Here is a 72,089-nt window from a genome sequence, read left to right as displayed (position 1 = left end):
ATAAATAAAAAGCAACTTTATACTCCCCAAAAAAAACGTAATTGGGTTAAACGGCCTACTGTTCAGCTCCAACTGGGCTGACAGCCAACCTACTGTGGATCTGTAATGAAATGGGGTTCAACATCATACTGTGCTGCTCAAACAGGGCTAAAGAAGTTGGACAAATGCTTGAAAGTGTGCTGTGATGGAAATTTTGACTGGCCGTGTGTACAAAAGAGCTTGGTTTTTTGTCCTATCCGAACAACTGTACATTAGCCCTTACCAGCCCCTCTGTCTTGTACCAGTTAAAAGAGGAACCATGCCAGAAAATCCTGATGAACTTTCTTGGCCACCACAAGAAAAAATAAGCTGGGGAGTAGGACTGAAACCTTTATGTACAAGTATGTACGGGCAAACTTGTTATTTAATGTTATATCATTTAAATAGGCCTATGTATATAAGCTTAAAGTCTTGATTATCCATTTTTCAATTAAATTAAATCATTAACAGTAACCGCCAGTGTTTGAATATGTGAACATCTCGAGCACCCGATGGCATTGAGACTTGATTATAGACTTAGCAAGTTAATACATTAAAATGTCTTATAAAAAAATTTAACATTTACAGTCTCAAGAAATACCTACTTAACCTACGTACAATATATAGATTTAGCTCTTGCATTATGCATTATTAAATTTGCAAAAATATCAGTACAATAACAAAAAAACCCAACCTGAAACACCCATAAAAATGATTAGAAAATACTACATGTACTTATATTATAATTAGCACAGCCTGAATTTTAACAGTCTACATCATTAATAAATTCGTTATGTGTTTGATAATTTTTTAATCCAGATTTTTTAAAAACAATATTGGAACCAGTATTACTTTCGATAACTTAAAGCAATGTTGATTTTGTTTATGAATAGTATGGTTTACGGACAATGTAACTGCATCGTGTTAAAAACAAATACTGACTGTCTGATATACAAAGTTGCGTGCAAACTTTTTCCACGGCCAGATTATTTTTTTTATCAACATTAGATCTATCGGTATACTGTCAACGGAAGTTCGCATAAAAAGTGCACTTACCTTCAACTTTACTTTGCTGAATCCAAAATCGTCTGTGTATGTGTGGAATAGCTTTATTTAACTTTAAATCACGGCATCATTTCTTCTTTGGGACAAATAACCTATGCCGCCATTTTAAATCCCAGAATTCCGTACGTTCCGGTCAAACGAACAAACAAAAAATATTTAATAAAAATTAAAAGCAATTTAGATAAATAACAACAATAACCGTAACCTATAAAAAAATATTGTAATGTGAATAGAAATAATATGATATAAACCGATTTAAACACAATCATCAACCGTGAACAGATCGTGACCTTGACCTTGCCCGAGACGATAAAAATATATTTGTACATCTATCTCTAAAAATGGCGACTGTTCGTTTGAAAGGCCTGTAATATTTCTGATAATGAATCTATTCATATAATTTGTTTGTATACGCTCTACTATATTTTATATGAGGTTACATAATTACGTCATATTAAAAGAATAATCAAATCGGGGAATTTTAATTTTCAGAGATAGGTCTTTTATCGAGAGACGATAAATATATGGTCGTCCGCTTGCCAGCCTATCTTTTATAGTCCCATTGGTGCAGAAAAGTAGGAAAATTAAATAAAATTAAATGAGATTAAACATCCTACTGTTTTGCTCTGAGTGAGCTAATGAAGACAGGCATACACTATATACAGTGTACTATGACGGAAACTTTGCACGGATAGCGGCACTATGGCCTACTCTGATATTGAATTACAACTGTCGGAGTGTCTTTTACGTGCATGCCAATATGTACATGAGGACTTGATTTTTTGTATGACCCAAACACCTATACCTTATCCCTTGCCAGATCCTCCGCCCTGCCACAGTCCATAGAAAATTTTCGTCATAGCACTCTGCATTGCGTTATGACTATCTTCAATAGTCCGATTGGTGCAGAAAAGTATGAAAATGAATTTTAAATGGGGTTTGAAAATCCTACTATTTTGTTCCAAGTGGGCTAATGAAGAAGGGCATATGCTATAATGGTTAAAATGTTGTTATTTCGGGTTAAAATGCCGTGATGTTGGGTTATCGGTTTACGAAGGGTGATATCAGTCACCATATCTACTGGGTTTCTTTAATACTCATATTTATAGTATTTTATAGAGTCAGACTAGTGGACTAGTGAATGCACGGATTAGTGCACCCACGGACTAGTGAACCCACAGACTAGTAATTGGTAATGATGGAAAAGTGTGTAAAGACCTGTTTTACAGGTTGGCGTGCACTTAGAACTATTGGTAATGACTATATGCGGAAATGCTGCTCTCCAGGCAAAATGTCTTTCCTAGCACATCGTCATTAGTAAGTGCGGTAATGCTGCTGTCCAGGCAAAATTTCTGTCATAGCACATCTTCATTACTAATTTTGATAAAGCCAAGGTGGCTAAGTGCGTAAGATGCTGGCTCGGTAATCCGGAGGGCACGTGTTCGATGCCTGCATTGGTGGAGAAAGTTCATCAGGATTTTCCGACATGGTTTCCCCTTGTCAGAGGTGCAGGAACAAGGACAGTAGTCTAGTCACTCAGATGGGACAAAAAACCGAGGTACCATGTATACATTGTCTTGCACGAAAAGATCCCTGGGCAGTTGGATTCGATATTAGTAGGCCATAGTGCCGCTGCTGGGGCAAAATTTCCCTCATAGCACATTGTATGGTATGTACCTGTCTTCATCAGGACAAACCTACATGAGGAAAAACCTACATTTCACAAACTTAGTAATTAGTAACGGGGGGGTTGGATGGCTGAATGGTTAGTGTGCGGGCGCTGTATCATAAAGTCTGTCATTGAGTTGACTGGCGTGGTTTCGGATCCCCGGTTGTACGTGACAAGGAGTAGGGTCGCCTGTCCAACCTCCGGTTTTCTCCCACTGCTAAAGACCCCTACGCGCAAGCAAATTATGTAAATAAAAATTAAACCATATGTTAGTCCCGAAATGACCTAGTTTGTGTCGAGTAGACGTTAAACCCCATTTCTCTCTCTCTCTCTCTAGTAATTAGTAACACACTGGCTAGCAAATGAGGGGTTCAATTTCCGTGTTGGTCGAGAAAAATGAAATGAAATCGGGTTTAACGTCCTACTGTTCTGCTCCTAAACTGAGCTAATGAAGACGAGCATACGCCATACAGTATGCTATGAAGGAAATTTTGCCCAGGCAGCGGCGCTATGGCCTACTCTTATATCAAGTTCCAACTACCAAGGGATCTTTCATGTGCACTCCTGTGTGTACACGTGACCTCAGTTTTTCATCCCTGACTAGACAGCTGTTCTTGTCAGGCCCACCGTCCTGTATCACTGACAAGGGGAAAACACGCAGGAAAATCTGGATGAACTTTCTCAGCCAATGCAGGGATCGAACACCCGACCTCCAGGCTAGCGAGTCAGCGTCTTACCCACTTAGCCAACGTGATCCCCATGTTGGTCGAGAAAGTTCCCTTTGTTAGTAGTGGTGTAGGACAGAGGACCTCAAAAAAACAGTGTCTAGTCCATCACGTGGGTGTGCACGTAAAAGAACCCTTGACATTTGGAATTTGAAATGAGAGTAGATCATTCATTCATTCAGTTTCTCTTTGTGTGTCACCTACAGACCGCAACTACTAAAGGAGCTAGATCTCTATTCTTGGGCACTTAGAAATGGATACAAAATGTAATGAAATGAAATGGGGTTTAACGTCAAACTGTTCTGCTCCGAACTGGGCTAATGAAGATGGTCATACACCATACAGTGTGTTATGAGGGAAATTTTGCCCTGACAGTGGCACTACGGCCTACTCTTATATCGAATTCCAACTGTCAAGGGATCTTTTACATGCATGCCAATGTGTACACGGGACCTCGGTTTTTTTATCCCATCTGAACAACTAGACTCCGTCCTGCATCACTGACAAGGGGAAACCACGCCGGAAATCTGGATGAACTTTCTCGGCCAATGCAGGGATCGAACACCCGACCTCCAGGCTAGCGAGCCAGGGTCTTACCCATTTTAATGACTAGACAGCTGTCTTGTCAGGCCCTTAATTGTTAGTATCATGACATTAAACTGACATTTGTTTTACGTTTTCAAACTAATATCAGGTTTATGTTAGAAAACTAACGTTAGATTTATGTTAGAAAACTAAAGTTAGATTTATGTTATAAAATTAACATTAGATTTACGTTAGAAAACTAACGTTAAATTAACGGTTAAAATTATGACATAAAACTAACACTAACGTTAGATTTACGTCAGAAAACTAACGTTAGATTTACGTCAGAAAACTAACGTTAGATTTACGTCAGAAAACTAACGTTAGATTTACGTCAGAAAACTAACCATAAACTAACGGTTAGAAACCTGATGTAAAATTTACGTTAGATTAACGTTAGAATTATAACCAATAATACATATATAATTATTATGTCTGAATTCCGACTATATATCAATTGTTAGAATGTGCACACACTTGTAATGTTATTTAATCAAGAAGTATTCAAAGGGAAAAAAATTGGTTAGTAATCCGTCATAAAGTTTACGTTACATTTACGTCATTTTCTGACGTAAAAGTAACCATAACCATTATGACGTAAAAGTAACGTAAATTTAACCAAAGAATTTTACCATTATTGGACGCTAACCAAAATCTAACCATAATGACGTAAACTTTACGTAAATCTAACCATCAATGTTAACTGGGACACTGCTTCGTGTACTCACTCGTCAGTATTTGTATTCTACGAGAGGTAAGACAGTCATTATCAAGATTACAATGGTTAGTTATTGACGCCATAAACTGACGTGTTATTTTATAAACATGACGTAGTTGTACTTACTGGGGTGGCCATTCTTCTTATCCTTATTATTCTATGACAACTTTCTTCTACTAGAGTTCCCTTAGAACCTTACTAAAGACAAACAGAACAGTCTAACACTAGATCAAGGGGGTTCTATAAAAATTACCCATTGGAAAAACACAGTCTATGTATAGTGTATTAATCACGTGTTATAGTCTTGTATAACTTGTCTCACTACTATTTACGTTAAGCTAGATCAAGTCCGATATTAATTATAATATTTTCCTACCCATGAATATCTATTCTCGATAAAGAATATAGTCCCGACTTGTTAAAACGAATATAATAAATTCCCGGTGTTTAAGATAACCTAAATATATCAATATAATAAATAGTGTTGTAACTATCTGAATGAATACTCCACAATTGTCTGGATAACGTAGTCTATTTTATACTATAGTAACAGGAAAACCAGTCTATTTATACGTATTGCGTAAGCTTGTAATATGGGCGTCGCCTTTCAATAAATTAATTGAAATGAAAAGTGATTTGATGGCACCTCAGCTCCAACCGGGCTATATTGCACCAAACATATGGTGAATATTACTAGACAGGCTAAATTATATCGCAGAAAAACATTATAATATGCATAAATACGTATATTGACTGGCATGTTCACGAGTAACTATGGAATACTTTAACGGTATATTACCGGGCAACGTTTCGACTAGAATTCTTTATCAATATATAGTGTGCTATGATGGAATTTTTGCCCAAACAGAGGCGCTTTGGCGTCCATTCTTATATCGAATTCCAACTGCCAAGGTTTCTATAAAGTTCACGTCAATGCGTACACCGGGATTCTGATTTTCGTCCAATCCTAAAGACTAGACACTGTCCTTGCCATGGGGGATTACGCCGGAAAATCCAGAGGGCAACCTTCAAGGCCAGCATCGGGAGCGAATCCCGGAGCCCTGGTTAGCGAAATGATATGAAATGAAATGGGGTTTCACATCCTACTGTTCTGCTTCTAAATGGGCTGGGGGGTTGGATGGCCGAATGGTTAGCACGCGCGCGCTGTATCATACCGTCTGTCATTGAGTCAACTGGCGGGGTTTCGATTCCCCAGTTGAACGTGACAAGGAGTAGGGTCGCCTGTCCAATCTCGTGGGGTTTTTCCGGGTCCTCCGGTTTCCTCCCACTGCTAAAGACCCCTACGCGCAGAGCGAATTATTGAAATAAAAAGATTAAAACATATGTTAGTCCCGAAATGACCTAGTTTGTGTCGAGTGGACGTTAAACCCCATTTCTCTCTCTACCTCTCTAACTGGGCTAATAAAGACAGATATACGCCAGTGTGCTATGAGGGAAATTATGCCCGGACAGCGGCGCTACGGCCTACTCTTATATCGAATTCCAACTGCCAAGGGATCTTTTACGTGCAAGCATGTGTACACGGGACCGACCTCGGTATTTCGTTCTATCCGAATGACTATACATCGGTTGATAGTTATTAATGATAATTAGTCTTGATAATAAATATATGTTAATTGTAGTAATATTCTTTATTATATATACATCGGCACTAAAAAAATATCAATTTTAAAGTTTACAGTTTATAGCACCTAAATAGTGCTTTATATATTTTTTATTATATTTTCATATAATTTAGTACGTTTATAATTCAGTACGTTTGTCGTGTATTTATACGGTTGGTTAATCTGAAAATAGATAATGGGATCTTATTCAAATTACATTAATCTTAGCCATTCATCAAGTTTAGATTTAATTATTAAATGGCGATCGTGTTTCAAGCCATTCAATTCTCGACAACCCGATGGTCTATCTGGTTTAATATTGGCCTGGCATGTGAATAATTTATATAACATTTGAAGCCAAATAAAAACCTTGCTATAAACCGATTTAGTTCTTACACAGTGTATCTTAAATAACACATTTTATGCTTAATATCTATACCTTGTTCTTGATTTATGACAGATTTAACAAAAAGACATTATAGTTATCTATAAAGTTTTATAGAAGCTAGAGGTTTGGTGTACTAGGGGCCGGGTAATATGCATAATTTATAATCTCATTTATTTTATATGGTTTCATTTGATTTGAGTAAAGGAACAAAAACAAAAAGGTTTATAAAGTTTTATTTATAAATCCAAATTTAAAGTTTATGAAATCAAATGAAATTGGGTTTAACGTCCTACTGTTCTGCTCCTAAACTGGGCTAATGAAGACGGGCATACGCCATACAGTGTGCTATGAGGGAAATTTTGCCCGGGCGGCGGCGCTACGGCCTACTCTTATACCGAATTCCAACTGTCAAGGGATCTTTTACGTGCACGCCAATGTGTACACGGGATCTCGGTTTTTCGTCCCATCCGAACGACTAGACAGCTGTCCTTGTCAGGCCCTAAATCCTGCATCGCTGACAAGGGGAAACCACGCCGGAAAATCGAGATTAACTTTCTCGGCATATGCAGGGATCGAACACCCGACCTCCAGGTAAACGAGCCAGCGTCTTACCCACTTAGCCACGTGATCCCTTATGATTTGTATCTGTACTGAAATATCATTAGTTGATAATGAATGTTTTATAAACTTCATTCGATATTACTTGTTCTTAACTACAATATACAACAAACGGTTGCCATGCAAGATACGCCCACATTCCCTTTTACTTGTTCTTAGCTACAATATACAACAAACGGTTGCCATGCAACAAACACCCAAATTCCATATTACTTGTGTGTAATAACAGAAACTGCACGCACGACGAAGATTCTTTTAATTTCGTTTTGAATAAAAAAAATGGTTTGTATATTAATTTTGTGTCAGTATTAAACTTTAAAGGAACTTTCCCAATTTGAACAGAGTCTCAAAAATAAAAGTCCAAGTACGTATGAAATTTAAGCGCCAAAATATAGAGGGATGGTGTATTTACCTTGTCTCAAAATTTCAGCTCAAAATATTGAGTCGTGTCGACGTGAACATCAAAAATGCTTATCCGGACACGTAACCCTTTCAAGATTTCGAGTCAATTTTTTCGTTGGGTGACCTGATAATCGATTTCCGTTCCTTGAGAGGTCTATACAGTGAACGACCCATGTGCTGTACTTGATAATGAATGGTAAATTTCACCTACACATTATTTTTTATAAAATAAAAGTCTGGTTTTATCCAGACACTGCATAATACACCAGTTTCCATTTCCAGATGAAGACTGACAGGTTTAAGTTGTTTGAAAACATATCACAAATATTGAGTTAGTTGCTTGTCCCTTGGGTAGAGGATTTATGGGATTTTAACACAAAATCAAGCAGTTTTATTTTTCCAAAAAATATCGGGATTAGTCCTTTAACGTATCGTATTCTAGTGTTAATACTATAAAAAAGGATATTATGGAAGATTAGATAAAGAGATGTCATTTCTCCAATGGCAGACCTTATGATCCAATGCGTACGCGTTAACCATTCGCCCCCCCCCCCTTCAACATCTTTTAGCACTGAGTCACCGTGGCTCCCGGTTTAATTAGTGCCGGACAAATGAATCCTCCAAGAAATCTGACATTAATAAAAAAATAACATGTTAGTTATGAACATCAAGTCTATGTTAACTTATTCAAGGTATATCTATGATGATCACGTCTATGTTAATATGATACATGGAGCACGTGGCTAAGTGGGTAAGACGCTGGCTCGCTGACCTGGAAGTCGCGTGTTCCATCCCTGCATTGGCCGAGAAAGTTCATCCAGATTTTCCGGCGTGGTTTCCCCTTGTCAGTGATGCAGGATGGGGGGCCTGACAAAGACAGCTGTCTAGTCGTTCGGATTGGACGAAAACCCGAGGTCCCGTGTACACATTGGCGTGCACGTAAAAGATCCCTTGGCAGATAGAATTCGATATAAGAGTAGGCCGTATCGCCGCTGCCCGGGCAAAAAATTTCCCTCATAGCACACTGTATGGCGTATGCCCGTCTTCATTAGCCCAGGTTAGGAGCAGAAAAGTAGAACGTTTCATTTCATGACGACTAAGTCCATGTTAATATGATCCATGGTATAGCCGAGACGATGAAGTCTATGTTAATATACTGAGCGCCATGGAAAACGCATCACTTAGTTTTTCGTATAACAAAATGATCCTGTAAACATATCTTATTTATTTTGCTTCTTATTGTGAACAATATTCAAATGGGAACACATCAATAACAACACATTTGTACACTTATGGATGTTTAATTTGTAATCAACAGTACAAAGAGGGGTCAAAACCAAAAGTACGACACAGACGTCAGTAGCGCGTGTGTCCTCCACGTTCTCTTACGCACGCTGTGCAGCGACGTCGCATGGAATTTACCAATGTTTGAAAGAAGGCCTGGGGCAAATTGTTCCATTCTTGGACAAGAGCAGCTTCTAAAGCAGCAATGGTGTGCATATGTGGTCTCCGATACAGACGGCGTCAAATCCCATCCCAGACATGTTCTATCGGTGCCATGTTCGGAGACATGGCTGGCCAGTCCAAGACATTAATGTTGTTAGCAGCCAGGTAGTCCATACTAAAACGGGCGGTATGCGGACGTGCATTATCCTGTTGGAAGTGCTGAAGTTGTGGGTGCGCTCGAAACATCGGAACAACAATTGGTTGCAAGACATCATCACGGTAGGCTACAGCATTAACGCTACTCCTGCAAATGTGTTGAGCGGTCCGGTGATGAAATGTGAAGCCTCCCCACACCATTACACTTCCCCCACCCCATCTATTCGTTTCGAAGACGCAGCAGTCTGCAAGACGTTCCCCAAGACGTCTCCACACACGTTGACGGCCATCAGCGTGATAAAGATGAAAGCGACTCTCATCACTCTCATCATTGAAGAGTACACTTTGCCAGTCTACTCTTCTCCATGTCTGGTGTCCTCGAGCCCATATCAAACGCCACTGACGGTGATGATCCCTGAGGATAGCTCCAACGTAAGGTCGTCGTGCACGGAGCCCTACTTCTCTTAGACGACGTCTTACAGTGTTGGCACATACTGGTCCTTGTCTTCCGACGACTGCTGCACCTGTTCGAGTCGCTGGGCGGAATCTGTCTCGCAGATGTGTGACCCGGATGTAGCGGTCTAGAGCCCGGGTTGTAACGCGTTGTGGACCAGGACGTTGACGGTCACGTGTTGATCCAGTAACTCGAACACGTTCCACCAACCTTACAATAGTGGACTGATGACAATTGAAGTGTCTGGCAATAGCACGTGTAGAAATGCCAGCCCTGGACATTCCCATGGCTTCATTCCGTTGATTTTCAGTAAGTCTCGGCATGTCTAGCTCGATTCCTTCACACGTCCAACAACAAATTACGACAGATTCACGTTTCACAGTTCATGTACTGCACATTAAGTTGAAAACATGCTTTTAAAGGGCTCACACACAATGCTGCACGTGAATATTGGGTTTTTCATGTGCATCTCGTGCAATTTTTTTTTTGTGCACACGGCCCGATTTTTTTTTTGCGTTTGGGAGCATTGTGTGAAACAATAGTTCATAGTATTGCATTATATTATACATACAAAACCACCTAGTAATAAAATATTTGGGAAAAAAAGTGATGCGTTTTCCATGGCGCTCAGTATATGATACATGGTATAATAGCTATGACGATCAAGTCTATGTTAATAATGATGCATGGTATACCTATGATGATCAAGTCTATGTTAATATGATACATGGTCAAGACTATGTTAATATTATACACGCCCCCCCCCCCCCAACAAGGAACACATATCTACCTATTTTAAACTGTAAATAGTAAACTGTATGCATGAAGTAAATATTCACATTTGTGTAACCTGTAAAATATTATATTTAAAATAACAGAGCCTTTGATAAATTAATTTCCTATTGTATTATTCAGCTGAGAAGTGTTATCAGTTGATACAAGTTGATACAATGGTGGGCTGATATAACTGTACTGAACTAAAATAATTTGTCAGGTTAAAAAGAGTTATCTCCCTCTCTACGGGACTTATATACAGGTAGGTTGATGTATAGTATGATCGACAGGTACTGTTATATACAGGTAGGTTGTTGTATATAGACGACAGGTACTGTTATATACAGGTAGGTAACATTAAGTTGTTGTATTAGGTACCACACAGCGGATCATTACAAACTGTATTTACACATATCATCCATGTTAAAGTCGCTCCACTGGTTGAATGTCGGGGATCACGTGGCTAAGTGGGTAAGACGCTAGCTCGCTAGCCTGGAGGTCGGATGTTCGATCCCTGCATTGGCCGAGAAAGTTCATCCAGATTGTCAGTGATGCAGGACGGAGGGGCTGACAAGGAAAGCTGTCTAGTCGTTCGGATGGGACGAAAAACCGAGGCCCCGTGTACACATTGGCGTGCACGTAAAAGATCCCTTGGCAGTTGGAATTCGATATAAGAGTAGGCCGTAGTGCCGCTGTCCGGGCAAAATTGCCCTCATAGCACACTGTATGGCGTATGCCCGTCTTCATTAGCCCAGGTTAGGAGCAGAACAGTAGGACGTTAAACCCCATTTCATTTCATTTGGTTGAATGTCGAATCCTGGATTCCAGTATAAAGTTCTGTCATTAGTCTATCAATGTCGAAATCATTTCGTCCCCTTATATATCTGAACTTTTGACAAACTGTAATCCCTAAGATCGAATATCAAAAACATGCTTGCTATTTCTAACACTAAACTAAACTAAAACGTTTGGAATTTGTTGCCAGAGAGAGAGAGAGAGAGAGAGAGAGAGGTCCTCTCGACACAAACATTGTCATTTCGGGACTAACATGGTTCAGTTTATTTTTCAATAATTTGCTTGCGCGTACGTAGGGGTCTTTTGAAGTGAGATGAAACCGGAGGACCCGGAGAAAACCAACGAGGTTGGACAGGCGACCCTACTCCTTATCGCGTACAACCTGGGAATCGAACCCACGCCAGTTGACTCAATATGACAAACATTATTGATACAACGCGCACGCACTAACCATTCGTCCATTCAACCCCTCCGCCATTAAAAATTAAAGGATCTTAAAGATTCACAATTTTCAAGTCACCACTAAAAAGGGACTTCCGGTTTGATTTCATGAGTGATAGACGTATTATCAGAATGCACATGTAAATCGACTATAATCGAAGTTATATAAAGCGAAATAGGTATATAAATTGAGCAAAAATGTGCCAGGGTTAAGGCGTTTGTCGAGCTGGACGGACGTGTTTATACAAGCTCTGCTTTGCTTGTAAACACTATGGGTATAATCCGTGTTGCGCTTTGTACTCGGACTTGGATTGAGAAATACTTACTTTATTAGCTGCTTGAAATCTAGTGATAAAATGAAGATGTATTTAAAAGATAGTTCCATATTCTGATGACAGATTGAATACGGGACATCTAACTGATGCTATAGAAGAAGTCACTGGTACGGATACTATTTGTGGATGTGTCCCAATGAAAGGATGTTATGAGGTAACGTTTGAAATTTCTGATTGCTTAAATAAACTTAAGGATGAAAACATCAGACTAAATGGGGTAGTATTAGAATATACTTTCGTGGCTTCAACTGTTAAAATAGTATCATTCATGCACATACCACACTATATTGAAGATGGTGAAATTTACGAAAAATTACATGCATGGAATGTCAAGCCCAAAAGCGAGATAAGACGTCCGTATTCGTCGGTATTATAAACATGGTGATCGGAGTATATCTGATGGTACCAGATATCTTAAAGTTGAATTTCCCCCTCATGTCCAGAGTCTACCATATGCGACGAAGTTTGATGGTCGGTCCTTCCATGTAAAACATGATAACCAACTCCGTGTGTGTTATAATTGTATACAGACGGGACATGAAGTTAAAAATTGCCCAAATATAATATGTCATAGATGCAAAGAGACAGGCCACACAAAATTTGAATGTGAATTAACTGTATGTGAAGAATGTTATAAATCTAAAAATCTATGTATTTGTAATCAGACAGTCGACTGTGAAAACAATCCACTAAATAAACCCGAGTCAGGAAACAACAACACGACTACAGACAACAATGAACAAATAGAAGAGGGTGAGATAGAGAAACACACGGGTGAAGTAGACGAAGAAATAGAAAGAGAAAAGACGGAAGACATAGAAATAGAAAACATAGAAATAGAAAAGACGAAAGATATAGAAATAGAAAACACGGAAGAAATAGAAAAAGAACAGGTATGTGTTTCTGTTAGTAGTGATTCTGTTAGTAGTGATTCTGAGGAAAAAGAAGATGAAAACGCTTTCCAAACATATTCAACCAGGTATAGAAAAAGACGAATGAAACTAATTACAAAACAGAGAAAAGGAATCGAGATAGAAAGAAAAAGGTTAATAAACAGACACATAGATTTAAACGCTTGCCGTCGATTAGCGAAGATTCTGAATCTAAAAAATCGTGTGGAACAAATGTAAAATCCAGGATCCCAACCAAATCGCCAAACAAATAATAAGTTTGATATATAATCCTTTCCTTTTGTCCCCCAGCTTTGATCATGTGTATATGTGCAGATACGTTCAGAATATTCATGTACGAAATAAATCGCTTTCGACGACCTCTCTGATGTACCAGGAATTATTTTCCAGAGATTTCTACAACAGAACTTTTCAAATGTTTTACACGTTTTCAACATTAACGTTTCAAGGGTTATTCCCCTTTAATAAAATTGATCTAACCGTAGCTGCTTGTGGGCATATACTTTTTTACATGCTACATGTATACATTTATGTGCTGGTGTTTCACTCTCTTGATTTTTATTTTAGATATTGTATCACTTTAGATGGATTGATCTATAGAGCCTTCATTGTATATCCGTGTCTGTTAACTAGATGCTGTAAATATAAGTATACATTTATTTATTTGTGATTATCTACAGGTTGAACTCGTAAGCATACATGTATTCGTCTACCTTTCTTTTAACAATAATTATAATGATTAAGATAGGCTCATGGAACGTAAACGGTCTGCGGGACCGTACTAAACTTAATAATGTATTTCATTTCATAAAAGACTTAAAACTTGATATTATATGTCTACAGGAAACCTTTTGGGACGATGTCTTTGTTAATAACATAAAACAACTATGGGAAGGCGAAATTTTATTTAATAACGCCCCGGACGTACACCGTAAGGGTGTGGCTATTCTATTTTCCGTAAAATTCAAATCATGTATTCAACATGTTCATAGTAATACTACTGGCAGAATAATTAAAGTTAATGTTTTAATTGAGGAAAAAACTATTTCAATTTTATCTATATATGCTCCAAATAAGGATAATGATCGTATAATCTTTTTTAATGAGTTAAGTAGCTACATAGATTCGGATAGTTATAGTATATTATGTGGTGATTTTAACGAGATATTAAACCCCTATTTAGATAGAACGAAGAATATGTACACCAACAAAAGGTCATCCTTAGCTTTCAATTCTTTTTTAAATACCAATATTTTATGTGACATTTACAGACATAAACGCCCGGACCAGTCTCAATTCACTAGACATGCTACAATTGATGGTAACATACGTATGAGTAGGATAGACTATGTTTTAGTTACACGACTAGTCAAAGCGTGTGTTAACACTGTGTATATAACACACACCAGGCTATCAGATCATAGTCTAGTCAATATAACTGTAGACTTTAGTGAATGTGAGAGAGGTACGGGCGTTTATTGTTTTAACAACCAACTTCTTAATGATAATGTTTTTTGTGAAAAAATCAATAAGATAATATTAGAAGAATGTAAATCAGAAACTTATAAAAATGATATATTATTATGGTGGGATAATTTAAAATATAAATTCAAATCTACTGCAAGGTCATATTCAAAACATGTTAAAAAGAAAGAAAGAGAGATTTATTGGGATATACAAAGAAAATTAAGTAAGGAATACGCAAGAATTGAAAGAACAAATAGTAATGAGTTAGATAGAATTATAGAATTAGAAAATAAGCTAAAGGAAATAGAAGATCAAATTTGTAAAGAAGCAATATTAAGATCGAAATGTCAGTATGCTCTTGAAAGTGATAAGAATTCTTCTTTCTTTCTTCATCTAGAGAAATATAAACAAAATAATAAATGTATTAAAGAATTGTGTGACGATGATGGTAATATTATTAATGATGCTTGTTCTATTTTACACCACTGTTCTTCTTTTTATGGTAAACTGTATAGCAAAGATGTTGACAATATAGAGGATATTAATAATTTATGCAATAATATAACAAATACTATTTCTATTAGTGATAAGAACTTATGTGATAAACCTATAACTCTTCAAGAATTAACTATGTCTAAAAATAAGAGCCCTGGTTTAGACTCACTCACACCTGAATTTTATCTGAAGTTTTGGAACATACTGGGATCCTTATTTTTAAATGTTGTGAATCATATATATATACAAATAATATTATGTCTCGCTTTATGCGAAAGGTTATTTTATCACTTATTTATAAAGATAAAGGTAATAGGACAGATTTAAAGAATTATAGACCTAGATGTTTATCCTTAAGATTAAGAAATGTTGTTTATAGTATTATCTCCCTTGAACAGACCTGTTCAGTCCCAGGAAGAAACATTTTAGACAATATAGCTTCAGTAAGAGATGTCATTAATTATACCGACGATGAAGATATAGAAGGATTCATTTTAAAATTAGATGCTGAAAAGGCCTTTGATAGAGTTTCTCATATGTATTTATTTAATGTTTTAAAGTATTTTGGTTTTGGAGAAAAGTTTATTAAATGGATTAAAATTTTATATACTGATATATCGAGCACCGTTAAATGTAATGGCCATCTATCGCCCTTTTTTAAGTTAACTAGATCTGTTAGACAAGGATGTCCATTATCTGCCCTATTATATGTTTTAACAGCTGAACCACTAAACCTTTTAATTAAACAGTCTACCTTAAAGGGTATACCTATTGTAAATTCTAATAATGTATCCTTAATTTATCAACATGCAGACGATACCACTTTAACCTTAAGTGATATAGACTCGGTAAACTCTGTTTTTAATGTTTTAGAATTATATTGCAAAGCATCAGGGGCGAAAATCAATAAATCAAAATCAGAACTCCTACCTATTGGCAAAAGTGAATATTTAGATTATGAATATAATGTTGATGCAAAAATTGTAGCTAACTCCATTGAAATACTTGGTGTACATTTAGGATCTAATGCGAATCTATGTAATAATTTAAATTTGAATGTGAAATTATCGAAAATTAATCAACTTTTAAGATTATGGAGCTGACGAAAAATTACATTGTTGGGTAAAGTAACCGTTATACAGTCACTACTATTATCAAAACTATGGTACGCATCCAGCGTGGTCCCTTTACCTAAAGATGTTGAACAAGAGGTCACAAAGTCAGTTCTTGCATTCCTCTGGCGACGAAGACCACCCTGTATTAAACATACCACTCTTGTTAATATAAAGAATGAAGGGGGGCTAAATTTACCTAATGTCAAATTAAAATGTCAAGCTTTATATTTAAAATGGTTAAAAAAATTCTGTGATTCCAACTACAAGTATATATGGAAAGATATATTGAATTATTACATATGTAAATATACCGGGTTAACCACTCCTACAGATATATTAAAACTAGATTTAGATAATAATCTTTAAGAGGCATTTAGTAACTGGGTAGAGCAATACACAAAAAACACATACTTTAGGAAAAACAGCTACTTATTTATTTGGGCGAAGTTTCGAAGAGTATTCTCTCAACGTTATCAAGCTAATACAGTAATACAAGAATTATGAGATCAATATACTATTCAAAAAAAGTAGGGGATATTTGATTTTTAAGTGTTATTAAAGTCACCTAATGAAACTGACGAAGAAACAAATGACAAAATGAAATGAAGTTTACATTCATCGATTTATTCCAAATGATCGTTAGACTAAGTAAGGCACAGACTGACCATTATAAGGGTAAAATGATACCCAGGGTCAAACAGCAAAGTTACCACAGCATCACAACCAAGTCAGTAACGGGTAAATCCTCCTCTGTTTGCCAAACAAGCATTGATCCGACGTGGCATACTCCTAATGAGACGTCTAAGGTCATTTTGGTCCAGATTGTCCCATTCCTGTTGCAACGCAGCAGCAAGTTCTTGGACATTGGCAGGACGTTGTTGACGTTGACGTAACCTCTGTCCAAGCATGTCCCAGACATGCTCGATGGGGGAGAGGTCGGGACTCAGTGCTGGCCAAGGTAATGTGGTGATGTTCTGTTGTTGGAGGTAACCTGTAACGATCCTGGCCCTGTGACATCCTGCGTTGTCATCCTGGAAGATGAAACGGCGGCCATGACGTCGTGCGAACGGCACAACATGGACTGCCAAGATGTTGTCCCGGTAGTACTGGCCTGTAACACGCCCTGCAACAACATGTAAAGCCGTTCTTCCAGCAACAGTGATGCCTCCCCACACCATAACAGAACCACCCCCAAATCGATCATGTCTGATGACGTTAACGTCTTGGAAGCGCTCGTTTCGACGACGCCACACCCTCCTACGTCTGTCCAAAAAATCAACAGTGAACCTTGACTCATCTGAAAACATCACATTGCTCCAGCGTCGATTATCCCAGTGTTGACGATCCCTACACCAACGACGTCTTGCCTGAATGTGATGATCTCTCAAACAAGGGATCACGCGAGGACGTCGGGCGCGAAGGTGACCCCTATGCAGTCGATTCCGAATCGTCTGGCCACTCACTCTCACACCAGTGTCTGTTTGAAGACGAGCGCTGATCTGATTTGCTGTGATGACACGATTTCTCAAGGCCAAGGTACGGATAAATCGATCCTGGGCTTGAGTTGTCGCCCTTGGTCGACCTGAGCGTGGTCTGTCCTGTACAGATTGTGTATCACGGTATCTGGACCATAGCCTGCTTATGACAGACTGAGAAACATTCATCGTCCGCGCCACAACCGCCTGTGTTGTGCCGATCTGTAGCATGCCAAGGGCACGTAACCTTTCATTTTGGGTAAGCCGACGCATATCAAAATTTGTTTTCTGGTCACTAAAACAATTAAACTGATGTTTCCACCCTGGAATTCAATGCCACAATGACTGTAACATTCAAAGTCAGAGTCGTGCAAATCTTGGGTTGGACCCCCATGATGATCCCAAGCATCACCTGCATTCCATGCGGTAGCTATTGGTGCGTTTGGGCGTCACATGTAACTGGAAATGTTTCTTCTGTTAGGTTCTATAGTGACTTTTTTCGTAGTCATTTCCATATTTTAGTATTATGCCCCCAAAATCAAATATCCCCTACTTTTTTTGAATAGTATATATACAGAAAACTGTAACAACAATTCATGAAACCATACAGGACAACAACAAGATCAAAGGGGTTTATTCTACAAAAACTAATTAAGTGTGAAGAGTAGCCTGTATGGTTTCATGAATTGTTGTTACAGTTTTCTGTATATATTGATCTCATTATTCTTGTATTACTGTATTAGCTTGATAACGTTGAGAGAATACTCTTCGAAACGTCGCCCAAATAAATAAGTAGCTGTTTTTCCATAAGTATGTGTTTTTTGTGTAGATTTAGATAGTAAGCTTTTATCAACTTTACCTGTATTTTACCAATATTTGTTCACTGCCTGGGATGATTTAAATTGTAAAGTTAGACCTGATCCTCTAACTATTGAAGATATATCTATACAGCCAATTTTTAATAATAAATATATCAAGCATAATAATAAAACTTTAGATTTTAAACTGTTTAAAACAGTAGGAATTAAGTGTATTTATGATATTATATATTTTGTACAACCTGGGTTTCTACCCAATCATTCTATAATTGACTATATGGATAATATGGATGTAGATTATGACCGAGATAAGATTATTAATTTGTATGATATTGTAAAATCATCAATTCCTGAAAGATGGAAATCTATTATTGAAACTCAGACTTCTGATCTGAAAAATAAAGATGTTATCACTTTAAATATTAATAATGTGAACATTAATTCAAGTGAACTTACATCCAAATTATGTTATAGTATTTTATTAAAGAATTATGTAAATGAACCTACTTCCTATGAATATTGGGTGAAAAACAATTTTACACTTAATACTAATGTAATATGGAAAAATTGTATTTAAGAATTACAAGAATCCTAGAAGTATAGATCTAGACTATAAAATATTACACAACATTATCTGGACAATGGAAAAATTATGTAAAGTTAAGATAAGAGACTCAGATATATGCCCAGTTTGTAAATTAGACATAGAAAACATTATTCATATGTTTGTAGATTGTGATAAACTTGTTAACCTAAAATCACTACTAAGGGAGATAATTCATGATATTTTGAAATTTAGTATTGATGACTGTACTTTTAGATCCTTCTTATTGTTTGGTACTTATCATAACACAAAGAAACTCCCAACCGAATTATGCAGTATTGTTTTATCATCTGCTAGAGAATCTATATATAAGCGTAGAATGATTATGTTAGATAATGAACATGCAATTGTGAATGTTATAACCCTGTTCAAAAATATACTTAGAGATAATTTATATTACATAAGTAATTATTTTGATAATAGTAAGTCTAGATTTGTACAAACATTTATTAAACCCTCACTTCTATTTATTTATGAAACAGATGGATCTATAACCTTGGATTTTTGATACCCCCTCGCCCCCCGGTTTCGAAACACTTTATCGAGACAACCCCTCCAGGGTTATAGTTATTTTAGGGCATATTTATGTTGCCAGGATGGTCTCGAAAACTTTCACCCTTTTAAAACCTTACAACTGTTTGGTTTTAACTTTTCGCTTATCTCTTCGAGACTTTAGGGGTATAAGCTAACATGTATAAGTCTAGTTTTGTTTCTTTGTTACAACACCATAATCCTTTAAAACATGTATATAACTAACATTTATGGAGATAAATAATATTTAATATCACAACAGAAACTAGTCAGTAAGCTAAGATTTGAAAATTTATTACATGACACTATGCAGTCAATGTCAATGAAAAAATTTAGGACAAACTTTAATTTAAACCGTAATCTTAAATATAGTTCGATATATGGGGATTTTAAACCTAAGTATAATTTTAAAAAAAAAAAAAACTGTATCAAAGTAATAATGTGAAGAGAAAATTTTATATAATGGATAGAGATAATTAATATTTTTGATGATAACATAAATTATTGACGGTTTCCCCTTGACAGTGGCGCGGGACATGCCTAGTCATTCGGATGGAAAGAGTGGCTGGGGTCCTGTGTGCACCTTGGCATACACGTTTAAAGATTCCTTTGCAGTTGAAACGCATTATAAGAGTAGGCCGACCAGTTCGGAACAGAACAATAGGACGTTAAAGCATATTTCATTTCATTTCCTTTTCCAAATATTAATATAAGAACCTTACTGTTTTACATTTTAAAAAAAAAAAATCCTAATCATACAAATTTGGTGACTTTAAACTTAAATTGCAAAAGTGTGAGAAAAATAATAATTTACACGAATGATCGTTAATGATCGTTAATAAGATTACGACAGAAGTGTAATTCTAGATTATTAATTGGGAAAGCAAAAAATCCTTTAAAACATATACAGAAATAGCAATGGTTGGAAATAATTAATATTTAATATCAAAACATAAATTATCCGGTAGGAAAAAAAAAATGAAATATATTATATTATGACAGTATGACCAGTCAGTGTCAACGAGAATATGTGCTTCAAACTTTAATAAAAATCTTAAACATATAAATATACTGCATTTTTTGATGACTTTAAGCTAAAATATAATAGTGCCAAAATAGAACTATATTAAGGTAATAATGTGCAGAGAAAATGTTATACACATGTTAAGAATCAAACATTATCAATTCATAATCTCCTTGGAGTGACAATTGTTGAACATTGTTCACATGAAAATAGGCTTCAAACTTAAATGACAAACCTCTATGTCCCAAAATTTACTATATTTAGTGACTAACAAACAAAACAATAAAGATGTAGGTAATACAGTTGTGTTAAATTATTTATCTCCAGAGAATTCTGCCTTAACAGGTTTACAATAGCCCTTTTCAGTGTTAAATTGTAAGAGCACTGGAAGAACAAGACTTCTATGATGTTTTGTGTTAAAATAGAACTGGAAGGTAAAGGCTTGCATACCTGGCACAGTCCACAGTTAAGGTCATTAAGTGGGACACAGCGTCGCGCAGACGGCAGAAATCTAGTCTGCTACTTATTGTGTAAAATCTTATCAGCACGTAAATAAAAGCTAAGCTTTGTAATTGTTAAAACACCATGAATCCACTTTTAAATATAAATGATTAGAAAAACGATAAAGTAACTAATTTTTGATTTTTAACTATGAATTGTAGTATTCGTATCGACTTAGATTACCCTTACTGAATATCAGATTAGCAACAATAGCTTTAACATCATATGTACATACTATGTAAATTTGTGTAATTATATCTTGATTGAATTTTCAAATTGAATAGCACAACCTTTTAATACATATTTTAATTAACCTAATATAATAATATATTTATGAATTAATATATTGATCCATTGAATTATTGATTTATTATTTCATCAATGTGTTAATGTGTCAATGGTTCTGTATTTTGATTCAGAAATTTATTTCTTGTCTTTTCCTTTTTCTTGTTTTTAAAAATAAATAAATAAAATCAAATAAACAAAAATAATGCTTTTAATTAACTAAGAATGTTTTGTGCTGTTCCATGATTAAAATGTATGTACAGTGTATTATGATTATATATTTATTGAATAAACATATTTACAAGAAAAAAAAAAAAAAAGACGCTAGCTCGCTAGCCTGGAGGTCGGGTGTTCGATCCCTGCATTGGCCGAGAAAGTTCATCCAGATTGTCAGTGATACAGGACGGAGGGGCTGGCAAGGAAAGCTGTCTAGTCGTTCGGATGGAACGGAAAACCGAGGCCCCGTGTACACATTGGCGTGCACGTAAAAGATCCCTTGGCCGTTGGAATTCGATATAAGAGTAGGCCGTAGTGCCGCTGTCCGGGCAAAATTTCCCTCATAGCACACTGTATGGCGTATGCCCGTCTTCATTAGCCCAGGTTAGGAGCAGAACAGTAGGACGTTAAACCCCATTTCATTTCATTTCATTTCATTTGGTTGAATGTCGAACCCTGGATTCCAGTATAAAGTTCTGTCATTAGTCTATCAATGTCGAAATCATTTCGTCCCCTTATATTTATCTGAACTTTTGACAAACTGTAATCCCTAAGATCGAATATCAAAAACATGCTTGCTATTTCTAACACTAAACTAAACTAAAATGTTTGGAATTTGTTGCCAGAGAGAGAGAGAGAGAGAGGTCCTCTCGACACAAACAATGTCATTTCGGGACTAACATGGTTCAGTTTTTTTTTCAATAATTTGCTTGCGCGTAGGGGTCTTTTGAAGTGAGATGAAACCGGAGGACCCGGAGAAAACCAACGAGGTTGGACAGGCGACCCTACTCCTTATCGCGTACAACCTGGGAATCGAACCCACGCCAGTTGACTCAATATGACAAACATTATTGATACAACGCGCACGCACTAACCATTCGTCCATTCAACCCCTCCGCCATTAAAAATTAAAGGATCTTAAAGATTCACAATTTTCAAGTCACCACTAAAAAGGGACTACCGGTTTGATTTCATGAGTGATAGACGTATTATCAGAATGCACATGTAAATCGACTATAATCGAAGTTATATAAAGCGAAATAGGTATATAAATTGAGCAAAAATGTGTATATAAACTTTAACTTCTGATTTGAGGTAATAGTTTTCACTTTTGAACTTTTTGTGACTATTTTGTGGGCCTTTCGGCCCGGCTGAAGTCAGCTTGAGTCAAATTGTTTAATCAATATGGCGGATGTTCAGTTGTCGATAAAGGACAACACAGTGAAGGTCTTAGTGAAAGATGTTCAGAAATATCGTGCGCGTGACATTATTATTTTAGTTGAAAAAAAACTTGGCGTTGATTCAGTTCTCGCATGTGTTCCGTGCAGCGATTCATATGATGTTACTATAGTTAATCGTAACAGTGCGAAACAGTTAGCTGATGATGGTTTGGTATGTGGTGATGAGGGTCTACCCTGTAAATTTGTTGATTCAAGAGTGAAGGTAGTATCTTTTATGCATTTGCCTGTTTATATCTCAGATGATGACATTTATAAAAAGTTAGAAAATTGGGGTGTTACACCCGTTGGACCTCTTCACAGGAAAACGATCGATATCGATGGGAAAAGGAAATATGATGGTACCCGTTTTATTAAAGTTGATTTCCCCCCAAGTATTTCAAGTTTGCCATATGCTACTAGTTTTGATAGTGTGTCGTACAGTATTCGCCATAATGATCAAGAAAGGGTTTGCTTCCTGTGTTTACAATCCGGCCACGTAGTTGCCCAGTGTCCAGAATTTAAGTGTTTTAGATGTAAACAAGCCGGTCTTGGTAAAAAAAAGATGTGCGTCGGTGTTGTGTCCGAGGTGCGATGAATTTGATTGGAAATGCGAGTGTGTCGTGGATGCGAGTGATAATATATTTACAGCTGATGCACATGCGGAAATACCTAACGGTAATGATAACGGTATTGTGAATAGCACAGAAGCGTCTGATGGTAAAGCAATAAAAGCTGCTGTCCACAATCCCAATGTTGCTGATGTCACTGAAGTAGTTACCCCTACTGATGCATGTGGATCTGTAGGTAATATTAATATATGGGATAAATTAAATTCAGATGTTGATCAAGTTGCTAATGGTTTTTGCCACTTAGATGATAGGCCAATAAGTGAAACTGAAGTTGATGTTGATAAAACGGTTGAAGATGATAATGAATTTGAGATAGAAGATTCTTATTATAGTCAGGTGTCTATTGGGGATTCAACAGAACGCAAGTCACCATATCCTCGGCGCAATAGGCAATCTGTTGCTTATAATCCCTTAAAAAGTAAAATTGGTAAAATTAAGAAAGGGGTCATAAATCCTCTTGTGGGTGATCGTATGAAAGTTTCGATTGAAAGTGCCCTTAAGAATAAATCAAAATAAAATATTTAAGATAAAATCATGTTAACCTTTTTCTCACTTTATATTTTAATGGTTAAAGTAGCTACAATTAATGTCAATGGACTTACGAACGTGAATAAATTCAGTAATTTAATAGCTAATTTTCAGAGCAAAAGTTTAGATTTTGTGTGCGTTCAAGAAACTCATTGGGATGACAATTTTATTAATTCTTATAAACATCTTTGGAGTGGTGATATTTATTTTTCAAATAGTCTGCATGGTTTTAAAGGCTGCGCTTTATTTGTGTCTAAAAAATACTCTGAAAACTGTAATTTTGTTTACTCTGACGATGATAGTCGATATCTTGAATGTGATGTTGAAATTAATGAGTGTACCTTCAAACTTATATGTATTTATGCCCCTAATATTCAAAAAGATAGGAGAGAGTTCTTTGATCAAATTGGTGGCAGAATATCTGAAAATTCTATTGTTTGTGGTGATTTTAATGACGTCATGAACGGGTTTGCTGATCGATCTAAAAATATGTCTGCTTATGGTGGATCAACCAAGGATCTCTTTGATTTTGCGTTTACTAATAATTTGTTTGACATTTGGCGAAGGAAAAACCCAGGCAAAGATACTTTTACGCGTCAACAATTCGTACAAGGTGTGTTGAAGCAGTCTCGATTGGACTATATATTTACCACGTCATCGATTCTGATGTTTATATCTTATTGTTTTATATCCCATACTACAACTAGTGATCATAGTTTCGTTACTGCAATTCTCAATTTTAACAACTATGATAAAGGGCCTGGATTGTGGATCTTTAACAACAAGTATCTTAAAGAACATGAATATTGTGAAGGTGTCAAATCATTAATTAGTAAATCCCTTTCCTGTCCTTTATATAAAACTGAACAATTAGTATGGTGGGACAATTTGAAATACCGTATAAAACAATTTAGTATTTTACATGCCCAGAAAAGGAGAAAACAAGAGCAGGACGATTTCTGGCAGATTCAGACTGCATTAAATTTTCATTATACTAAAGCCAATACAGTTAAAAATTACGACTATACCCAAATTTATGAACTAAAGAATAAACTTGAAAAATATGAAAAACAGATATGTGACGGGGCTATACTTAGATCAAAAACCCGTCATCCTCGATACAGACAAATGCTCACGTTATTTTCTTAATTTAGAAAAATTTAAACAGGAGAGTAATATTGTTAAGACTTTGAAAAGATCTGACGGTTCTTTTGTCAATTCAACTCCTGAAATTCTTGAAGAATGTGTTAAATTTTATACAAAACTATATACGAATGAACCAATTAATGAGGCCAATCAAAATAAGTTATTTGATTTAATTACTGATCAGTTAGATGAAGCTAAATCTAAATATTGTGACTGATATTTCCATTCATGAATTGTACAATTCTTTAAAGGGCATGAAGAAAGGGAAATCTCCCGGTCCGGACGGAATTACTGTCGAATTTTATTTGCATTTTTGGGACATTTTAGGAAAATATTATTTTCAAGTTATTTCTAATATACAGGAGATGGGAGAGCTCAGTAATTCCATGAAGAGAGGGACAATTTCGTTATTTTTCAAAAAGCGTGGTAATAAAGATGAATTACGTAATTGGCGACCCATAAGTCTCTTAAATGTTGATAACAAGATCTTCTTCAGGACACTAGCTCTTAGATTAAAAACAGTATTAGCTGATCTTGTATCGACTGATCAGTCTTGTTGTGTTCCAGGCAGGGATATTGCTACCAATATTCTTAACATACGTGACCTTATTTCCTTTGCTGAACTTGAAGACCTTCCTCTGTATCTTTTGAAATTAGATGCCGAGAAAGCATTTGACAGGGTTTCTCATGATTATATGTTCAATTTATTACATAAATTTGGATTTGGTGAGAAATTTATCAATTCTATTAAAATCTTGTATAAAGACATTAGAAGTTCGGTAAAGGTAAACGGGCATGTCTCTTTATCATTCCCTATCCTTCGCTCTGTTCGCCAAGGATGTGGAATTTCGGCCTTGTTATATGTATTAACCTCAGTTCCATTAAATTTACTTATTAAGTCTAATGAGAATATCAAGGGTTTTGCTGTTCCAGGATGTGATTATAATTCAACCGTGTTTCAACACGCTGATGACACAACTTTGTCTTTATCTAATTTAGATTCTGTAAATGAAGCTCTATCCACAGTTGGAGTTTATTGTTCGGCTTCGGGAGCCAAAATTAACGCCGAGAAATCTGAGCTCTTATTAGCGGGCAGTGCCTCTGTTTCAAATCCTGACTCTTTACCTGTTAAAGTTTTACATGGAGCGGCAAAGTTTCTCGGTGTGTATTTGGGTCCGGATGAAGCAATGTGTGAACGATCAAATTGGGATTCCAAGGTTAATAAAATTGGCAGAATACTTAATCTCTGGAGGCAGAGAGGGCTTCAGTTACGTGGTAAAGTTTTAATTGTCAACATCATGTGTCTATCAACTTTATGGTATCTATTAAGAGTTGTAGAAATTCCACTATGGGCTCAGGATCGTATTGAAAAATCTATTAGATCCTTTATTTGGAATGGTAAACCACCCCTTATTAAGAGGACTTCTATTTTAGGTAGTACTGATGTTGGGGGTCTTAATCTGAATTCTGTTATTTTAAAACAGAAAGCATTTAGGTTATACTGGCTATCTAAATATTTATCCTGTCCAGATAATTTTATCTGGAAATATTTTATGACTTATTTTTTAAAACTTTATAAAAATTATTTGTGTTCATTTGAATTATTATTTATTAACTATTCTAAACCTGCTTTAAAGGTGTTGCCATCTTTTTATAGATCTATGCTGATTTCGTGGGATGACTTTCATAATGGTAAAAGGCCAGTTGCTGATAATTATAATGACATCCTCAATCAACCATTATTTGATAATCCACAGATTGTATATGATGATAAAACTTTATATTTCTGTGATTTTATAGAAGCCGGTTTAGTCAAAATTTCTGATCTATGTTATATTTTTATCCCAGGATTTTTATCAGTTGACGCTATATTTGAAATGGCTAGAGAATCGTTACCAGATTGTAAATATGAGAAAATTGAAAATCAGTATAATTTGATTCTTAAATGTTTGCCAGTGTCCTGGACTAAAATAATTCGCTCTAAGAGTGATATTATACGCTATGAATTAGTTTTGAACTGATTATGAATGATAACATCTATGCTATCTATCAATTAAGTACGTCTTCGGTCTATAAGGGATAAGTATTTTGAACCCCCTGTCTGCGAATCTTATTGGCAGCACCGAGGGTACGACATCAACTGGCCAGTGGTATGGAAGTCTGTTTTTGCTATGAATAAAAGTTCAGAATCGTTAGATAATGATTATAGAATTGTTCATAACATCATTTGGACTAATGAGAAGCTTCATAATATTGGTAAAATAAATAATCCTTATTGTAAATTCTGTGATAAAGATTCTATTGAAAATTTAGAGCATATAATTCTAGATTGCAAATCTGTTAAGAATTTGCATGAATATATTTTAGATTTTATAGAGGTGTTTTTCCAATCCTCGGGTTTTGGACTAGATGATTTTCGTCAGTGGTTACTGTTTGGTTATCCTGTGCGAAATGAAGCCAATAATCTGTTTTTAATTTTTATTTTCTCGTTTGCTAGATTAGCTATTATCAAACGGAGAATTTTGTTTTTAAATGAAGCCACCAGGGTAGATTTGTGTAAATTATTTAAAACACTTCTAACCAAACACATGAATTACTTGTATCAGTATATGTCAAAGCACAGTAATCGACATAAATATTTATTACTATTTTCAATGAATTCCTATATAGAAATTAATGATAAAATCAATATCAAATTTAATTAGATGGTGACTTTAAACTGATGTAACTTTTTTTGTTTTAATTTTGTATGTGTGCAATATTTTTGTGAATTAAATAAATAAAAAAAAACTAAAACGTTTGGAATTTGTTGCCAGAGAGAGAGAGAGAGGTCCTCTTGACACAAACATTGTCATTTCGGGACTAACATGGTTCAGTTTTTTTTCAATAATTTGGTTGCGCGTAGGGGTCTTTTGAAGTAAGATGAAACCGGAGGACCCGGAGAAAACCAACGAGGTTGGACAGGCGACCCTACTCCTTATCGCGTACAACCTGGGAATCGAACCCACGCCAGTTGACTCAATATGACAAACATTATTGATACAACGCGCACGCACTAACCATTCGTCCATTCAACCCCTCCGCCATTAAAAATTAAAGGATCTTAAAGATTCACAATTTTCAAGTCACCACTAAAAACTCATTTAATCTAGATTAGAAACAGATTGTATTTGCGTATTTATTTTAATCAACGAGAAAGTCCTTTGGTCGTGCGTAAAGCATCTGTAATCTGTATTTGATTGGGGTTTTTTTTTTGCACGTCCCATTCGAATGACTAGAAACATATTGTGTACGTCACCCTGTATTAATTGCCCATTGCAGCCAACTGTTCCTAGAATTATTTCTTCAAGATAGATTCTCTTTTTTTGTTCCATTCGTATGACTAGACACATGTTGACAGCGTTATCCAGTATTTCATGATACCACAGACTGACCCCCTCTGTTAGTGGTAACTATCTCATTTCCTGACACCATAGAAATATTAGTAGAACGACATTAGTTTAGTTATAAAATATTTTATTGAAACAAAATTAGAATACAAAATATAAAACATTGTTTCACTAATATAATTATATATTATATACATGTCAGTTAGTTATCACATGATCACGACTACATATCACCTGATAATCGTGACTATTGAATTACAGCTTTATTTACAGTAGTAAGCTAGTTTTATATTAGGATGTTAGATATTACTTAGAGTAAGATTCAATATATCAATCAGGTGGGACAGGTGAGACAGGTAAGATATTACTTAGAGTAAGATTCAATATATCAATCAGGTGGAACAGGTGGGACAGGTAAGATATTACTTAGAGTAAGATTCAATATATCAATCATGGGGGTTGGGGGGGGGGGGGGGGGCGAAGGGGGTATAAGATACTTGGTTAGGGTGCTGGTGTGGTTGATAAATCTCTTCACTAACTTAGCACCCACACCACCACACCACATCACCCACAACACCACTCAAACATTTTACTTTATTCCACCCTCACAACCTAATCAAGAGACAATAATACCTAACCTCGTTCTGGTTCGACCATTATATTTTACTATAAGTAATATCTACCCCCCCCCCCCCCCAAACACCTCATTGTTTAATATAAAGGAGCCCATCAATACATCATATCAATATAATCACTGTATTTTACTATCACCAGTACCAAACCTGGTCCTGGTCTACAACACCAAGTTGTTCCAGGCTATAGTCGTTCTTGTTGTTTTTACTGTCGTAGATCTCTCCCAAACTACCATCTCTATATCCTATTATACCAATCCATCTGATCTTCTTATTCTTCTTCTCTTCTATCAACTTCATTAAATCATTAGCACTGACTTTCTTACTGACAGTTATAGAACCCATATCTTTATATCTACATCTATAAATACAGGTTAATATATTATATCATTATCAACTGATATAAATACAGGTTAATATTTTACCCGGACAGCCGCGCTACGGCCTACTCTTATACCGAATTCCAATTGCCAAGGGATCTTTTCCGTGCGCGCCAATATATACACAGGACCTCGGTTTTTTGTCCCATCCGAACGACTAGATAGCTGTCCTTGTCAGGCCCTCCTTCCTGCATCTCTGACAACGGGAAACCACGCCGGAAAATATTGATGAACTTTGTCGACCAACACCGGTGGCGAACCCGCGACGTCAAGGCCAGCGAGCCAGCACCTTAATCACTTAGCCACTGTGACTCCCGGAGCAGAACAGCTGGACGTTAAACCCCATTTCATTTTATTTTATTTCCTTACCAATCAGCCACCATAGATATAAATACAGGTTAATATATCATTATCAATAATCATCTTTGTAAACCTTAGAAACACGAGTATTATAAATTATTTAAATGATAAATTATTGATAAAATCATTGTCTTGAGCCCTTATTATTAAATACACTATTAAATATATAATACTATTTTGACTATGGATATTGTCAAGTACATCCCACTGTTTCACTAGTCAGTATATTATTCAAGTCACCTCTAGTTGGTTATTATTCAAGTCACGTGATATAGAAACTTCATCATTCGATATTAGTTAAAACTCAAGACTCTTGTAACAGTATGTAAAATTTGACAGTTGTCAAAATATATATTATTATGAACACATTTACTTACGGGCCATATACCAACTTTAGAGTAATATCATTACTCGTATCCCTGACATAACGTCTAGTATTAGTGTTGGTGTTTGTCTTGACTTCCGATTGTTCTACTTTCTTCTTAAATGCTTCCAGGTCAGCCACCCTGTCTTTTAATTCAGCTATTTCTTCATCTTTTCTTTCAAATTTTTCAGCCATCTCTTCTGTTATCCGATTGATCTGGAATCTCACATCTTCCATATCGGATGTGCAATCCTCACTGTCGGTCTGGTTACTAGTTTCATTTATTGTGTTTGATGTTCCAATCTGTACAGCTTGACAATCACCATGTATATTATACATGTTGTAGGTATTGTTGGTAACGGTTGATAACTGGAATAGAAAATAAATAAACAACTAGTCTCTACTTGTAAATATTATTACAACAATATCTCTCTTCTTAGATATGATAATCATCGACGAATCTAAATAACAGAAAGAGATCTGTAAATTAAGGGCATGCGTTGAATCTCTAGTTTGAGATGCTCGGTTGACCAGTGGCGTACAGAAGTTTGTTGATGCTTGGGGAAAATTCCTTGACTTAAACACAGGGTCGAGTACTGAAACATGTGAGAAGAGAAGACATTTTAAATATATACAAAAACAGATGAATTAATCTTTGTATTTAAATTAAATATAAATCAGCCACATTTCTATTCTTTATATGTAACATACTCTGGTCTCACTTATTTACACCAGCATGTTGGACTGTGGGCCAAATTTAAAAACTTTCATTGTTTGATTCTATCGTGTTGAAAATTTTGTTAGGACTGGTGGACACAGACAGAAAGAAGGCTCTCTGGGGAATGAAAATGGCACAGTTCCTCACTGAGAATGAACTGGGGTTTAACGTCCTTCTAACGGAGGATCAGTATAAAAACCGCGAGGTTGGACAGGTGACTCTACTCCTTGTCAGGTACATGCTCGAATCAAAACCACACCACGTGACTCTATGACAGCCCTTATGATCTAAAGCGCACCTTACACAGTTCTTTAAAAGTACTAGGTAAATATAAACCAGTGAACTTGTAAATTGTTACATCAACACGACTCTCATAGATGTAGAGACACTAGTTGTATCAAGTATAGGAGTAAACATACACTGCTTCGTGTACTCACTCGTCAGTATTTGTATTCTACGAGAGATAAGACAGTCATTATCAAGATTACGATGGTTAGTTATTGACGTCATAAACTGACGTGTTATTTTATAAACATGACGTAGTTGTACTTACTGGGGTGGCCATTCTTCTTATCCTTATTATTCTATGACAACTTTCTTCTACTAGAGTTCCCTTAGAACCTTACTAAAGACAAACAGAACTGTATAACACTAGATCAAGGGGGTTCTATAAAAATTACCCATTGGAAAAACACAGTCTATGTATAGTGTATTAATGACGAGTTTTAGTCTTGTATAACCTGTCTCACTACTATTTGCGTTGAGCTAGATCAAGTACGATAAATAATTATAATATTTCTACACTCATGAATAGCCATTCTCGATAAAGAATATAGCCCCGACTTGTTGAAACTAATATAATAAATTCCTGGTGTTTAAGATAACCTAAATATATCAATATAATAAATAGTGTTGTAACTATCTGAATGAATCCTCCACAATTGTCTGTTCAGTAGGTGTTTATTTATGTCTGGATAACGTAGTCTATTCTATACTAAGTAACGGGAAAACCAGTCTATTTATACGTATTGCGTAAGCTTGTAATATGGGCGTCGCCTTTCAATAAATTAATTGAAATGAAAAGTGGTTTTATGGCACCTCAGCTCCAACCGGGCTATATTGCACCAAACATATGGTGAATATTACTAGACAGGCTAAATTATATCGCAGAAAAACATTATAATATGCATAAATACGTATATTGACTTGCATGTTCACGAGTAACTATGGAATACTTTAACGGTTTATTACCGGGCAACGTTTCGACTAGAATTCTTTATCAATATATAGTGTGCTATGATGGAATTTTTGCCCAAACAGAGGCGCTTTGGCGTCCATTCTTATATCGAATTCCAACTGCCAAGGTTTCTATAAAGTTCACGTCAATGCGTACACCGGGATTCTGATTTTCGTCCAATCCTAAAGACTAGACACTCTCCTTGCCATGGGGGATTACGCCGGAAAATCCAGAGGGCAACCTTCAAGGCCAGCATCGGGAGCGAATCCCAGAGCCCTGGTTAGCGAAATGATATGAAATTAAATGGGGTTTCACATCCTACTGTTCTGCTTCTAAATGGGCTGGGGGGTTGGATGGCCGAATGGTTAGCACGCGCGCGCTGTATCATACCGTCTGTCATTGAGTCAACTGGCGGGGTTTCGATTCCCCGGTTGAACGTGACAAGGAGTAGGGTCGCCTGTCCAATCTCGTGGGGTCTTTCCGGGTCCTCCGGTTTCCTCCCACTGCTAAAGACCCCTACACGCAGAGCGAATTATTGAAATAAAAAGATTAAAACATATGTTAGTCCCGAAATGACCTAGTTTGTGTCGAGTGGACGTTAAACCCCATTTCTCTCTCTCTCTCTCTAACTGGGCTAATGAAGACAGATATACGCCATACAGTGTGCTATGAGGGAAATTATGCCCGGACAGCGGCGCCACGGCCTATTCTTATATCGAATTCCAACTGCCAAGGGATCTTTTACGTGCAAGCATGTGTACACGGGACCGACCTCGGTATTTCGTTCTATCCGAATGACTATACATCGGTTGATAGTTATTAATGATAATTAGTCTTGATAATAAATATATGTTAATTGTAGTAATATTCTTTATTATATATACATCGGCACTAAAAAAATATCAATTTTAAAGTTTACAGTTTATAGCACCTAAATAGTGCTTTATATAATTTTTATTATATTTTCATATAATTTAGTACGTTTATAATTCAGTACGTTTGTCGTGTATTTATACGGTTGGTTAATCTGAAAATAGATAATGGGATCTTATTCAAATTACATTAATCTGAGCCATTCATCAGGTTTAGATTTAATTATTAAATGGCGATCGTGTTTCAAGCCATTCAATTCTCGACAACCCGATGGTCTATCTAGTTTATTATTGGCCTGGCATGTGAATAATTTATATAACATTTGAAGTCAAATAAAAACCTTGCTATAAACCGATTTAGTTCTTACACAGTGTATCTTAAATAACACATTTTATGCTTAATATCTGTACCTTGTTCTTGATTTATGACAGATTGAACAAAAAGACATTATAGTTATCTATAAAGTTTTATAGAAGCTAGAGGTTTGGTGTACTAGGGGCCGGGTAATATGCATAATTTATAATCTCATTTATTTTATATGGTTTCATTTGATTTGAATAAAGGAACAAAAACAAAAAGGTTTATAAAGTTTTATTTATAGATCCAAATTTAAAGTTTATGAAATCAAATGAAATGGGGTTTAACGTCCTACTGTTCTGCTCCTAAACTGGGCTAATGAAGACGGCATACGCCATACAGTGTGCTATGAGGGAAATTTTGCCCGGGCGGCGGCGCTACGGCCTACTCTTATATCGAATTCTATCTGTCAAGGGATCTTTTACGTGCACGCCAATGTGTACACGGGACCTCGGTTTTTCGTCCCATCCGAATGACTAGACAGCTGTCCTTGTCAGGCCCTAAATCCTGCATCACTGACAAGGGGAAACCACGCCGTAAAATCGGGATGAACTTTCTCGGCATATGCAGGGATCGAACACCCGACCTCCAGGTAAACGAGCCAGCGTCTTACCCACTTAGCCACGTGATCCCTTATGATTTGTATCTGTACTGAAATATCATTAGTTGATAATGAATGTTTTATAAACTTCATTCGATATTACTTGTTCTTAACTACAATATACAACAAACGGTTGCCATGCAAGATACCCCCACATTCCCTTTTACTTGTTCTTAGCTACAATATACAACAAACGGTTGCCATGCAACAAACACCCAAATTCTATATTACTTGTGTGTAAGAACAGAAACTGCACGCACGACGAAGATTCTTTTAATTTCATTTTGAATAAAAAAAATGGTTTGTATATTAATTTTGTGTCAGTATTAAACTTTAAAGGAACTTTCCCAATTTGAACAGAGTCTCAAAAATAAAAGTCCAAGTACGTATGAAATTTAAGCGCCAAAATATAGAGGGATGGTGTATTTACCTTGTCTCAAAATTTCAGCTCAAAATATTGAGTCGTTTCGACGTGAACATCAAAAATGCTTATCCGGACACGTAACCCTTTCAAGATTTCGAGTCAATTTTTTCGTTGGGTGACCTGATAATCGATTTCCGTTCCTTGAGAGGTCTATACAGTGAACGACCCATGTGCTGTACTTGATAATGAATGGTAAATTTCACCTACACATTATTTTTTATAAAATAAAAGTCTGGTTTTATCCAGACACTGCATAATACACCAGTTTCCATTTCCAGATGAAGACTGACAGGTTTAAGTTGTTTGAAAACATATCACAAATATTGAGTTAGTTGCTTGTCCCTTGGGTAGAGGATTTTAAGGGATTTTAACACAAATTCAAGCAGTTTTATTTTTCCAAAAATTATCGGGATTAGTCCTTTAACGTATCGTATTCTAGTGTTAATACTTATAAAAAGGGATATTATGGAAGATTAGATAAAGAGATGTCATTCCTCCAATGGCAGACCTTATGATCCAATGCGTACGCGTTAACCATTCGCCCCCCCCCTCAACATCTTTTAGCACTGAGTCACCGTGGCTCCCGGGTTAATTAGTGCCGGACAAATGAATCCTCCAAGAAATCTGACATTAATAAAAAATACATGGTAGTTATGAACATCAAGTCTATGTTAACTTATTCAAGGTATATCTATGATGATCACGTCTATGTTAATATGATACATGGATCACGTGGCTAAGTGGGTAAGACGCTGGCTCGCTGACCTGGAAGTCGCGTGTTCCATCCCTGCATTGGCCGAGAAAGTTCATCCAGATTTTCCGGCGTGGTTTCCCCTTGTCAGTGATGCAGGATGGAGGGCCTGACAAGGACAGCTGTCTAGTCGTTCGGATTGGACGAAAACCCGAGGTCCCGTGTACACATTGGCGTGCACGTAAAAGATCCCTTGGCAGATAGAATTCGATATAAGAGTAGGCGGTATCGCCGCTGCCCGGGCAAAAAATTTCCCTCATAGCACACTGTATGGCGTATGCCCGTCTTCATTAGCCCAGGTTAGGAGCAGAAAAGTAGAACGTTTCATTTCATTTCATTTCATGACGACTAAGTCCATGTTAATATGATCCATGGTATAGCCGAGACGATGAAGTCTATGTTAATATACTGAGCGCCATGGAAAACGCATCACTTAGTTTTTCGTATAACAAAATGATCCTGTAAACATATCTTATTTATTTTGCTTCTTATTGTGAACAATATTCAAATGGGAACACATCAATAACAACACATTTGTACACTTATGGATGTTTAATTTGTAATCAACAGTACAAAGTTAGAGGGGTCAAAACCAAAAGTTCGACACAGACGTCAGTAGCGCGTGTGTCCTCCACGGGCTCTTACGCACGCTGTGCAGCGACGTCGCATGGAATTTACCAATGTTTGAAAGAAGGCCTGGGGCAAATTGTTCCAATCTTGGACAAGAGCAGCTTCTAAAGCAGCAATGGTGTGCATCTGTGGTCTCCGATACAGACGGCGTCAAATCCCATCCCAGACATGTTCTATCGGTGCCATGTTCGGAGACATGGCTGGCCAGTCCAAGACATTAATGTTGTTAGCAGCCAGGTAGTCCATACTAAAACGGGCGGTATGCGGACGTGCATTATCCTGTTGGAAGTGCTGAAGTTGTGGGTGCGCTCGAAACATCGGAACAACAATTGGTTGCAAGACATAATCACGGTAGGCTACAGCATTAACGCTACTCCTGCAAATGTGTAGGGCGGTCCGGTGATGAAATGTGAAGCCTCCCCACACCATTACACTTCCCCCACCCCATCTATTCGTTTCGAAGACGCAGCAGTCTGCAAGACGTTCCCCAAGACGTCTCCACACACGTTGACGGCCATCAGCGTGATAAAGATGAAAGCGACTCTCATCACTCTCATCATTGAAGAGTACACTTTGCCAGTCTACTCTTCTCCATGTCTGGTGTCCTCGAGCCCATATCAAACGCCACTGACGGTGATGATCCCTGAGGATAGCTCCAACGTAAGGTCGTCGTGCACGGAGCCCTACTTCTCTTAGACGACGTCTTACAGTGTTGGCACATACTGGTCATTGTCTTCCGACGACTGCTGCACCTGTTCGAGTCGCTGGGCGGAATCTGTCTCGCAGATGTGTGACCCGGATGTAGCGGTCTTGAGCCCGGGTTGTAACGCGTTGTGGACCAGGACGTTGACGGTCACGTGTTGATCCAGTAACTCGAACACGTTCCACCAACCTTACAATAGTGGACTGATGACAATTGAAGTGTCTGGCAATAGCACCTGTAGAAATGCCAGCCCTGGACATTCCCATGGCTTCATTCCGTTGATTTTCAGTAAGTCTCGGCATGTCTAGCTCGATTCCTTCACACGTCCAACAACAAATTACGACAGATTCACGTTTCACAGTTCATGTACTGCACATTAAGTTGAAAACATGCTTTTAAAGGGCTCACACACAATGCTGCACGTGAATATTGGGTTTTTCATGTGCATCTCGTGCAATTTTTTTTTTTTGTGCACACGGCCCGATTTTTTTTGCGTTTGGGAGCATTGTGTGAAACAATAGTTCATAGTATTGCATTATATTATACATACAAAACCACCTAGTAATAAAATATTTGGGAAAAAAAGTGATGCGTTTTCCATGGCGCTCAGTATATGATACATGGTATAATAGCTATGACGATCAAGTCTATGTTAATAATGATGCATGGTATACCTATGATGATCAAGTCTATGTTAATATGATACATGGTCAAGACTATGTTAATATTATACACGCCCCCCCCCCCCCCAACAAGGAACACATATCTACCTATTTTAAACTGTAAATAGTAAACTGTATGCATGAAGTAAATATTCACATTTGTGTAACCTGTAAAATATTATATTTAAAATAACAGAGCCTTTGATAAATTAATTTCCTATTGTATTATTCAGCTGAGAAGTGTTATCACTTGATACAAGTTGATACAATGGTGGGCTGATATAACTGTACTGAACTAAAATAATTTGTCAGGTTAAAAAGAGTTATCTCCCTCTCTACGGGACTTATATACAGGTAGGTTGATGTATAGTATGATCGACAGGTACTGTTATATACAGGTAGGTTGTTGTATATAGACGACAGGTACTGTTATATACAGGTAGGTAACATTAAGTTGTTGTATTAGGTACCACACAGCGGATCATTACAAACTGTATTTACACATATCATCCATGTTAAAGTCGCTCCACTGGTTGAATGTCGGGGATCACGTGGCTAAGTGGGTAAGACGCTAGCTCGCTAGCCTGGAGGTCGGATGTTCGATCCCTGCATTGGCCGAGAAAGTTCATCCAGATTGTCAGTGATGCAGGACGGAGGGGCTGACAAGGAAAGCTGTCTAGTCGTTCGGATGGGACGATCGAAAAACCGAGGCCCCGTGTACACATTGGCGTGCACGTAAAAGATCCCTTGGCAGTTGGAATTCGATATAAGAGTAGGCCGTAGTGCCGCTGTCCGGGCAAAATTGCCCTCATAGCACACTGTATGGCGTATGCCCGTCTTCATTAGCCCAGGTTAGGAGCAGAACAGTAGGACGTTAAACCCCATTTCATTTCATTTGGTTGAATGTCGAACCCTGGATTCCAGTATAAAGTTCTGTCATTAGTCTATCAATGTCGAAATCATTTCGTCCCCTTATTTATCTGAACTTTTGACAAACTGTAATCCCTAAGATCGAATATCAAAAACATGCTTGCTATTTCTAACACTAAACTAAACTAAAACGTTTGGAATTTGTTGCCAGAGAGAGAGAGAGAGAGAGAGAGAGGTCCTCTCGACACAAACATTGTCATTTCGGGACTAACATGGTTCAGTTTTTTTTTCAATAATTTGCTTGCGCGTACATGTAGCTAGGGGTCTTTTGAAGTGAGATGAAACCGGAGGACAGGCGACCCTACTCCTTATCGCGTACAACCTGGGAATCGAACCCACGCCAGTTGACTCAATATGACAAACATTATTGATACAACGCGCACGCACTAACCATTCGTCCATTCAACCCCTCCGCCATTAAAAATTAAAGGATCTTAAAGATTCACAATTTTCAAGTCACCACTAAAAAGGGACTTCCGGTTTGATTTCATGAGTGATAGACGTATTATCAGAATGCACATGTAAATCGACTATAATCGAAGTTATATATAAAGCGAAATAGGTATATAAATTGAGCAAAAATGTGCCAGGGTTAAGGCGTTTGTCGAGCTGGACGGACGTGTTTATACGAGCTCTGCTTTGCTTGTAAACACTATGGGTATAATCCGTGTTGCGCTTTGTACTCGGACTTGGATTGAGAAATACTTACTTTATTAGCTGCTTGAAATCTAGTGATAAAATGAAGATGTATTTAAAAGATAGTTCCATATTCTGATGACAGATTGAATACGGGACATCTAATTGATGCTATAGAAGAAGTCACTGGTACGGATACTATTTGTGCATGTGTCCCAATGAAAGGATGTTATGAGGTAACGTTTGAAATTTCTGATTGCTTAAATAAACTTAAGGATGAAAACATCAGACTAAATGGGGTAGTATTAGAATATACTTTCGTGGCTTCAACTGTTAAAATAGTATCATTCATGCACATACCACACTATATTGAAGATGGTGAAATTTACGAAAAATTACATGCATGGAATGTCAAGCCCAAAAATGAGAAAAGACGTCGGTATTATAAACATGGTGATCGGAGTATATCTGATGGTACCAGATATCTTAAAGTTGAATTTCCCCCTCATGTCCAGAGTCTACCATATGCGACGAAGTTTGATGGTCGGTCCTTCCATGTAAAACATGATAACCAACTCCGTGTCTGTTATAATTGTATACAGTCAGGACATGAAGTTAAAAATTGCCCAAATATAATATGTCATAGATGCAAAGAGACAGGCCACACAAAATTTGAATGTGAATTAACTGTATGTGAAGAATGTTATAAATCTAAAAATCTATGTATTTGTAATCAGACAGTCGACTGTGAAAACAATCCACTAAATAAACCCGAGTCAGGAAACAACAACACGACTACAGACAACAATGAACAAATAGAAGAGGGTGAGATAGAGAAACACACGGGTGAAGTAGACGAAGAAATAGAAAGAGAAAAGACGGAAGACATAGAAATAGAAAACATAGAAATAGAAAAGACGAAAGATATAGAAATAGAAAACACGGAAGAAATAGAAAAAGAACAGGTATGTGTTTCTGTTAGTAGTGATTCTGTTAGTAGTGATTCTGAGGAAAAAGAAGATGAAAACGCTTTCCAAACATATTCAACCAGGTATAGAAAAAGACGAATGAAACTAATTACAAAACAGAGAAAAGGAATCGAGATAGAAAGAAAAAGGTTAATGAACAGACACATAGATTTAAACGCTTGCCGTCGATTAGCGAAGATTCTGAATCTAAAAAATCGTGTGGAACAAATGTAAAATCCAGGATCCCAACCAAATCGCCAAACAAATAATAAGTTTGATATATAATCCTTTCCTTTTGTCCCCCAGCTTTGATCATGTGTATATGTGCAGATACGTTCAGAATATTCATGTACGAATTAAATCGCTTTCGACGACCTCTCTGATGTACCAGGAATTATTTTCCAGAGATTTCTACAACAGAACTTTTCAAATGTTTTACACGTTTTCAACATTAACGTTTCAAGGGTTATTCCCCTTTAATAAAATTGATCTAACCGTAGCTGCTTGTGGGCATATACTTTTTTACATGCTACATGTATACATTTATGTGCTGGTGTTTCACTCTCTTGATTTTTATTTTAGATATTGTATCACTTTAGATGGATTGATCTATAGAGCCTTCATTGTATATCCGTGTCTGTTAACTAGATGCTGTAAATATAAGTATACATTTATTTATTTGTGATTATCTACAGGTTGAACTCGGAAGCATACATGTATTCGTCTACCTCTCTTTTAACAATAATTATAATGATAAAGATAGCCTCATGGAACGTAAACGGTCTGCGGGACCGTACTAAACTTAATAATGTATTTCATTTCATAAAAGACTTAAAACTTGATATTATATGTCTACAGGAAACCTTTTGGGACGATGTCTTTGTTAATAACATAAAACACCTATGGGAAGGCGAAATTTTATTTAATAACGCCCCGGACGTACACCGTAAGGGTGTGGCTATTCTATTTTCCGTAAAATTCAAATCATGTATTCAACATGTTCATAGTAATACTACTGGCAGAATAATTAAAGTTAATGTTTTAATTGAGGAAAAAACTATTTCAATTTTATCTATATATGCTCCAAATAAGGATAATGATCGTATAATCTTTTTTAATGAGTTAAGTAGCTACATAGATTCGGATAGTTATAGTATATTATGTGGTGATTTTAACGAGATATAACCCCTATTTAGATAGAACGAAGAATATGTACACCAACAAAAGGTCATCCTTAGCTTTCAATTCTTTTTTAAATACCAATATTTTATGTGACATTTACAGACATAAACGCCCGGACCAGTCTCAATTCACTAGACATGCTACAATTGATGGTAACATACGTATGAGTAGGATAGACTATGTTTTAGTTACACGACTAGTCAAAGCGTGTGTTAACACTGTGTATATAACACACACCAGGCTATCAGATCATAGTCTAGTCAATATAACTGTAGACTTTAGTGAATGTGAGAGAGGTACGGGCGTTTATTGTTTTAACAACCAACTTCTTAATGATAATGTTTTTTGTGAAAAAATCAATAAGATAATATTAGAAGAATGTAAATCAGAAACTTATAAAAATGATATATTATTATGGTGGGATAATTTAAAATATAAATTCAAATCTACTGCAAGGTCATATTCAAAACATGTTAAAAAGAAAGAAAGAGAGATTTATTGGGATATACAAAGAAAATTAAGTAACGAATACGCAAGAATTGAAAGAACAAATAGTAATGAGTTAGATAGAATTATAGAATTAGAAAATAAGCTAAAGGAAATAGAAGATCAAATTTGTAAAGAAGCAATATTAAGATCGAAATGTCAGTATGCTCTTGAAAGTGATAAGAATTCCTCTTTCTTTCTTCATCTAGAGAAATATAAACAAAATAATAAATGTATTAAAGAATTGTGTGACGATGATGGTAATATTATTAATGATGCTTGTTCTATTTTACACCACTGTTCTTCTTTTTATGGTAAACTGTATAGCAAAGATGTTGACAATATAGATGATATTAATAATTTATGCAATAATATAACAAATACTATTTCTATTAGTGATAAGAACTTATGTGATAAACCTATAACTCTTCAAGAATTAACTATGTCTAAAAATAAGAGCCCTGGTTTAGACTCACTCACACCTGAATTTTATCTGAAGTTTTGGAACATACTGGGATCCTTATTTTTAAATGTTGTGAATCATATAGATACAAATAATATTATGTCTCGCTTTATGCGAAAGAGTATTTTATCACTTATTTATAAAGATAAAGGTAATAGGACAGATTTAAAGAATTATAGACCTAGATGTTTATCCTTAAGATTAAGAAATGTTGTTTATAGTATTATCTCCCTTGAACAGACCTGTTCAGTCCCAGGAAGAAACATTTTAGACAATATAGCTTCAGTAAGAGATGTCATTAATTATACCGACGATGAAGATATAGAAGGATTCATTTTAAAATTAGATGCTGAAAAGGCCTTTGTTAGAGTTTCTCATATGTATTTATTTAATGTTTTAAAGTATTTTGGTTTTGGAGAAAAGTTTATTAAATGGATTAAAATTTTATATACTGATATATCGAGCACCGTTAAATGTAATGGCCATCTATTGCCCTTTTTTTAATTTAACTAGATCTGTTAGACAAGGATGTTCATTATCTGCCCTATTATATGTTTTAACAGCTGAACCACTAAACCTTTTAATTAAACAGTCTACCTTAAAGGGTATACCTATTGTAAATTCTAATAATGTATCCTTGATTTATCAACATGCAGACGATACCACTTTAACCTTAAGTGATATAGACTCGGTAAACTCTGTTTTTAATGTTTTAGAATTATATTGCAAAGCATCAGGGGCGAAAATCAATAAATCAAAATCAGAACTCCTACCTATTGGCAAAAGTGAATATTTAGACTATGAATATAATGTTGATGCAAAAATTGTAGCTAACTCCATTGAAATACTTGGTGTACATTTAGGATCTAATGCGAATCTATGTAATAATTTAAATTGGAATGTGAAATTATCGAAAATTAATCAACTTTTAAGATTATGGAGCAGACGAAAAATTACATTGTTGGGTAAAGTAACCGTTATACAGTCACTACTATTATCAAAAATATGGTACGCATCCAGCGTGGTCCCTTTACCTAAAGATGTTGAACAAGAGGTCACAAAGTCAGTTCTTGCATTCCTCTGGCGACGAAGACCACCCCGTATTAAACATACCACTCTTGTTAATATAAAGAATGAAGGGGGGCTAAATTTACCTAATGTCAAATTAAAATGTCAAGCTTTATGTTTAAAATGGTTAAAAAAATTCTGTGATTCCAACTACAAGTATATATGGAAAGATATATTGAATTATTACATATGTCAATATACCGGGTTAACCACTCCTACAGATATATTAAAACTAGATTTAGATAGTAAGCTTTTATCAACTTTACCTGTATTTTACCAATATTTGTTCACTGCCTGGGATGATTTAAATTGTAAAGTTAGACCTGATCCTCTAACTATTGAAGATATATCTATACAGCCAATTTTTAATAATAAATATATCAAGCATAATAATAAAACTTTAGATTTTAAACTGTTTAAAACAGTAGGAATTAAGTGTATTTATGATATTATATATTTTGTACAACCTGGGTTTCTACCCAATCATTCTATAATTGACTATATAGATAATATGGATGTAGATTATGACCGAGATAAGATTATTAATTTGTATGATATTGTAAAATCATCAATTCCTGAAAGATGGAAATCTATTATTGAAACTCAGACTTCTGATCTGAAAAATAAAGATGTTATCACTTTAAATATTAATAATGTGAACATTAATTCAAGTGAACTTACATCCAAATTATGTTATAGTATTTTATTAAAGAATTATGTAAATGAACCTACTTCCTATGAATATTGGGTGAAAAACAATTTTACACTTAATACTAATGTAATATGGAAAAATGTATTTAAGAATTACAAGAATCCTAGAAGTATAGATCTAGACTATAAAATATTACACAACATTATCTGGACAATGGAAAAATTATGTAAAGTTAAGATAAGAGACTCAGATATATGCCCAGTTTGTAAATTAGACATAGAAAACATTTTTCAATAATTTGCTTGCGCGTAGGGGTCTTTTGAAGTGAGATGAACCCGGAGAAAACCAACGAGGTTGGACAGGCGACCCTACTCCTTATCGCGTACAACCTGGGAATCGAACCCACGCCAGTTGACTCAATATGACAAACATTATTGATACAACGCGCACGCACTAACCATTCGTCCATTCAACCCCTCCGCCATTAAAAATTAAAGGATCTTAAAGATTCACAATTTTCAAGTCACCACTAAAAAGGGACTTCCGGTTTGATTTCATGAGTGATAGACGTATTATCAGAATGCACATGTAAATCGACTATAATCGAAGTTATATATCATAACACAAAGAAACTCCCAACCGAATTATGCAGTATTGTTTTATCATCTGCTAGAGAATCTATATATAAGCGTAGAATGATTATGTTAGATAATGAACATGCAATTGTGAATGTTATAACCCTGTTCAAAAATATACTTAGAGATAATTTATATTACATAAGTAATTATTTTGATAATAGTAAGTCTAGATTTGTACAAACATTTATTAAACCCTCACTTCTATTTATTTATGAAACAGATGGATCTATAACCTTGGATTTTTGATACCCCCCTCGCCCCCCGGTCTCGAAACACTTTATCGAGACAACCCCTCCAGGGTTATAGTTATTTTAGGGCATATTTATGTTGCCCGGATGGTCTCGAAAACTTTCACCCTTTTAAAACCTTACAACTGTTTGGTTTTAAATTTTCGTTTATCTCTTCGAGACTTTAGGGGTATAAGCTAACATGTATTATATTCCATCTATGCCCTCTGGGCATTTCGGATTAATATTGCATATTCCCGGTTATCCAGCCAGAATATGCTTGAACACTCATGTTTAAAGAAAAACCAAAAAACTCATGAACCCTGACCTGTATCACGTGGCCGTAGTTGATGTCAGTCCGTGCAAACTCTGGTAAGTGTCTTTTTCTGTTATGATCTAGACTAGGATAGAGCTTGAATACTCTCTTCCACTTCTTGAGGTGATCCTCAGTTAGTACTATAAGTTTTATAATTCATATCTACTATTTTATTGTAGCTCATATTATCTATTTATATTCCGAGTCGTATCGCTGATTCGACTCTCATGGTTTATTGCTATTTTTAGCAACAAACAAAATACAAACTGTCGTTTCGTTGGTTCAACGAAATAATAATATGAGTGAATCTCCCGATCAGGATTTTACTGGCTTTACAGCCCAAGATTTAAGTATTGCTGAAAATATTTTGATTAATAACAATCAAGGTGATACAACCAAATTCGCTGATCTTTATTGCGACAAAGCAAAAAATTCGAAACCGGAAGTTAAAACTTCTCAGGTAAACAAACATGGCCGAAAAATTGGAAAAAGGAAAAGTTCGGAGAAAATTACTGCTCCATGTAAGAAACAATTAAACTTTGCTCGAACGGGTGCAAAACCTACTTGCACGGTCACTTCTGCAGCACTGAACCATGGTTCTGAATTTGCCGATGATTTTGCTCATTCGGCCGCTGTAACGAATACTAATAGTAATAGTAATAGGGCCACTTTCGAGGATACCACGAGCGGTGGTCACGTAAAATTATCGAACGAACAAATAAACAGAAACGAACTTGTTGATTTAAAGAATCAAATAGCTTTATTGACATCTATAGTTGATAAACAGTTACACAAGCCTACTAATGCTGATCTAGGCCATCACGTCAATGATTATAGAAATAATCAAATATAGAACAAAATGTTAGTTCTAACGATATTTATTCTAACAATAAAAATCATGAATATGAAAATTTTTACAATGAACCGGTAATCGATCTGGTTGATCCTCAAGAAATGTATGATGAGTTTCAAGAGGAAACACCTGATGTTCTTGAGGATGATTTTGATATCCCTAAGATATTTCAAGGGGATGATACTTTTGGTAATCCAGTATCAGATAGTCTTGTTAAATTGGTTTCTGTTGCCACCACTAAGAAGGTGGAGATTGGAAAAATGACATCCAAATATTCAATTCCTGAGAACTGTAAATGTTTGGTTCCACCACTAGTTGATGGAGACATTTGGAACATTTTGCCGAAGACGGCTCAATCTCAGGATTTATCGCTTCAAGATGTTCAAAAATTAATTAGTATTGGTATAGCCCCCCTTCTTACAATCTTGGCGTCCAAAGATCGAACTATCGATCAAAATAGTAAAATTGCAGTGATCGACTCAGTCGTGATTTTGGGAAACTCTTTGAATGAGATTTCGTTGAGACGTAGACATCTTATGAAACCCTTTCTCAGTAAGAGATACCATCCTCTTTGTTCTTCTTCTCGACCTATCTCAGGTACTCTATTTGGTCCAGACATTGCCACCAGGATTAAAGAAATAGACCAATCTGCCAAATTATATACTCCAATGAACTCGAACTATAATAATAAAAGATCTAATAATTATTCATATGGCAGGTCATGGTATAAAAAGCCTTTTTTAGGTGGAGGCCAGAGGAGGTATCAACCTCCAGATCGGAGGGGAGGTTACCAGAATTTACAGTACAGGGGCAGGTATTACAGCACACGAGGCAGAGCCAGAGGCCGTTATACAAAGAACCAATAGATTGTGTAAGTAAGAATTTGGGCAACAAGAAGTTTATAGCGGGACAATTATCTAAATTTTCTCATAATTGGCAGTATCTCACAACTGATAGTTGGATTATCGATACAATTAGTAATGGATATACAATTGAGTTTAATTCATTACCTGTCCAGTGGTCTTGGCCCAATTCGCCTTGTCTTTCAGTGACAGAGGTTGATATTATTGATCAGGAGGTTGCAAAACTTCTTGACAAAGGTGCAATTGAACCAACCAATCCTTTTCCGGATCAATTTATTTCTAATTTATTTTTAGTACCTAAAAAGAATGGGTCATTAAGGCCCGTAATCAATCTAAAAAAGTTAAACAATTTTGTATCTTATGAACACTTTAAGCAGGAAACTTTGGCTGTTGCTCTGAAGTCTATTACAAAGAATAGTTTTTTAACCTCGATAGACCTTTGTGATGCTTATTTTTCTATTGGAATTAATCCTAGTGATAGGAAATATTTATGCTTTGTTTGGCATGATGTCATTTATCATTTCACATGCTTACCGTTTGGAATTTCGTCAGCGCCTCGGGTGTTCACAAAAGTCCTTAAGCCTATTTTCTCATTTTTAAGGAAGCAGTCAATTATATGCTTTTATTTTATAGATGATTCACTTTTTTCATCTACAACCATTGAAGAGTCAAATTCTAACACATATAAAGCTATTGATTTGTTTCATAATCTTGGTTTTGTAGTTAATCTGGAGAAATCACACTTAAAACCTTCGAAAGAATTGGTTTTTCTTGGTTTTATTATCAACACAGAATATTATAATGTTTTTATGACTCCTGATAAATTAGATAAGATTGTATTATTAGCTAGGAATTTATTAGCTTCTGTTTTTACTATACGAGATTTAGCTTCATTCATAGGCCTTTGCTCATTTAGTAGAACTGCAATCCAGCCTGCTCCACTTTATATCCATTATTTAGATAAAGGTAAAACAAGACTGCTTTCACAATCTGGTCTTAACTATGATGCTATTGCGGTTCTAGATTTTAAGATGATCGATGAGCTTCATTGGTGGATTCATGAAGCCTATTTGTTCAATGGTAATCATATTCAACCCCCTCCAGTGGATGAGATTTTAACCACTGATGCGTCTGAAATGGGATGGGGAGCTCATTTTAGGAATTTCCAAACAAATTCCGTATGGCTCCCATGCGAACAAGCAAATCATATAAATTTTTTAGAGCTATTAGCAGTTTTCAAAGCTTTAAAAAATCTTTGTTCAAAATTTCGTGATATCCATATATGTATTCAATCTGACAATTCTGTTGCTATTGCTTATATCAACAATATGGGAGGTGCAATTGATTCATTACATGAATTGTCTAAATCTATTTGGTTATGGTGTTATAAGAAGAGTATATACTTATCTGCTAAGCACATTCAGGGTAAATTTAATTTAGAGGCTGACTTCTTATCAAGAAATTTTTCAAACTCCACAGAGTGGATGCTCCATGAGAATACATTCAATAAGATTTGTAATTATTTTGGTACACCAGATATAGATTTATTTGCATCCTCATTAAATTATCAGATTGAATCTTATGTTTCTTGGTACCCAGATCCATATTGTTTAGCTTGTGATGCTTTCACTATTTCTTGGAATAATTATTATCCATATATTTTTGCTCCTTTCAGTCTTATACCTCGAATACTCAACAAGCTAGTTTTGGACAAGGTAGCAATGGCTATAATGGTTGTTCCAGCATGGTCAACCCAGGTATGGTATCCTTTGCTGTTAAGTCTTTTAGTGGATTACCCACTTCTTTTGCCCAAACGGAGAGATCTGTTGAGGTTGGTCCACAGCGGTGCGTTGCACCCCTTGAAAGGCAATTCCCTCAGGTTGACCGTTTGTCTTGTATCAGGGCAAACATTCAGAGTCGAGGCATTTCAAAAGAGTCTGCAGAACTCATCCTTAATTCATGGCGACCAAAAACAAACAAGCAATATCAATTGGCTTGGAATAGATGGAATCTTTGGTGTGTGCAAGGGAAAGTCAATCCCTTATTTCCATCTATAGAAAATTTGTTGAATTTTCTTGGGTTTTTGCACAAATCAAATTTTTCATATAGTGTCATAAATGCAACTCGCTCTAGCATTGTCCAGACATTGCTTACTCTTGGGAATTCTCACTTGAGGGACCACCCTTTATTTACTCGGTTCATGAAAGGTGTTTTTGTCCATAAACCACCTAAACCTCGTTATTTGGCAACATGGGATGTATCCATCTTGTTGCATTATCTAAGTTCATTGTATCCGTTGGATACATTATCTTTACGTATGCTTACGATTAAAGCAGTTTCTCTATTGTCTTTGTCAACTGCTCAACGATGTCAAACGCTAGCATCTTTCTCTTTAGATTCTGTGAAAGATTCTGGAACAGCTATGTGTCTGTCGGCATCGGGTGTCTTGAAGACATCACGCCCATCTCAACCGCTATATACTGTCAACATTAATAATTATAAGAAATTATCTATTTGCCCTTGTTATACACTACGCACATATATTTCAGCTACCCAGAGTAAGCGTAAATCACAGAATTTATTTATTTCTTTTTTCCACAAAAAAGCAGTTTGTGCTGCTACTATAGCCGGATGGATTAAAGAAGCTTTGATTTCATCTGGTATTAATACAGATATATTTAAACCACACTCTGTAAGAGGTGCTTCATCATCTGCCGCTAATTTAGCAGGACTCTCTATTTCAGAAATATTGAAGACAGCAGACTGGAAGTCGGAGAAGACTTTTGCTGCTTATTATAAAAGAGATATTTTGCCTTCTTTTTCAGATATTGTGTTAAATAAAATGTAAACATGTTTTCCATTTGTTGTTGTCAACCTCTTTAAATTATGCAATATTAATCCGAAATGCCCAGAGGGCATAGATGGAATATAATTCTACTCTCAGCCGAGCGCCCGAAGGGCGCGAAGGATGAGAGAAATTATATGAATATATAGCCCGAGGGCTTGAGGATTAATCTTCCCTCCCTAAGTCCCTCCCAGGTTATATGTTCATATAATTTTTTGGTTGACAACATGCTTGACTTTAAAAAGACACTTACCAGAGTTTGCACGGACTGACATCAACTACGGCCACGTGATACAGGTCAGGGTTCATGAGTTTTTTGGTTTTTCTTTAAACATGAGTGTTCAAGCATATTCTGGCTGGATAACAGGGAATATGCAATATTAATCCTCAAGCCCTCGGGCTATATATTCATATAATTTCTCTCATCCTTCGCGCCCTTCGGGCGCTCGGCTGAGAGTAGAATAAGTCTAGTTTTGTTTCTTTGTTACAACACCATAATCCTTTAAAACATGTATATAACTAACATTTATGGAGATAAATAATATTTAATATCACAACAGAAACTAGTCAGTAAGCTAAGATTTGAAAATTTATTACATGACACTATGCAGTCAATGTCAATGAAAAAATTTAGGACAAACTTTAATTTAAACCGTAATCTTAAATATAGTTCGATATATGGGGATTTTAAACCTAAGTATAATTTAAAAAAAAAAAAAAACTGTATCAAAGTAATAATGTGAAGAGAAAATTTTATATAATGGATAGAGATAATTAATATTTTTGATGATAACATAAATTATTGACGGTTTCCCCTTGACAGTGGCGCGGGACATGCCTAGTCATTCGGATGGAAAGAGTGGCTGGGGTCCTGTGTGCACCTTGGCATACACGTTTAAAGATTCCTTTGCAGTTGAAGCGCATTATAAGAGTAGGCCGACCAGTTCGGAACAGAACAATAGGACGTTAAAGCATATTTCATTTCATTTCCTTTTCCAAATATTAATATAAGAACCTTACTGTTTTACATTTTAAAAAAAAAAAATCCTAATCATACAAATTTGGTGACTTTAAACTTAAATTGCAAAAGTGTGAGAAAAATAATAATTTACACGAATGATCGTTAATAAGATTACGACAGAAGTGTAATTCTAGATTATTAATTGGGAAAGCAAAAAATCCTTTAAAACATATACAGAAATAGCAATGGTTGGAAATAATTAATATTTAATATCAAAACATAAATTATCCGGTAGGAAAAAAAAAATGAAATATATTATATTATGACAGTATGACCAGTCAGTGTCAACGAGAATATGTGCTTCAAACTTTAATAAAAATCTTAAACATATAAATATACTGCATTTTTTGATGACTTTAAGCTAAAATATAATAGTGCCAAAATAGAACTATATTAAGGTAATAATGTGCAGAGAAAATGTTATATACATGTTAAGAATCAAACATTATCAATTCATAATCTCCTTGGAGTGACAATTGTTGAACATTGTTCACATGAAAATAGGCTTCAAACTTAAATGACAAACCTCTATGTCCCAAAATTTACTATATTTAGTGACTAACAAACAAAACAATAAAGATGTAGGTAATACAGTTGTGTTAAATTATTTATCTCCAGAGAATTCTGCCTTAACAGGTTTACAATAGCCCTTTTCAGTGTTAAATTGTAAGAGCACTGGAAGAACAAGACTTCTATGATGTATAGTGTTAAAATAGAACTGGAAGGTAAAGGCTTGCATACCTGGCACAGTCCACAGTTAAGGTCATTAACTGGGACACAGCGTCGCGCAGACGGCAGAAATCTAGTCTGCTACTTATTGTGTAAAATCTTATCAGCACGTAAATAAAAGCTAAGCTTTGTAATTGTTAAAACACCATGAATCCACTTTTAAATATAAATGATTAGAAAAACGATAAAGTAACTAATTTTTGATTTTTAACTATGAATTGTAGTATTCGTATCGACTTAGATTACCCTTACTGAATATCAGATTAGCAACAATAGCTTTAACATCATATGTACATACTATGTAAATTTGTGTAATTATATCTTGATTGAATTTTCAAATTGAATAGCACAACCTTTTAATACATATTTTAATTAACCTAATATAAATATATTTATGAATTAATATATTGATCCATTGAATTATTGATTTATTATTTCATCAATGTGTTAATGTGTCAATGGTTCTGTATTTTGATTCAGAAATTTATTTCTTGTCTTTTCCTTTTTCTTGTTTTTAAAAATAAATAAATAAAATCAAATAAACAAAAATAATGCTTTTAATTAACTAAGAATGTTTTGTGCTGTTCCATGATTAAAATGTATGTACAGTGTATTATGATTATATATTTATTGAATAAACATATTTACAAGAAAAAAAAAGAAAAAAAAAGACGCTAGCTCGCTAGCCTGGAGGTCGGGTGTTCGATCCCTGCATTGGCCGAGAAAGTTCATCCAGATTGTCAGTGATGCAGGACGGAGGGGCTGGCAAGGAAAGCTGTCTAGTCGTTCGGATGGGACGAAAAACCGAGGCCCCGTGTACACATTGGCGTGCACGTAAAAGATCCCTTGGCAGTTGGAATTCGATATAAGAGTAGGCCGTAGTGCCGCTGTCGGGGCAAAATTTCCCTCATAGCACACTGTATGGCGTATGCCCGTCTTCATTAGCCCAGGTTAGGAGCAGAACAGTAGGACGTTAAACCCCATTTCATTTCATTTCATTTCATTTGGTTGAATGTCGAACCCTGGATTCCAGTATAAAGTTCTGTCATTAGTCTATCAATGTCGAAATCATTTCGTCCCCTTATATTTATCTGAACTTTTGACAAACTGTAATCCCTAAGATCGAATATCAAAAACATGCTTGCTATTTCTAACACTAAACTAAACTAAAACATTTGGAATTTGTTGCCAGAGAGAGAGAGAGAGGTCCTCTCGACACAAACATTGTCATTTCGGGACTAACATGGTTCAGTTTTTTTTCAATAATTTGCTTGCGCGTAGGGGTCTTTTGAAGTGAGATGAAACCGGAGGACCCGGAGAAAACCAACGAGGTTCGACAGGCGACCCTACTCCTTATCGCGTACAACCTGGGAATCGAACCCACGCCAGTTGACTCAATATGACAAACATTATTGATACAACTCGCACGCACTAACCATTCGTCCATTCAACCCCTCCGCCATTAAAAATTAAAGGATCTTAAAGATTCACAATTTTCAAGTCACCACTAAAAAGGGACTTCCGGTTTGATTTCATGAGTGATAGACGTATTATAAGAATGCACATGTAAATCGACTATAATCGAAGTTATATAAAGCGAAATAGGTATATAAATTGAGCAAAAATGTGTATATAAACTTTAACTTCTGATTTGAGGTAATAGTTTTCACTTTTGAACTTTTTGTGACAATTTTGTGGGCCTTTCGGCCCGGCTGAAGTCAGCTTCAGTCAAATTGTTTAATCAATATGGCGGATGTTCAATTGTTGATAAAGGACAACACAGTGAAGGTCTTAGTGAAAGATGTTCAGAAATATCGTGCGCGTGACATTATTATTTTAGTTGAAAAAAATCTTGGCGTTGATTCAGTTCTCGCATGTGTTCCGTGCAGCGATTCATATGATTTACTATAGTTAATCGTAACAGTGCGAAACAGTTAGCTGATGATGGTTTGGTATGTGGTGATGAGGGTCTACCCTGTAAATTTGTTGATTCAAGAGTGAAGGTAGTATCTTTTATGCATTTGCCTGTTTATATCTCAGATGACATTTATAAAAAGTTAGAAAATTGGGGTGTTACACCCGTTGGACCTCTTCACAGGAAAACGATCGATATCGATGGGAAAAGGAAATATGATGGTACCCGTTTTATTAAGTTTGCCATATGCTACTAGTTTTGATAGTGTGTCGTACAGTATTCGCCATAATGATCAAGAAAGGGTTTGCTTCCTGTGTTTACAATCCGGCCACGTAGTTGCCCAGTGTCCAGAATTTAAGTGTTTAGATGTAAACAAGCCGGTCTTGGTAAAAAAAAGATGTGCGTCGGTGTTGTGTCCGAGGTGCGATGAATTTGATTGGAAATGCGAGTGTGTCGTGGATGCGAGTGATAATATATTTACAGCTGATGCACATGCGGAAATACCTAACGGTAATGATAACGGTATTGTGAATAGCACAGAAGCGTCTGATGGTAAAGCAATAAAAGCTACTGTCCACAATCCCAATGTTGCTGATGTCACTGAAGTAGTTACCCCTACTGATGCATGTGGATCTGTAGGTAATATTAATATATGCGATAAATTAAATTCAGATGTTGATCAAGTTGCTAATGGTTTTTGCCACTTAGATGATAGGCCAATAAGTGAAACTGAAGTTGATGTTGATAAAACGGTTGAAGATGATAATGAATTTGAGATAGAAGATTCTTATTATAGTCAGGTGTCTTTTGGGGATTCAACAGAACGCAAGTCACCATATCCTCGGCGCAATAGGAAATCTGCTGCTTATAATCCCTTAAAAAGTAAAATTGGTAAAATTAAGAAAGGGGTCATAAATCCTCTTGTGGGTGATCGTATGAAAGTTTCGATTGAAAGTGCCCTTAAGAATAAATCAAAATAAAATATTTAAGATAAAATCATGTTAACCTTTTTCTCACTTTATATTTTAATTGTTAAAGTAGCTACAATTAATGTCAATGGACTTACGAACGTGAATAAATTCAGTAATTTAATAGCTAATTTTCAGAGCAAAAGTTTAGATTTTGTGTGCGTTCAAGAAACTCATTGGGATGACAATTTTATTAATTCTTTTAAACATCTTTGGAGTGGTGATATTTATTTTTCAAATAGTCTGCATGGTTTTAAAGGCTGCGCTTTATTTGTGTCTAAAAAATACTCTGAAAACTGTAATTTTGTTTACTCTGACGATGATGGTCGATATCTTGAATGTGATGTTGAAATTAATGAGTGTACCTTCAAACTTATATGTATTTATGCCCCTAATATTCAAAAAGATAGGAGAGAGTTCTTTGATCAAATTGGTGGCAGAATATCTGAAAATTCTATTGTTTGTGGTGATTTCAATGACGTCATGAACGGGTTTGCTGATCGATCTAAAAATATGTCTGCTTATGGTGGATCAACCAAGGATCTCTTTGATTTTGCGTTTACTAATAATTTGTTTGACATTTGGCGAAGGAAAACCCAGGCAAAGATACTTTTACGCGTCAACAATTCGTACAAGGTGTGTTGAAGCAGTCTCGATTGGACTATATATTTACCACGTCATCGATTCTGATGTTTATATCTTATTGTTTTATATCCCATACTACAACTAGTGATCATAGTTTCGTTACTGCAATTCTCAATTTTAACAACTATGATAAAGGGCCTGGATTGTGGATCTTTAACAACAAGTATCTTAAAGAACATGAATATTGTGAAGGTGTCAAATCATTAATTAGTAAATCCCTTTCCTGTCCTTTATATAAAACTGAACAATTAGTATGGTGGGACAATTTGAAATACCGTATAAAACAATTTAGTATTTTACATGCCCAGAAAAGGAGAAAACAAGAGCAGGACGATTTCTGGCAGATTCAGACTGCATTAAATTTCATTATACTAAAGCCAATACAGTTAAAAATTACGACTATACCCAAATTTATGAACTAAAGAATAAACTTGAACAATATGAAAAACAGATATGTGACGGGGCTATACTTAGATCAAAAACCCGTCATCCTCGATACAGACAAATGCTCACGTTATTTTCTTAATTTAGAAAAATTTAAACAGGGGAGTAATATTGTTAAGACTTTGAAAAGATCTGACGGTTCTTTTGTCAATTCAACTCCTGAAATTCTTGAAGAATGTGTTAAATTTTATACAAAACTATATACGAATGAACCAATTAATGAGGCCAATCAAAATAAGTTATTTGATTTAATTACTGATCAGTTAGATGAAGCTAAATCTAAATATTGTGACTCTGATATTTCCATTCATGAATTGTACAATTCTTTAAAGGGCATGAAGAAAGGGAAATCTCCCGGTCCGGACGGAATTACTGTCGAATTTTATTTGCATTTTTGGGACATTTTAGGAAAATATTATTTTCAAGTTATTTCTAATATACAGGAGATGGGAGAGCTCAGTAATTCCATGAAGAGAGGGACAATTTCGTTATTTTTCAAAAAGCGTGGTAATAAAGATGAATTACGTAATTGGCGACCCATAAGTCTCTTAAATGTTGATAACAAGATCTTCTTCAGGACACTAGCTCTTAGATTAAAAACAGTAGTAGCTGATCTTGTATCGACTGATCAGTCTTGTTGTGTTCCAGGCAGGGATATTGCTACCAATATTCTTAACATACGTGACCTTATTTCCTTTGCTGAACTTGAAGACCTTCCTCTGTATCTTTTGAAATTAGATGCCGAGAAAGCATTTGACAGGGTTTCTCATGATTATATGTTCAATTTATTACATAAATTTGGATTTGGTGAGAAATTTATCAATTCTATTAAAATCTTGTATAAAGACATTAGAAGTTCGGTAAAGGTAAACGGGCATGTCTCTTTATCATTCCCTATCCTTCGCTCTGTTCGCCAAGGATGTGGAATTTCGGCCTTGTTATATGTATTAACCTCAGTTCCATTAAATTTACTTATTAAGTCTAATGAGAATATCAAGGGTTTTGCTGTTCCAGGATGTGATTATAATTCAACCGTGTTTCAACACGCTGATGACACAACTTTGTCTTTATCTAATTTAGATTCTGTAAATGAAGCTCTATCCACAGTTGGAGTTTATTGTTCGGCTTCGGGAGCCAAAATTAACGCCGAGAAATCTGAGCTCTTATTAGCGGGCAGTGCCTCTGTTTCAAATCCTGACTCTTTACCTGTTAAAGTTTTACATGGAGCGGCAAAGTTTCTCGGTGTGTATTTGGGTCCGGATGAAGCAATGTGTGAACGATCAAATTGGGATTCCAAGGTTAATAAAATTGGCAGAATACTTAATCTCTGGAGGCAGAGAGGGCTTCAGTTACGTGGTAAAGTTTTAATTGTCAACATCATGTGTCTATCAACTTTATGGTATCTATTAAGAGTTGTAGAAATTCCACTATGGGCTCAGGATCGTATTGAAAAATCTATTAGATCCTTTATTTGGAATGGTAAACCACCCCTTATTAAGAGGACTTCTATTTTAGGTAGTACTGATGTTGGGGGTCTTAATCTGAATTCTGTTATTTTAAAACAGAAAGCATTTAGGTTATACTGGCTATCTAAATATTTATCCTGTCCAGATAATTTTATCTGGAAATATTTTATGACTTATTTTTTAAAACTTTATAAAAATTATTTGTGTTCATTTGAATTATTATTTATTAACTATTCTAAACCTGCTTTAAAGGTGTTGCCATCTTTTTATAGATCTATGCTGATTTCGTGGGATGACTTTCATAATGGTAAAAGGCCAGTTGCTGATAATTATAATGACATCCTCAATCAACCATTATTTGATAATCCACAGATTGTATATGATGATAAAACTTTATATTTCTGTGATTTTATAGAAGCCGGTTTAGTCAAAATTTCTGATCTATGTTATATTTTTATCCCAGGATTTTTATCAGTTGACGCTATATTTGAAATGGCTAGAGAATCGTTACCAGATTGTAAATATGAGAAAATTGAAAATCAGTATAATTTGATTCTTAAATGTTTGCCAGTGTCCTGGACTAAAATAATTCGCTCTAAGAGTGATATTATACGCTATGAATTAGATTTTGAACTGATTATGAATGATAACATCTATGCTATCTATCAATTAAGTACGTCTTCGGTCTATAAGGGATAAGTATTTTGAACCCCCTGTCTGCGAATCTTATTGGCAGCACCGAGGGTACGACATCAACTGGCCAGTGGTATGGAAGTCTGTTTTTGCTATGAATAAAAGTTCAGAATCGTTAGATAATGATTATAGAATTGTTCATAACATCATTTGGACTAATGAGAAGCTTCATAATATTGGTAAAATAAATAATCCTTATTGTAAATTCTGTGATAAAGATTCTATTGAAAATTTAGAGCATATAATTCTAGATTGCAAATCTGTTAAGAATTTGCATGAATGTATTTTAGATTTTATAGAGGTGTTTTTCCAATCCTCGGGTTTTGGACTAGATGATTTTCGTCAGTGGTTACTGTTTGGTTATCCTGTGCGAAATGAAGCCAATAATCTGTTTTTAATTTTTATTTTCTCGTTTGCTAGATTAGCTATTATCAAACGGAGAATTTTGTTTTTAAATGAAGCCACCAGGGTAGATTTGTGTAAATTATTTAAAACACTTCTAACTAAACACATGAATTACTTGTATCAGTATATGTCAAAGCACAGTAATCGACATAAATATTTATTACTATTTTCAATGAATTCCTATATAGAAATTAATGATAAAATCAATATCAAATTTAATTAGATGGTGACTTTAAACTGATGTAACTTTTATTGTTTTAATTTTGTATGTGTGCAATATTTTTGTGAATTAAATAAATAAAAAAAAACTAAAAAAAAAAACTAAAACGTTTGGAATTTGTTGCCAGAGAGAGAGAGAGAGGTCCTCTCGACACAAACATTGTCATTTCGGGACTAACATGGTTCAGTTTTTTTTCAATAATTTGCTTGCGCGTAGGGGTCTTTTGAAGTAAGATGAAACCGGAGGACCCGGAGAAAACCAACGAGGTTGGACAGGCGACCCTACTCCTTATCGCGTACAACCTGGGAATCGAACCCACGCCAGTTGACTCAATATGACAAACATTATTGATACAACGCGCACGCACTAACCATTCGTCCATTCAACCCCTCCGCCATTAAAAATTAAAGGATCTTAAAGATTCACAATTTTCAAGTCACCACTAAAAACTCATTTAATCTAGATTAGATACAGATTGTATTTGCGTATTTATTTTAATCAACGAGAAAGTCCTTTGGTCGTGCGTAAAGCATCTGTAATCTGTATTTGATTGGGGTGTTTTTTTTGCACGTCCCATTGGAATGACTAGAAACATATTGTGTACGTCACCCTGTATTAATTGCCCATTGCAGCCAACTGTTCCTAGAATTATTTCTTCAAGATAGATTCTCTTTTTTTGTTCCATTCGTATGACTAGACACATGTTGACAGCGTTATCCAGTATTTCATGATACCACAGACTGACCTCCTCTGTTAGTGGTAACTAACTCATTTCCTGACACCATAGAAATATTAGTAGAACGACATTAGTTTAGTTATAAAATATTTTATTGAAACAAAATTAGAATACAAAATATAAAACATTGTTTCACTAATATAATTATATATTATATACATGTCAGTTAGTTATCACATGATCACGACTACATATCACCTGATAATCGTGACTATTGAATTACAGCTCTATTTACAGTAGTAAGCTAGTTTTATATTAGGATGTTAGATATTACTTAGAGTAAGATTCAATATATCAATCAGGTGGGACAGGTGAGACAGGTAAGATATTACTTAGAGTAAGATTCAATATATCAATCATGGGGGTTGGGGGTATAAGATACTTGGTTAAATACTAACAGGTGGGACAGGTGGACAGTTGGGACAGGTTAGATATTACTTAGAGTAAGATTCAATATATCAATCAGGTGGGACAGGTGAGACAGGTAAGATATTACTTAGAGTAAGATTCAATATATCAATCAGGTGGGACAGGTGCGACAGGTAAGATATTACTTAGAGTAAGATTCAATATATCAATCATGGGGGTTGGGGGGGGGGGGTATAAGATACTTGGTTAAATACTAACAGGTGGACAGTTGGGACAGGTTAGATATTACTTAGAGTAAGATTCAATATATCAATCATGGGGGTGGTGGTGGGGGGGGGTATAAGATACTTGGTTAAATACTAGGGTGCTGGTGTGGTTGATAAATCTCTTCACTAACTTAGCACCCACTCCACCACACCACATCACCCACAACACCACTCAAACATTTTACTTTATTCCACCCTCACAACCTAATCAAGAGACAATAAGATAATAATACCTAACCTCGTTCTGGTTCGTCCATTATATTTTACTATAAGTAATATCTACCCCCCCCCCCCCCCCTCATTGTTCAATATAAAGGAGACCATAAATACATCATATCAATATAATCTCTATATTTTACTAGCAACAGTATAGAACCTGGTCCTGGTCTACAACACCAAGTTGTTCCAGGCTATAGTCGTTCTTGTTGCTACAACTGTCGTAGATCTCTCTCACACTACCATCTCTATATCCTGCTATATCAAACACACTACTCTTCTCATTCTTCTTCTCTTCTATCAACTTCATTAAATCATTAGCACTGACTTTCTTACTGACAGTTATAGTACCCATATCTGTACCTCTATATCTATAAATACAGGTTAATATATTATATCATTATCAACTGATATAAATAAAGGTTAATATATTATATCATTATCAACTGATATATATGGTGGCTGTTTGGTATCATGTTGTGATGTTTGGTTATCGGCCATATTCCTCTCAATACTATGATTATATACAATGATCCTGGTGTTGGTCAAGAAAGTTCCCCGGGATTTTGCAGCGTGGTTCCTCCCTGTCGGTAGTGCAGGACGACGGGTCTGACAAAGTACAGTGTCTAGTTGTGTAGATGGGACAAAAAACAAGCTTCTGTGTACAAATTGGCGAGCACATAAAAGAATCCTTCACAGTTGAGTTTCGAAAATTGAAAATTTCCGTCATAGTACTTTGCATTGCGCATGCCTATCTTCAATAGCCCGATCGGTGCAGAAAAGTAGGAAAATTGAATGAAATGAAATTGTGTTTAACGTTCTACTGTTCTGCTTAATGAAGACGGGCATAGGCTATACAGTGCACTGTGAGGGAAACTTTGCCCGGATAGCAGCGCTATAAGGCCTACTCTTATCTTGAATTCTATCTGTACACGGAACTTCGATTTTTCGTCCCACCCAAAAGACTATACGTTATCCCCGATGAGCTTTCTCGACCAATGCAGTGATTGAACACAAGACCTCAACGTTAGCGAGCCATCGTCTTATTCACTGAGTCACCGTGACTACCAGAAAAGTAGGACATTAAGCCACATTTCTGGAGAGATTCCTCTTTGACAGTGGTGCAGGACGGGGGGGGGGGGGGCTGGCAAGGGACAGTAGTATAGTAGTTCGGATGGGACGGAAAACCGAGGCCCCATTTACATACTGGCGTGCACGTATAAGACCCCCTGACAGTTTGAATTCAATATAAGAGTAGGTCGTAGCGCCGCTATCCGGGTAAAGTTTCCCTCACAGTACATTGTATAGGGCGTGTCCGTCTTCATTAGCCCAGTCGGAGCAGAATGAAACTAGTTGAAATGGAGTTTAACATCCTACTGTTCTGCTCCGACTGGGCTAATGAAGACGGGTTTATACCATTCAGTGTGTTATGAGGGATATTTTACCCGGACAGCCCCGCTACGGCCTACTCTTATACCGAATTCCAATTGCCGAGGGATCTTTTCCGTGCGCGCCAATATATACACAGGACCTCGGTTTTTTGTCCCATCCGAACGACTAGATAGCTGAAAAAGGGAAACCACGCGGAAAATATTGATGAACTTTGTCGACTAACACCGGTGGCGAACCCGCGACGTCAAGGCCAGCGAGCCAGCGCCTTAATCACTTAGCCACTGTGACTCCCGGAGCAGAACAGCTGGACGTTAAACCCCATTTCATTTTATTTTATTTCCTTACCAATCAGCCACCATAGATATAAATACAGGTTAATATATCATTATCAATAATCATCTTTGTAAACCTTAGAAACACGAGTATTATAAATTATTTAAATGATAAATTATTGATAAAATCATTGTCTTGAGCCTTTATTATTAAATACACTATTAAATATATAATACTATTTTGACTATGGATATTGTAAAGTACATCCCACTGTTTCACTAGTCAGTATATTATTCAAGTCACCTCTAGTTGGTTATTATTCAAGTCACGTGATATAGAAACTTCATCATTCGATATAAGTAAAAACTCAAGACTCTTGTAACAATATGTAAAATTTGACAGTTGTCAAAATATATATTATTATGAACACATTTACTTACATGTTAACTAACTTTAGAATAATATCATTACTCGTATCCCTGATATAACGTCTAGTATTAGTGTTGGTGTTTGTCTTGACTTCTGATTGTTCAGCTATTTCTTCATCTTTTCGTTCAAATTGTTCCTTTATCCGATTCATCTGGAATCTCAAATCTTCCATATCGGATGTGCAATCATCACTGTCGGTCTGGTTAGTAGTTTCATTTATTGTGTTTGATGTTCCAATCTGTACAGCTTGACAATCACCATGTATATTATACATTGTGTTGTAGGTATTGTTGGTAACGGTTGATATCTGGAATAGAAAATAAATAAACAACCAGTCCCTACTTATAAATATTATTACAACAATATCTCTCTTCTTAGATATGATAATCATCGACGAATCTAAATAACAGAAAGAGAGCTGTAAATTAAGGGCATGCGTTGAATCTCTAGTTTGAGATGCTCGTTTGACCAGTGGCGTAGTACAGACGTTTGTTGATGCCTGGGGACAACTCCTTGACTTAAACACAGGGTCGAGTACTGAAACATGTGAGAAGAGAAGACATTTTAAATATATACAAAAACAGATGAATTAATCTTTGTATTTAAATTAAATATAAATCCGCCACATTTCTATTCTTTATATGTAACATACTCTGGTCTCACTTATTTACACCAGCATGTTGGACTGTGGGCCAAATTTAAAAACTTTCATTGTTTGATTCTATCGTGTTGAAAATTTTGTTAGGACTGGTGGACACAGACAGAAAGAAGGCTCTCTGGGGAATGAAAATGGCACAGTTCCTCACTGAGAATGAACTGGGGTTTAACGTCCTTCTAACGGAGGATCAGTATAAAAACCGCGAGGTTGGACAGGTGACTCTACTCCTTGTCAGGTACATGCTCGAATCAAAACCACACCACGTGACTCTATGACAGCCCTTATGATCTAAAGCGCACCTTACACAGTTCTTTAAAAATACTAGGTAAATATAAACCAGTGAACTTGTAAATTGTTACATCAATACGACTCTCATAGATGTAGAGATACTAGTTGTATCAAGTATAGGAGTAAACATACACTGCTTCGTGTACTCACTCGTCAGTATTTGTATTCTACGAGAGATAAGACAGTCATTATCAAGATTACGATGGTTAGTTATTGACGTCATAAACTGACGTGTTATTTTATAAACATGACGTAGTTATACTTACTGGGGTGGCCATTCTTCTTATCCTTATTATTCTATGACAACTTTCTTCTACTAGAGTTCCCTTAGAACCTTACTAAAGACAAACAGAACTGTATAACACTAGATCAAGGGGGTTCTATAAAAATTACCCATTGGAAAAACACAGTCTATGTATAGTGTATTAATGACGAGTTTTAGTCTTGTATAACCTGTCTCACTACTATTTGCGTTGAGCTAGATCAAGTACGATAAATAATTATAATATTTCTACACTCATGAATAGCCATTCTCGATAAAGAATATAGCCCCGACTTGTTGAAACGAATATAATAAATTCCTGGTGTTTAAGATAACCTAAATATATCAATATAATAAATAGTGTTGTAACTATCTGAATGAATCCTCCACAATTGTCTGTTCAGTAGGTGTTTATTTATGTCTGGATAACGTAGTCTATTCTATACAAAAGTAACGGGAAAACCAGTCTATTTATACGTATTGCGTAAGCTTGTAATATGGGCGTCGCCTTTCAATAAATTAATTGAAATGAAAAGTGGTTTGATGGCACCTCAGCTCCAACCGGGCTATATTGCACCAAACATATGGTGAATATTACTAGACAGGCTAAATTATATCACAGAAAAACATTATAATATGCATAAATACGTATATTGACTTGCATGTTCACGAGTAACTATGGAATACTTCAACGGTTTATTACCGGGCAACGTTTCGACTAGAATTCTTTATCAATATATAGTGTGCTATGATGGAATTTTTTCCCAAACAGAGGCGCTTTGGCGTCCATTCTTATATCGAATTACAACTGCCAAGGTTTCTATAAAGTTCACGTCAATGCGTACACCGGGATTCTGATTTTCGTCCAATCCTAAAGACTAGACACTGTCCTTGCCATGGGGGATTACGCCGGAAAATCCAGAGGGCAACCTTCAAGGCCAGCATCGGGAGCGAATCCCAGAGCCCTGGTTAGCGAAATGATATGAAATGAAATGGGGTTTCACATCCTACTGTTCTGCTTCTAAATGGGCTGGGGGGTTGGATGGCCGAATGGTTAGCACGCGCGCGCGCGCTGTATCATACCGTCTGTCATTGAGTCAACTGGCGGGGTTTCGATTCCCCGGTTGAACGTGACAAGGAGTAGGGTCGCCTGTCCAATCTCGTGGGGTTTTTCCGGGTCCTCCGGTTTCCTCCCACTGCTAAAGACCCCTACGCGCAGAGCGAATTATTGAAATAAAAAGATTAAAACATATGTTAGTCCCGAAATGACCTAGTTTGTGTCGAGTGGACGTTAAACCCCATTTCTCTCTCTATCTCTCTAACTGGGCTAATAAAGACAGATATACGCCATACAGTGTGCTATGAGGGAAATTATGCCCGGACAGCGGCGCTACGGCCTACTCTTATATCGAATTCCAACTGCCAAGGGATCTTTTACGTGCAAGCATGTGTACACGGGACCGACCTCGGTATTTCGTTCTATCCGAATGACTATACATCGGTTGATAGTTATTAATGATAATTAGTCTTGATAATAAATATATGTTAATTGTAGTAATATTCTTTATTATATATACATCGGCACTAAAAAAATATCAATTTTAAAGTTTACAGTTTATAGCACCTAAATAGTGCTTTATATATTTTTTATTATATTTTCATATAATTTAGTACGTTTATAATTCAGTACGTTTGTCGTGTATTTATACGGTTGGTTAATCTGAAAATAGATAATGGGATCTTATTCAAATTACATTAATCTTAGCCATTCATCAAGTTTAGATTTAATTATTAAATGGCGATCGTGTTTCAAGCCATTCAATTCTCGACAACCCGATGGTCTATCTAGTTTATTATTGGCCTGGCATGTGAATAATTTATATAACATTTGAAGTCAAATAAAAACCTTGCTATAAACCGATTTAGTTCTTACACAGTGTATCTTAAATAACACATTTTATGCTTAATATCTATACCTTGTTCTTGATGTATGACAGATTGAACAAAAAGACATTATAGTTATCTATAAAGTTTTATAGAAGCTAGAGGTTTGGTGTACTAGGGGCCGGGTAATATGCATAATTTATAATCTCATTTATTTTATATGGTTTCATTTGATTTGAGTAAAGGAACAAAAACAAAAAGGTTTATAAAGTTTTATTTATAGATCCAAATTTAAAGTTTATGAAATCAAATGAAATGGGGTTTAACGTCCTACTGTTCTGCTCCTAAACTGGGCTAATGAAGACGGGCATACGCCATACAGTGTGCTATGAGGGAAATTTTGCCCGGGCGGCGGCGCTACGGCCTACTCTTATACCGAATTCCAACTGTCAAGGGATCTTTTACGTGCACGCCAATGTGTACACGGGATCTCGGTTTTTTGTCCCATCCAAACGACTAGACAGCTGTCCTTGTCAGGCCCTAAATCCTGCATCACTGACAAGGGGAAACCACGCCGTAAAATCGGGATGAACTTTCTCGGCATATGCAGGGATCGAACACCCGACCTCCAGGTAAACGAGCCAGCGTCTTACCCACTTAGCCACGTGATCCCTTATGATTTGTATCTGTACTGAAATATCATTAGTTGATAATGAATGTTTTATAAACTTCATTCGATATTACTTGTTCTTAACTACAATATACAACAAACGGTTGCCATGCAAGATACGCCCACATTCCCTTTTACTTGTTCTTAGCTACAATATACAACAAACGGTTGCCATGCAACAAACACCCAAATTCCATATTACTTGTGTGTAAGAACAGAAACTGCACGCACGACGAAGATTCTTTTAATTTCATTTTGAATAAAAAAAATGGTTTGTATATGAATTTTGTGTCAGTATTAAACTTTAAAGGAACTTTCCCAATTTGAACAGAGTCTCAAAAATAAAAGTCCAAGTACGTATGAAATTTAAGCGCCAAAATATAGAGGGATGGTGTATTTACCTTGTCTCAAAATTTCAGCTCAAAATATTGAGTCGTTTCGACGTGAACATCAAAAATGCTTATCCGGACACGTAACCCTTTCAAGATTTCGAGTCAATTTTTTCGTTGGGTGACCTGATAATCGATTTCCGTTCCTTGAGAGGTCTATACAGTGAACGACCCATGTGCTGTAATGAATGGTAAATTTCACCTACACATTATTTTTTATAAAATAAAAGTCTGGTTTTATCCAGACACTGCATAATACACCAGTTTCCATTTCCAGATGAAGACTGACAGGTTTAAGTTGTTTGAAAACATATCACAAATATTGAGTTAGTTGCTTGTCCCTTGGGTAGAGGATTTTAAGGGATTTTAACACAAAATCAAGCAGTTTTATTTTTCCAAAAATTATCGGGATTAGTCCTTTAACGTATCGTATTCTAGTGTTAATACTTATAAAAAGGGATATTATGGAAGATTAGATAAAGAGATGTCATTTCTCCAATGGCAGACCTTATGATCGAATGCGTACGCGTTAACCATTCGCCCCCCCCTCAACATCTTTTAGCACTGTGTCACCGTGGCTCCCGGGTTAATTAGTGCCGGACAAATGAATCCTCTAAGAAATCTGACATTAATAAAAAATACATGGTAGTTATGAACATCAAGTCTATGTTAACTTATTCAAGGTATATCTATGATGATCACGTCTATGTTAATATGATACATGGAAAACGTGGCTAAGTGGGTAAGACGCTGGCTCGCACACCTGGAAGTCGCGTGTTCCATCCCTGCATTGGCCGAGAAAGTTCATCCAGATTTTCCGGCGTGGTTTCCCCTTGTCAGTGATGCAGGATGGAGGGCCTGACAAGGACAGCTGTCTAGTCGTTCGGATTGGACGAAAACCCGAGGTCCCGTGTACACATTGGCGTGCACGTAAAAGATCCCTTGGCAGATAGAATTCGATATAAGAGTAGGCGGTATCGCCGCTGCCCGGGCAAAAAATTTCCCTCATAGCACACTGTATGGCGTATGCCCGTCTTCATTAGCCCAGGTTAGGAGCAGAAAAGTAGAACGTTTCATTTCATTTCATTTCATGACGACTGAGTCCATGTTAATATGATCCATGGTATAGCCGAGACGATGAAGTCTATGTTAATATACTGAGCGCCATGGAAAACGCATCACTTAGGTTTTCGTATAACAAAATGATCCTGTAAACATATCTTATTTATTTTGCTTCTTATTGTGAACAATATTCAAATGGGAACACATCAATAACAACACATTTGTACACTTATGGATGTTTAATTTGTAATCAACAGTACAAAGTTAGAGGGGTCAAAACCAAAAGTACGACACAGACGTCAGTAGCGCGTGTGTCCTCCACGGGCTCTTACGCACGCTGTGCAGCGACGTCGCATGGAATTTACCAATGTTTGAAAGAAGGCCTGGGGCAAATTGTTCCATTCTTGGACAAGAGCAGCTTCTAAAGCAGCAATGGTGTGCATCTGTGGTCTCCGATACAGACAGCGTCAAATCCCATCCCAGACATGTTCTATCGGTGCCATGTTCGGAGACATGGCTGGCCAGTCCAAGACATTACTGTTGTTAGCAGCCAGGTAGTCCATACTAAAACGGGCGGTATGCGGACGTGCATTATCCTGTTGGAAGTGCTGAAGTTGTGGGTGCGCTCGAAACATCGGAACAACAATTGGTTGCAAGACATCATCAGGGTAGGCTACAGCATTAACGCTACTCCTGCAAATGTGTAGGGCGGTCCGGTGATGAAATGTGAAGCCTCCCCACGCCATTACACTTCCCCCACCCCATCTATTCGTTTCGAAGACGCAGCAGTCTGCAAGACGTTCCCCAAGACGTCTCCACACACGTTGACGGCCATCAGCGTGATAAAGATGAAAGCGACTCTCATCATTCTCATCAAACGCCACTGACGGTGATGATCCCTGAGGATAGCTCCAACGTAAGGTCGTCGTGCACGGAGCCCTACTTCTCTTAGACGACGTCTTACAGTGTTGGCACATACTGGTCCTTGTCTTCCGACGACTGCTGCACCTGTTCGAGTCGCTGGGCAGAATCTGTCTCGCAGATGTGTGACCCGGATGTAGCGGTCTTGAGCCCGGGTTGTAACGCGTTGTGGACCAGGACGTTGACGGTCACGTGTTGATCCAGTAACTCGAACACGTTCCACCAACCTTACAATAGTGGACTGATGACAATTGAAGTGTCTGGCAATAGCACGTGTAGAAATGCCAGCCCTGGACATTCCCATGGCTTCATTCCGTTGATTTTCAGTAAGTCTCGGCATGTCTAGCTCGATTCCTTCACACGTCCAACAACAAATTACGACAGATTCACGTTTCACAGTTCATGTACTGCACATTAAGTTGAAAACATGCTTTTAAAGGGCTCACACACAATGCTGCACGTGAATATTGGGTTTTTCATGTGCATCTCGTGCAATTTTTTTTTTTTGTGCACACGGCCCGATTTTTTTTTTGCGTTTGGGAGCATTGTGTGAAACAATAGTTCAAAGTATTGCATTATATTATACATACAAAACCACCTAGTAATAAAATATTTGGGAAAAAAAGTGATGCGTTTTCCATGGCGCTCAGTATATGATACATGGTATAATAGCTATGACGATCAAGTCTATGTTAATAATGATGCATGGTATACCTATGATGATCAAGTCTATGTTAATATGATACATGGTCAAGACTATGTTAATATTATACACGCCCCCCCCCCTCCAACAAGGAACACATATCTACCTATTTTAAACTGTAAATAGTAAACTGTATGCATGAAGTAAATATTCACATTTGTGTAACCTGTAAAATATTATATTTAAAATAACAGAGCCTTTGATAAATTAATTTCCTATTGTATTATTCAGCTGAGAAGTTTTATCAGTTGATAAAAGTTGATACAATGGTGGGCTGATATAACTGTACTGAACTAAAATAATTTGTCAGGTTAAAAAGAGAGTTATCTCCCTCTCTACGGGACTTATATACAGGTAGGTTGATGTATAGTATGATCGACAGGTACTGTTATATACAGGTAGGTTGTTGTATATAGACGACAGGTACTATTATATACAGGTAGGTAACATTAAGTTGTTGTATTAGGTACCACACAGCGGATCATTACAAACTGTATTTACACATATCATCCATGTTAAAGTCGCTCCACTGGTTGAATGTCGGGGATCACGTGACTAAGTGGGTAAGACGCTAGCTCGCTAGCCTGGAGGTCGGGTGTTCGATCCCTGCATTGGCCGAGAAAGTTCATCCAGATTTTCCGGCGTGGTTCTCCCTTGTCAGTGATGCAGGACGGAGGGGCTGACAAGGAAAGCTGTCTAGTCGTTCGGATGGGACGAAAAACCGAGGCCCCGTGTACACATTGGCGTGCACGTAAAAGATCCCTTGGCAGTTGGAATTCGATATAAGAGTAGGCCGTAGTGCCGCTGTCCGGGCAAAATTTCCCTCATAGCACACTGTATGGCGTATGCCCGTCTTCATTAGCCCAGGTTAGGAGCAGAACAGTAGGACGTTAAACCCCATTTCATTTCATTTCATTTCATTTGGTTGAATGTCGAACCCTGGATTCTAGTATAAAGTTCTGTCATTAGTCTATCAATGTCGAAATCATTTCGTCCCCTTATATTTATCTGAACTTTTGACAAACTGTAATCCCTAAGATCGAATATCAAAAACATGCTTGCTATTTCTAACACTAAACTAAACTAAAACGTTTGGAATTTGTTGCCAGAGAGAGAGAGAGAGAGAGAGAGAGAGGGCGAGAGAGAGAGAGAGAGAGAGAGTTGAACGTCCTCTCGACACAAACATTGTCATTTCGGGATTAACATGGTTCTGTTTTTTTTCAATAATTTGCTTGCGCGTAGGGGTCTTTTGAAGTGAGATGAAACCGGAGGACCCGGAGAAAACCAACGAGGTTGGACAGGCGACCCTACTCCTTATCGCGTACAACCTGGGAATCGAACCCACGCCAGTTGACTCAATATGACAAACATTATTGATACAACGCGCACGCACTAACCATTCGTCCATTCAACCCCTCTGCCATTAAAAATTAAAGGATCTTAAAGATTCACAATTTTCAAGTCACCACTAAAAACTCATTTAATCTAGATTAGAAACAGATTGTATTTGCGTATTTATTTTAATCAACGAGAAAGTCCTTTGGTTGTGCGTAAAGCATCTGTAATCTGTATTTGATTGGGGTTTTTTTTTGCACGTCCCATTCGAATGACTAGAAACATATTGTGTACGTCACCCTGTATTAATTGCCCATTGCAGCCAACTGTTCCTAGAATTATTTCTTCAAGATAGATTCTCTTTTTTTGTTCCATTCGTATGACTAGACACATGTTGACAGCGTTATCCAGTATTTCATGATACCACAGACTGACCCCCTCTGTTAGTGGTAACTATCTCATTTCCTGACACCATAGAAATATTAGTAGAACGACATTAGTTTAGTTATAAAATATTTTATTGAAACAAAATTAGAACAAAAAATATAAAACATTGTTTCACTAATATAATATTATATTATATACATGTCAGTTAGTTATCACATGATCACGACTACATATCACCTGATAATCGTGACTATTGAATTACAGCTTTATTTACAGTAGTAAGCTAGTTTTATATTAGGATGTTAGATATTACTTAGAGTAAGATTCAATATATCAATCAGGTGGAACAGGTGAGACAGGTGGGACAGGTAAGATATTACTTAGAGTAAGATTCAATATATCAATCATGGGGGTTGGGGGGGGGGGTAAGATACTTGGTTAAATACTAACAGGTGGGACAGGTGGACAGTTGGGACAGGTTAGATATTACTTAGAGTAAGATTCAATATATCAATCATGGGGGTTGGGGGGGGGGGGGTATAAGATACTTGGTTAAATACTAGGGTGCTGATGTGGTTGATAAATCTCTTCACTAACTTAGCACCCACACCACATCACCACTCAAACATTTTACTTTATTCAACCCTCACAACCTAATCAAGAGACAATAAGATAATAATACCTAACCTCGTTCTGGTTCGACCATTATATTTTACTATAAGTAATATCTACCCCCCCCTCCCCAAACACCTCATTGTTCAATATAAAGGAGACCATAAATACATCATATCAATATAATCTCTATATTTTACTATAGCACAGAACCTTGTCCTGGTCTACAACACCAAGTTGTTCCAGGCTATAGTCGTTCTTGTTGTGTAGACTGCCGTAGATCCATGTCCCGCTACCATCTCTATATCCTATTATATCAATCCTACTAATCTTCTTATTCTCCTTCTCTTCTATCAACTTCATTAAATCATTAAAACTGACTTTCTTACTGACAGTTATAGTAACCATATCTTTACCTAGCGAACTATAAATACAGGTTAATATATTATATCATTATCAACTGATATAAATACAGGTTAATATATTATATCATTATCAACTGATATATATGGTGGCTGATTGGTATCATGTTGTGATAATGGGTTATCGGCCATATTCCTCTCAATACTATGATTATATACACTGATCCTGGTGTTGGTCAAGAAAGTTCCCCGGGATTTTGCAGCGTGGTTCCTCCCTGTCGGTAGTGCAGGACGACGGGTCTGACAAAGTACAGTGTCTAGTTGTGTAGATGGGACAAAAAACAAGCTCCTGTGTACAAATTGGCGAGCACATAAAAGAATCCTTCACAGTTGAGTTTCGAAAATTGAAAATTTCCGTCATAGTACTTTGCCTTGCGCATGCCTATCTTCAATAGCCCGATCGGTGCAGAAAAGTAGGAAAATTGAATGAAATGAAATTGTGTTTAACGTTCTACTGTTCTGCTTAATGAAGACGGGCATAGGCTATACAGTGCACTGTGAGGGAAACTTTGCCCGGATAGCAGCGCTATAAGGCCTACTCTTATCTTTAATTCTATCTGTACACGGAACTTCGATTTTTCGTCCCACCCAAAAGACTATACGTTATCCCCGATGAGCTTTTTCGACCAATGCAGTGATTGAACACAAGACCTCAACGTTAGCGAGCCATCGTCTTATTCTAAGAGTCACCGTGACTACCAGAAAAGTAGGACATTAAGCCACATTTCTGGAGAGATTCCTCTTTGACAGTGGTGCAGGACGGGGGGGGGGGGGGGTTGGCAAGGGACAATAGTATAGTAGTTCGGATGGGACGAAAAACCGAGGCCCCATTTACATACTGGCGTGCACGTATAAGACCCCCTGACAGTTTGAATTCAATATAAGAGTAGGTCGTAGCGCCGCTATCCGGGTAAAGTTTCCC

At 36.4% G+C, this 72,089-nt stretch overlaps 5 long non-coding RNA genes across 9 annotated transcripts in view; 1 reads left to right on the top strand and 4 right to left on the bottom strand.

The window, feature by feature from the left end:
- Positions 1 to 5,050, bottom strand: part of LOC126826962 (uncharacterized) — a 14,940-nt gene extending 9,890 nt beyond the window's left edge. The window contains exon 1 of the long non-coding RNA XR_007682483.2: positions 4,907 to 5,050. This is a non-coding gene — a long non-coding RNA (uncharacterized LOC126826962). The remainder of the gene's footprint in view (positions 1 to 4,906) is intronic.
- Positions 5,051 to 28,678: 23,628 nt separating this feature from the next.
- LOC130013525 (uncharacterized) lies at positions 28,679 to 31,754 on the bottom strand. The gene is made up of 3 exons (XR_008788695.1): positions 31,576 to 31,754; positions 30,318 to 30,673; positions 28,679 to 29,561 (listed from the first exon to the last, which is right to left on the bottom strand). It is a non-coding gene; the product is annotated as an uncharacterized LOC130013525 (long non-coding RNA).
- A 12,973-nt stretch (positions 31,755 to 44,727) lies between these two features.
- Positions 44,728 to 49,397, top strand: LOC126826964 (uncharacterized). 5 transcript variants are annotated; one of them, XR_007682486.2, is made up of 4 exons: positions 44,728 to 44,882; positions 46,398 to 46,550; positions 48,218 to 48,299; positions 49,287 to 49,397. It is a non-coding gene; the product is annotated as an uncharacterized LOC126826964 (long non-coding RNA). The 5 variants fall into 5 exon arrangements; XR_007682490.2 differs by lacking the exon at positions 44,728 to 44,882 and adding an exon at positions 44,897 to 44,959; XR_007682491.1 differs by lacking the exon at positions 44,728 to 44,882 and adding an exon at positions 44,928 to 44,949.
- A 9,306-nt stretch (positions 49,398 to 58,703) lies between these two features.
- On the bottom strand, positions 58,704 to 62,975 carry LOC130013522 (uncharacterized). The gene is made up of 3 exons (XR_008788690.1): positions 62,787 to 62,975; positions 61,586 to 61,881; positions 58,704 to 59,851 (listed from the first exon to the last, which is right to left on the bottom strand). It is a non-coding gene; the product is annotated as an uncharacterized LOC130013522 (long non-coding RNA).
- A 7,271-nt stretch (positions 62,976 to 70,246) lies between these two features.
- The window catches only part of LOC130013526 (uncharacterized), a 4,067-nt gene continuing 2,224 nt past the window's right edge, over positions 70,247 to 72,089 (bottom strand). Inside the window, exon 3 of the long non-coding RNA XR_008788696.1 lies at positions 70,247 to 71,169. This is a non-coding gene — a long non-coding RNA (uncharacterized LOC130013526). The remainder of the gene's footprint in view (positions 71,170 to 72,089) is intronic.

Source organism: Patella vulgata, chromosome 7 (genome assembly GCF_932274485.2).
Source record: "Patella vulgata chromosome 7, xgPatVulg1.2, whole genome shotgun sequence".
Classification (NCBI taxonomy): Eukaryota; Metazoa; Mollusca; class Gastropoda; family Patellidae; genus Patella; species Patella vulgata.
Note: the sequence above shows the minus strand (reverse complement) of the source record. Positions and strands in the feature narration are given on the sequence as shown.